The 70,314-nt window shown below is 41.1% G+C and overlaps 6 protein-coding genes across 9 annotated transcripts in view; 4 read left to right on the top strand and 2 right to left on the bottom strand.

Moving 5' to 3' along the window:
* slc1a4 (solute carrier family 1 member 4) overlaps nt 1-1,264 on the top strand; it is a 14,371-nt gene extending 13,107 nt beyond the window's left edge. The window contains exon 8 of the mRNA XM_035400305.1: nt 1-1,264. This exon is cut by the window's left edge and continues 1,138 nt beyond it. The gene's annotated coding sequence lies outside the window, so the exon portion shown is untranslated.
* Nucleotides 1,265-3,643: 2,379 nt separating this feature from the next.
* On the top strand, nt 3,644-13,464 carry cep68 (centrosomal protein 68). 3 transcript variants are annotated; one of them, XM_035401098.1, is made up of 8 exons: nt 3,644-3,844; nt 4,644-4,872; nt 7,017-7,377; nt 7,466-8,914; nt 9,352-9,474; nt 9,837-9,933; nt 11,063-11,217; nt 12,343-13,464. In XM_035401098.1, the coding sequence occupies exons 3-8, from the start codon at nt 7,063-7,065 to the stop codon at nt 12,367-12,369; spliced, it is 2,166 nt and encodes a 721-aa protein (XP_035256989.1). In that variant the 5' UTR covers nt 3,644-3,844; nt 4,644-4,872; nt 7,017-7,062; the 3' UTR covers nt 12,370-13,464. The 3 variants fall into 3 exon arrangements, with proteins under 3 accessions (XP_035256989.1, XP_035256988.1, XP_035256990.1); XM_035401097.1 differs by lacking the exon at nt 4,644-4,872; XM_035401099.1 differs by lacking the exons at nt 3,644-3,844; nt 4,644-4,872 and adding an exon at nt 4,898-6,443.
* Nucleotides 13,465-14,255: 791 nt separating this feature from the next.
* Nucleotides 14,256-21,426, bottom strand: LOC118218450 (ras-related protein ORAB-1-like). Its single transcript, XM_035401101.1, has 6 exons — nt 20,804-21,426; nt 16,882-16,954; nt 16,304-16,399; nt 15,926-16,021; nt 15,553-15,684; nt 14,256-15,306 (listed from the first exon to the last, which is right to left on the bottom strand). The coding sequence occupies exons 1-6, from the start codon at nt 20,815-20,817 to the stop codon at nt 15,109-15,111; spliced, it is 609 nt and encodes a 202-aa protein (XP_035256992.1). The 5' UTR covers nt 20,818-21,426; the 3' UTR covers nt 14,256-15,108.
* A 4,629-nt stretch (nt 21,427-26,055) lies between these two features.
* Nucleotides 26,056-49,681, top strand: elovl5 (ELOVL fatty acid elongase 5). The gene is made up of 9 exons (XM_035401100.1): nt 26,056-26,211; nt 26,934-27,006; nt 30,324-30,388; nt 34,622-34,809; nt 40,434-40,511; nt 42,346-42,517; nt 43,350-43,474; nt 45,701-45,835; nt 46,105-49,681. The coding sequence occupies exons 3-9, from the start codon at nt 30,325-30,327 to the stop codon at nt 46,231-46,233; spliced, it is 891 nt and encodes a 296-aa protein (XP_035256991.1). The 5' UTR covers nt 26,056-26,211; nt 26,934-27,006; nt 30,324; the 3' UTR covers nt 46,234-49,681.
* A 1,259-nt stretch (nt 49,682-50,940) lies between these two features.
* gatad1 (GATA zinc finger domain containing 1) lies at nt 50,941-54,836 on the top strand. The gene is made up of 5 exons (XM_035399618.1): nt 50,941-51,375; nt 51,803-51,925; nt 52,306-52,365; nt 52,458-52,641; nt 54,212-54,836. Exons 1-5 carry the CDS (start codon nt 51,196-51,198, stop codon nt 54,400-54,402), a joined length of 738 nt encoding a protein of 245 aa, XP_035255509.1. The 5' UTR covers nt 50,941-51,195; the 3' UTR covers nt 54,403-54,836.
* A 2,047-nt stretch (nt 54,837-56,883) lies between these two features.
* slc17a5 (solute carrier family 17 member 5) lies at nt 56,884-67,381 on the bottom strand. Of its 2 annotated transcripts, XM_035401155.1 has the most exons (12): nt 67,137-67,381; nt 65,747-65,934; nt 64,584-64,817; nt 64,214-64,301; nt 63,495-63,581; nt 63,111-63,229; nt 61,657-61,818; nt 60,304-60,436; nt 59,952-60,099; nt 59,126-59,216; nt 58,315-58,452; nt 56,884-58,282 (listed from the first exon to the last, which is right to left on the bottom strand). In XM_035401155.1, the coding sequence occupies exons 1-11, from the start codon at nt 67,219-67,221 to the stop codon at nt 58,315-58,317; spliced, it is 1,473 nt and encodes a 490-aa protein (XP_035257046.1). In that variant the 5' UTR covers nt 67,222-67,381; the 3' UTR covers nt 56,884-58,282. The 2 variants fall into 2 exon arrangements, with proteins under 2 accessions (XP_035257046.1, XP_035257045.1); XM_035401154.1 differs by having other exon boundaries at nt 56,884-58,452.
* Between the last annotated feature and the right edge of the window lie 2,933 nt (nt 67,382-70,314).

Raw genomic sequence — 70,314 nt, 5'->3', positions numbered from 1 at the left:
AACTTGCAGTCTGCTGCCACCCAGAGGTAAAACTGTGTCATCTCTTAAAATATATATTTAGACCAGGGTTCTCAAACTTCAGTCCTGGAGGGCTGTAGGATCTGTGCTGCCCAGCCCTGTTCCAGGAGATCTACCATCTTGTAGGTTTTTTTCACAAGGTGTGTAGACTCTTCAGCCAGTCTTCAGTTAAGCACTTAAGTGTTTGAAGCATGCTGAAAGTCAGCAGAGTCCTTCCATGATTTGAGTTTGAAGTTGAAATCCGTGATTTTTACCGTGTATATTTTAAGTGACTGATAATGAAATAGCACTACTGGTATTGCATTTGACTGTCCGGCATAAGAATCGCTGTCTTTTTATCTTAAAATTGTGTTTTAAAAGGCCTTGTTTTTTAAAAATTGACTGTGTTAAAAGGCCTTGTTTGTATACATAAGTACCCTTTTTGCATATTGTTAATTTCCCCAGACCCACCATTCTCTTCATCTTAAAACCTTAAAAACGGCTATGGCCACTGGTTTAAAAAAAAATTTGATTAAAGAATACATGTGAACTTTATAGCCATTAACTGACTTTCACTTATTGGCAACTTCATAACCTGAAGTAAGTGGAAAAATATAAATAAGGGAACCTGAAATAACTGAAGAACTACAAATAAGGGGGAAATGTTAGTGTGATGTTTAGGATTGATTTAGTGGTTGAAGGTTATATTATGGTAAAACACTGATTATCGAAAAGCTCTGTTTCGTAGCATTTTATGATGGTAAATGTATAGTTTCATGGCACTATATTCAATTATATTGAGCATTTCAGTATTTTTTGTTTTTAACTTGTGAGGTGAACACTGTTGTGGGACAGACAGCACTAGCTGATTATATTTTGAATGTACTGGGGTAAGTCAATAGAGACAAACCATGCAAAAGGTAGATAACATGTTAATTTATTCTAATATTTTGTAACATTTTATAATTTTTGAAACATCTATGAAATATTTAATGCAATCTATTTTCCTACTTGATTTATTGAAATTGTTGCCAATTGGTGTAAATTCATTTTAATGAATTAACATTTTTAAAAACTTTTTGCTTTTCTCTATAGGCTGGCCATTTTTGGAAATGATTTGGTTACCAATCTCATGTTTTGACTAATGTTGTCTAGATACGTCCTGTTTTGAAATGTGATTGTTCAACCCAGTTTCCTCAAAATTCTCTATAATTTTTGCCTTGTCTACAACATTTTAACATTAAATCTAAAGCAGCTGTGTCGCGCACCAAATTGTTTTGTCTAACTTTATATCAAGATATTCGAAAACGATGATTTTGAAGGTTTAGTATAAATACTAAATGTCTTAAGGCTAATATTAGCTCTGCAACTGGCTGATTCGGGAGAAACCTAACAGGCATGTAAGTCCTTACTTTGTGTCTCCTAAAGTTTTTGGTCTAAGAGTAATTTACATTTTAGCATAAGCATTAGCTAAGCATTTTAGCACTAAAACCACTCCTGAATCGGCGATAAGTTATGGGTAGTTAAGAGGGCTTTTAATTCACTAAAACTCACAGACAGTTTTAAAACCTGGCAATCTGATTTATAATCGGGTCAGTGTTTTAGAAATATTTAAGAACATGAAGGTTTTAAAAAGGTATCGCCTCAGTCGCGAGGGTATTAAGATTATAATAGAGAGGACAGACGTGGGAAAGCCGCATTTATGTGGAAGCCTATATGTTCCCATGCCTCTTTCTTGACTTTTGTGTTCCCAACTCCAAATTTCCCTTAAAATAATGTCCTTCTTCTTCTAATACATTACCAGCAGGCTTGATGCTGCATGGCGTATTGCTGCCCTCCACTGTCTAAAAGAGATACTTGCATGTCATGTTTTTTAGTTCAAAAAGTAAATGCCAGTGGAGTGCAAATATTGTCAAATTACCCTTTCAGTAGATTGATGATTTTTTTTTTTTTTTTGCAAGATTTATTCATTCATTTTTTGCAGGTTTAATAGAAAAAAGAAACTTTTATGTCTGTCAGTTCCTTATGCTATTTTTATCTCTTCTTGCTGAAGTTCCTCTCCTGACTGAAGTTCCTCTCCTTCCTGGGCTACCACACTGACACAGCTCATCTGGATGTTTTACACTTACTCTAAGACAGCTAGCCAAACAACAGTGACCAAATCTTAATCTAATTTGAATGATTCTGTCCTTCCTGTCAGGCTCCATATAAATAGTTTTCATTTTAATGCTTTCTTGAATTGAAAAATAACGCCTACCCCTGTTCTCTTCTTCCCATTCATTTTGTCACTCCTTTTCTAGCCCTTCTTGACCTTACGGTTTTCCAAAAAGTCATTAAGGTCAATAATTTCCTTTGCAATAGACTCCTTATTAGACTCCAATTTTGTCAGAAACTTCATTACCATCTACTCCTGAATGCCCCAGGACCCACATTTAAATCTTGGATTGAAAACTGCTGTGAGTCCATTGTACAATTCTGAAACCATTCTGATAATTTATAATAAAAAAACCCATTAATTTAAAAAAATGTAATAAACAAGCCGATTCATAACCATTCTTTCCAGAAGAACAGATGTCAATGCTATTGGCCAATATGATGAAAAGGTCTGCAAACAATCTTTTCAACTCTTACCCATTAGCAATTTAGCTCCTAGCATTCCACTGCAATATTGAAATGTGTTTATGTTCGGAATCCAGCAGTTTTAATAGCTAACACTTGTTTAATGTTCAGTGCTCTGAATACCAAACACAAGTACATTGATTGACAGTTCAAATTTATAAACTATATTTATTTGAATTAATTTGGTCATTTTTATCAAAGATATTAATTAAATGTTTGAATTTGTTGATAGGCAGAGTAACCTATTGGATCAACCTTTATCAAAATTCTTTAAAAAATGTATTAAGTTAAAATTAGTATTCAACATCTAATCTGAAGATGAAGGTTCAACTATCTTAAGCAATGCATGTTACAAACAAGGAAAGATTACAGTCACAAAAGAAATGAATGGAAGAAAACAAACTGCAGCTTGTTTCTGGCTTGTTTCGTCTCAGGAAAACCAAGTTCAAAGATCAAAAACCACAAGACAGCAGAATATTCTCAAAAGCCAGGGATAAAAATGTAAAAATGGCAGACTTGCTGTAACCCCCAAGAATGTCAGACCCTGCACGCACCAAACACCAAGAAACACGGGCCTAGATGCAAGGTTCTGATTCCCCAATGGCAACAGCAGATATCAACCCGCAATGTACACTTATGGGTATTACCCAGCAGATGTTAACTCACTGATGTTAACCCGCCCCATGAGGAAAGGCCCACATTTTATGTACAGTAAAGAGGGGGTAAAGTTGAAAGAGGGGGAGGAACACCCCGTCTTCTCCTGACCCATGGACACTTAATGTGTAATCAGTGGGGGATGGTTGTGCTGATTGGGTGAGGTGTAGAAGAGTGCACTTATCTGGTGCCATAGAAATTATGCATTTTAAATTACTCTCAATGTCTCCCTCATCTTTCAGATAATCTCATGTACAATACCATATACAATACAACACTTTAGTTTCATGTTGAACGTAATTGTAGTTTTAGTGTTTGGACTTTTATTTTGAAATTTTCATATTGGGTAGCGGTGAGAACTTCTCCATTCGCCCCGCCTGTTTATTTGCAAGCCGTTTCCTTGAGCGAGTGGCTGTCAGGGTGTTGTCTAGGCGAGGTTGCTAGCTTCTTTGTTTCATTTTAGCAAGCTAGTTTAACGAGCTAATTAACCATTTCGGACGACATTGCTCGCATGTAGCGGCGTATTTGACAATAGCTGATGGTACATCCCTGAAATAGACGCATATGGAAACGGGTATGTTGCCATTGCATTGCATTTTCTCGCTAGCTAGCCAAATACATGCTGTAAATTGATATGTCGGTGCATTGTTTAAATGGAAGAGTGAAAGTCCATTGTTCCGTTATGTTTGGCAAATGCAATGACAGTCTTGGCCGCTATAACATATAGCTGGCAGTTAGCTTTAAAAATAATAATAAAATAAAATAAAAACAGTGTCGGTGGCATATGTTACAGCTAATATTGTTTTCACTTAACATTTGTCACATACGTGACATTTGTTTTTTGAGTTGTGACAAACTTTTGTTGTGAACTGTTACGATATCTACACAATTTTTGCTTTGAATGTATTGATACTAGTATGTTCTGCAGGTAGGCTAGCTAGTTTTACCTGTGAATTGCGGCTGTGTGTATCGACAACTCTCACGTGTCCTATTAAATGTCAGATTACAAGAGCCCCTGGCAACACGAAGTCATGTTCGTGATGAGTGTGTTCACTCTGATGTGCGAAGTTGTCAGTGAAATGTGTGTCCAATTTGTAATTTGTGCATTTGTTATTTGTATTCTAGGTTTAGGTTGGATGTAGTGTTGCAAAAAAACAGAAAAGATGTTATGAAAAGTTTAGTTGGATTGTTTGTAGCTTGTGACCATTACTAATTATTCTGCCAAGTTGCATTGTCATTGCATGAGGACGTGTACAATGTAATAAAATTATAAGATAGTGGAATTGATTTGAATTCATGTAAAAATCAGAAGACAATAAGATGTTGTGACTTGTTGATTGTCAGTGAGGTTAACAAGTTCATATTGCTTTCAGTGTTTTCAGGACATTGCCCACCTGTTGCCATGGTGCCTGGCTGATGCATGATGATACCTTGGTGGTCTAGTTACTGCGGCTGCTAGAAATATGTGGTCGTGTCAGACCCTCTGTGCCAGACCCAGTGGAACATGACAGTACATAGATTCCAGTGAGCCATTGATCTAAATGAAAAAGACCTCGCTCACCACCACCAGTATACCATTATCTACAATTTGGATCATTTTAGGTAATTTCACCCCAACAAAGTCTCTACTCTTAAGACCTTTTTGCCAAAAGCTTATACAAAGTAGTTTTCTCAGGATGTTCCCCTGACTGTTATACAGGTTATCCTAGAGGCCCATATTTTGGTGGCAATGGTAGCGTTGTTGTGTCTGGCTGCTAGTGCAATTCCTCATTTTGTCCTGTGCAAATTGGATTCACATCAGGTGAATGACTTGGCCAGTCAAGAATTTTCCAGTTTTTGACCCTTTGCAATTACTGGGCTCACCAGTTATTGGAGTATATATTATTATATGAAGTGTGTCTTCAACAGCAAATAGAACTGCAGGAATATGGCTGCATACTTCACCTAAACTGGCTGTACATGTGCAAAGAGCAGTTACTACATAGCCATGCTTGCTGTCTTTGAGAGGAGTTTGTTAGACACTGTTCATGGATGATGGTCGCTTTTACAAAAGTAACTGTGCTTTCTGGTGTGATGTTGTGTTGCCTTACATTTTTGACATGACCAGACACATAATAATTATAGGCATCTAATGATTTATATGCCCGCAAAGCTTCACTAGTGAAGGTACCTGGAGTATTTATGAGGAAGTTGTAAACATCCATATATTGGACAGGAAGAAGCTTAGCTTAGGTCAATAGACCATCCATACCTATGATCATGTGGGTCTGGGAGTGGTATGATGGCATCACCAGCATGGAGCTGCAGTTTTTTCTATATCCGGAGTATAATCTACTGTGTCTAGGCCAACAGCATAGGTGGACAATGGACTAATTTTTCCTTTGCTGTGGGTGCTCCTCTGTTCTTTTCTTCACTCTGTTCTGTTTTCCTATGAATTCAAACTTTGCCTGTTTACTTCTGCTTTTCTTATTCCTCTTCCTTCTTTCTGCCTGCTTGTCTTTCCCTGCTTCACTACTTTTTTCTGTACTGGTGAATAAAGTGAAAGTAAAGAAAACCAAGTCAAAAATGACCATCTCAAACCTCTTTGATGTATTTAAGCAGGTCATCAACATCAACAATTGTAGGCTAACCAAGACAGCTAGTCCAGCTAATAGACTTTACACACAAGACTATTATAAACAAATGGTGATAGCTCACCTTTTGTCTGTTTTGCAGTTACATCCCTATACAAACAACGCGGCATCTATCTACCCAGAAGTAGGTGTAAGCAAGCAATGCGATTCCCCGTATATCCCCATGGGGCGCTCTAGGCATTGGATTGTTTGCAATCACCTGACTAATTATACAGTTAATAAAAAAATGTTAATAATTACAGCACAGTAAGGAAGCTGTCCTATTATTATTCGTGCCACTTGCTTTTAAATTTTGTCAGTCTATGGCTAACTAGTAAAAAGTGATCAGAGGATTGGTGTTTTGCTTGATACCCTGCTGAACTTTGCAGTAATTGTACTAACATGCTTGCTGGTGAGCTCAGCATTGCCGTGGTAGATTGATTCAGTTGTTTTTTTGTTTTTTTGAGGTCCTTGCAACACATATACTATATGACCAAAAGTATGTGGACACCCGTTTGTCTGGGGGTTTTTTCATGGCTAGGACCCTTAGTTCAAGTGAAGGTAAATCTTAATGCTACAGCATACAATCACATTCTGTAGTATTCTGTGCTTCCCCAAGAGTTTGGAGAAGGCTCTTTCCTGTTTCAGCATGACAATTACCCTGGGCACACCAGAAGGCCCATATAGAAATGGTTTTGTTTAGAACGGTGTGGAAGAACTTAGCTAGCCTGCACAGAACCCTGACCTCAACCCCAGTAGTATAAAGCCTTCCCAGAAGAGTGGGGGTTGTTATAGCAGCAAAGGGTGGACCAACTCCATATTACTGCCCATAATTTTGGATGAGATGTTGGATGTCAGGTGTCCACAAACATTTGGCAATGTAGTGTATATCGGGTTCACTTTTTAAATGCAGCACAAAGGGGCGATAAAATAGGGGTAAAACTGAACTGAACTAAGCAGGTATGCTTACATAGTTGGTTTACTTCTGGTTGTATATTGACCAATGCATAATAATCTGTTTTAATAACCTCATTTTAGTAATTATTGGTGCTGTGTATACCTGAAAATATCAGGGAGTCACTTTTCATTAATTTGATCCTTAGGAAATGTGATTCTATGAGCTTCTCTTTACAGGGACTGCTGTGACACATGACGTGCATTAGCACTGCGTTGCTTATCCATGGCCCTGGAAGTTGACAGATCTTTCCCAGAGCTCCTTTCTCACATGGAACCAAAGAGCTGCCGGTGGAAGACACGGATCCCTGTATCTACATCTGGTTCCCACCCTGGCATCTCCAGAGAAGGATTGGCTTATGGCCTACCTGCTAAAAGTCCAGAGAGAGACAGAGGTGGTCAGAAGAAAACCGTGACCATGGCCCCCAGGTCTAGGTATCTAACAGAAAAGAGTCAATACGTAGTGAGAAAGCCGCTGTTTGCCGACAATAGCCACATTTCAATCCTCAAGAAGCCCCCTCTTCTGGAACATTCAGAGCAGGTAAGCGAGGGCAAACACAAGGTGAGGGACTGAATTTGAGTAAATTTTAACAGGTTTCTGTGAATTAAATGCTCTCCTCCTTTTTCAGGAAGTTGAGCCAGAGCAGGGTTGCAGTAACCTGGATCGCCACTGGGATATGCAGTGCTTATCCACTTTGCCGGCTGAGGAAACCCCAGACAGTTACGATGCTTGTCCAGCCTCATCCCTGTCAACCTCTGCAGAGGACCTGAGCGTGCCTCTCTCCACCTTGGATCTGAGGAGCTGGTCACCTCATGAGGACACCAGCATGGTTGCAGGGTTTCAAGCCAACTTGCCCCGCCGTCGCTGTCTGTCGAGCCCTCCTCTTGATGTCCACAGCTTGAAGGTGGAGATGAGCCCCAAGTGGAAATCCACCCAGAGGTCGTCCTCCCTGGAGCACTACTTCTCTTCCTCACACTTCTCCAGGAGGAACAGGGCGGAGCACAGCCTGGTCCAACCAAGAGACACTTCTCTGAATCCCAGGTCATCACTTGCTGACAATAAGTCCCACCCACTTCCTCTCCATAAGATGTCCCCCTTTCAGGCAAACTACTGGGCATGCGCCATCCCTCGCAGCCTGCTTTCATCCCCAGATAGGAAGTCCCCCAACTGGGATCCGGACAAAGAGTACGAGACCCTCCTGGATTACACCTACCCACTGAGACCCAACCACCTCCCTGCACTGGACTCCACAGGCACTAGGTCACTGTTGCGAACCAACCCTGTGCTGCTGGACTCTGGGATCGGGCTAGACCGCTTCTGCAGCTCCTCCAATCTGTCGTGCTCAGACCAGCCTCTGAGGGAGAAGAGGAGGGGCCTGAGAGCCACGGAGCAGGTCAGCCCCGCCCCCAAGGAGCACTTGCATTCCAAGCACTATGGCTACAGGCCGTTTGGCAGCTCCGACTCATCTGTGGACCAAATAGGTCTATCGTCGGAGAGCCTGTTGGAAACCGACAGCAAACGGGCCCACCGCTGGACACATGGGTGGAAGCAGGGCATCTTTGCATCCGGCGACCCAGCCCGGCACTTCATTCCAACCTCGCATGTGCTGCCTGCCCGCAGGATGGTGTGGGACAGTGACGAGGAGTTCTATGCCCTGCCGGGTCAGCTGCAGGAGCTGCAGGTGCTGTCGCAGCACCTCCAGACCCTCTCTGAGCAGGTCTGCAAGTCCTACGACAACAGCTGCGAGTCCCTGGAGAAGGAGACGTCTTCTGAAAGGACGTCCGCAACATTGGTGGAAAACAAGCCCGAGGAGGAGGGGCCTGGTGAGGAAGGGGAGGGGCCTATCTTCAGAAGCTCCTGCGGCCAGGAGCGCTCGGCGGAGGTGGAGGGTCTGGAGGCCAGTCTGCGGAGGCTTGGCAAGGAGGTCAACAGATGCAGCCTGAGGAAGGTGGCGTCTTGCATGCAACACCTGAGTGGGATGTCCCTGGACGGGGTCTCCCTGTCCGAGGTGCAGGGGAGCATGCCAACAAGCCTCGAAGACTTTGAGGCCAAGGAGTCACTCATGCAGCACATTCAGGTATCCAGATCAAATGTCATTCCCTGAAGGCTGTGGCTGAATATTAACAGAGAGTATTTTCTTTTTTGTGCTTCCAACATTAATAAAGTCAAGCATTAATGTAGTAGTGTTATGTAAAAGGTATATGCAGAACAAAGGGTTAGTATAATAGGGATAAGACTGATATATCCACACTTTGCTACCAAACCTGAACAGCTCTCATTTTCTTATATGGCTGGTTTACTGTTTGGCATCAGTCAGTGCATCATATTTTTTCTTAACTATATTTTATTAATCTTGTGTATTACATATGACTGGGGTTCACTAGTAGTTGATCTTTAAGTGTTTATTTAATTGTCCAATTTTTCCTGAATGTCCATTTTGAGACTGTGCCTTTCAGTGGGGATAAGTCACAGTGAGAACATTTGACTAACCATGTGCTTGTTTAACAATGGCAGGAATTTTGCTCTAACCTGGAGAAGCTGATCATTTGGCTGTACAGCGTGGTGGAGAAGATGGAGCGGTTGACTCCACCCGCTGTTGAGATTGAGAGTGTCAAGTCCTCTCTCGCGGATTACCAGGTCAGTCCTGCAACTCCCCGGCCCCACAAGGGATTTTTTTACGCTCCAGTGGCCCGTGACACCACTTGCAGCAGTTTAGTGTTCCCTGGAGGTGTCCCATACAAGTACAAACCAAGCCTTCCCTGCTTAGCCTCTGCAGCTAAGAATATAGGATATAGGATATAGGGTGGTATTTGTTCTGGTGATTGTTCTTTTTTAACTTACTTCCACTTTTTATGTTCAGCACTTGGAGTTGCATTTGATGTATGACTTGTGCTATATAAATAAAGTTTTTTTTTTGTATGGCATTGGCAAAACTGATGCTTATTAAAGCTGTAATGTGTGTTGGTAAATGGGGGCTGAGTCTCTTCTCTGTCCTCCAGAGCTTCCAGAGAGAGCTGTGCTCCCAGCAGCCCCTGACCGCTGCTGTGCTCCACAAGGGAGGAATCCTGCTGCGCTCAATGGACTCCACCTCTCCTGGTAAGAGGGCGTGTAGAGACACTGCCGCTATATATATAAGGGGGTGTGCATATATATATCGGCGTAAGGACTGAGCTGTATATTGTGTCCTTTGTACTGGCCTGTGTTTCCGTTGCAACCTCCAGCAGTACAGGAGTAGAGGTCACCCAACGCACGAGAAGCTGGTCTGTGTGATATGGCCCATTTCCTCCTCTGCTGTTTAAGAATTAACAATGTCAGTCAGACCTGGGCTCTTGCAAAACAAAAGCAAAGACACTGTTAAAGGAGTCTGGCTATACCCAAGTTCTATCACACCAAACTCATCCATCTAGTTTTATTCACACAATAGTCTACACCTTTCATGTGACAGGGCTCAAAACAGCTTCTGTTACGAGGTCGAGTGGCAGGTTACTCTTTGTGTTCCTGCGAAAGCTGAGGAGGATCCCAGAGTTCTTGCAGTCCAGTGTAATCTTATATCCACAGCCCTCTCCGCTAACAGAAACAGGAAACGGCCTGCCTCAGGTATTTGGCAATTAGAGGCAGCTGAAGCTAGACGTTTTGCCTTGCAGTTTTGATGTTATGGAAGGCATCAGTGCCAAAACATCTTGTAAAGTCATTCATTTTTACCTGTTGGCATGGCAAAAATTGCTGTGTCAACAGGGGAAGACTGCACGTCTTTAGACAAATAGAATTCAAAGTGTTCTTGTTGTCGCATTTATTTTTTGTTACATTTTTTTCTGTTTTAACAGGTAAAAATAACCATTATGTGACTTTTTAACATTGATGGCTTTCCATATGATGCATGCTACTGTCAAACAATTAATGTGCTGGGTTTTTTGTTTGCTGTTGGTAAGCAGCACGTTTTTGGACTTAATCTATCAAGGCACACAATCATCATAACAGTGATTATGGAACTATTATCAGGACGTAATGCTTCCTCTTATTAAAACTAGTTAAAACAGGTTCCTTTTCCATTTCACATTGTATTTTACACTCTCATCCTGGGAAAATCACGGAGCACTACAAATGAAAATTCAGAATTCCAAAGAATTCAGAAAAAACAAGTGCAGTATCTTGTGGAGCGCGGTAAGCAGGCGCATGGAAAGGTAGCAGCAGAGCTGAGCTGCGGTCTCTGGTGCTCCCCCCTCAGTTCTGAAGGAGACGCTGCGGCAGATCGAGCAGCAGTCCAGGGCCCTGGAAGCGCACGCGGAGCACCTCTTCTCCTCCATCCTGTTGGCCATGGACAGCCTCACAGAGCCCAGCAGCTCCGAGACAGAGGTGCAGGTCACCGGGCTGTCCACACAGGTACGCAAAGGCTCCAGCCGGCCAGCCGTTTGGAGCCTCAGGCCACAGGGCTGTCTCTTCAGAAGTAGCTTTCCCCTGTAACATTTGCATCGCATTTCCTTTGAGGGTCAGATTCAGGTCCATGGCCTCTTCAGACTGTGTAGGACAGAACAATACATTTTCAGTAGTGTATATTGTACTTGGATACTTAAAGCATTGGAATTAAAGGATAGTATAGCTTTTTCAAGAGTCATTTTTCAAGCATACTGGTTATTTAGCATTTCTGTGAATTGTACGAGGACCACAAACTCATTTGATTGTTTACAGTTGAAGGCATGCCCTTCCTGAACTGGGAAAATTATCCAGGCTCCCTCAGGGAAAAGATGTCTTCTCTAGGACTCTCGAGTGCAGTGGCTCCCTGCCCTGTTCCTGGAGATCTACGGTCCTGTAGGTTTTCACTCCAACCCTATCAAAGCACACCTCATTCCACAGCAGAGGGGTCAGAAAGTAAAAGTCCCGTCATGTTTTTTTCACCCATGAACTTTCTGAACCTGGATTTTCCACCTTTGTTGAACAGCTAGAGATCTCATTGAGCTGCTGATTAATAGAATCAGGTGTACCAAATTAGGGTTGAAATTAAAAACCTTTAGAATGGTAGATCTCCAAGAACAGGGTTGCTCAGTGTGCATGGGGGTCGTTCTTCCAGGCAGGTTTCCCTGAAGTCCCTCAGTCATAATGAAGGATAAAAATAAAGCTTCATTGTAAAGACAAATTGACAAAAGTGCAAATCAACTAATTTTATAGCGTGAATGTATTTTTTGAACCATTGCAAGGGCTGCCAATCTTACTGATAAAACGTTACAGTGAAGTTTAAACCTCTGAATGGAGGACAGTAGTGAAGCTTTATGACTTGAATGTCAAAATTAAGTTTACAGTAGACCAGTATATGGCAACTACCTTATACCTTTTTTTTCCATTCAAATAGTTTTAAAAATTAGTCCCTGGGATCAGTATACAAATATTTTTGTTTTTTAAAGTTACTTTCTGTTACATAAAATTATTTTTTAAATAAGAATATTTAAAACTATCCCAATTTTATCTAAAGTTTGGAGAATGCAGTAATTAGCAGGTGTATTTCTCTTTCAGGAGAGTTGGCTCACGGAGCAGGATTGAGCAGCAGCAGGACACAGACACGTGCCCTCAGCACAGAGACTTGCCCCTTGACCTTAGAAAGCACCTTTTTACCCAGCAGCTCACCAGCCAGATCCACTCTTCTTAAAACAAGCGCACTTCAACTTCACAATTATGGCACACCTTTATCATGTATTTTTGTTTCATCCATCATATGCATGTTTTTACTACTCTTACTAAAATGTTTCTACATGTAATTATTATTGTTTGATCAAAGGATACTTAGAAAAGATTAAAAATGCCACTAAGGACTTTTTTTTACCTGATCAGTGCACACTGGCGACTAAGATTCAGAAGAGATTTTGCTAATATTTCATTCATTGGGATTGATTATTCTGTTTACAGTTTACCCCCATTTACAGTCAATCCCATTTTGATAAAGCTTTGCAGAAAATCTATCGACAGCTAGTCATTCGTAGAGTGCTACTACATATGTACCACATCTGTCAGATGAAACTTTGCATTGCCTTCTTGGAGAGACGAAACACAGAGCAACATTTGCCCAATTGTTGGACATATTCAGCAGAGATTTCACAACTGTTGAACAGCATAAATCTTAGGTCTCTTTACACTATAGAAAAATGGTAAATCAGGGTGCCGACCGAAGGCTTTTTCTGCAGTGACTTCAGAAAAATGCACCGTAACCTCTAACCTCTGACCAAAAAACAAAAACCTCTACCTTTTTCGACATCTCTTATTGGCACCCTTGGAAAACAGTCGGTGACATTTACCGTCAGAAACTCACCGCAGGATGTCAGTTAAATAACTGCCAAGTTACTCAATCTGACTGAATTGTGCGGTGGTAACCAAGCTGGCTGGGTGACATGCGTGTCCTTGGAATGTGCTCTGTGAGCCAGAATGCCAGATCTTATTACAGGCATTATTAAGCAGCACTGAAATACACGAGGTAGAATGAAAGCAAGGAAATGCAGTAAAACAAACCTTGGATGGCCTTTAATGTTAATGTATACCACTCTGTGCTTAAATTACGAGGGCCCGAGTAGCCTGACCGATGTTAAGGTTTATGTAATTCAATTCACCAGCATACATTTTCACAATAAAAGTTCTAATAGATGATATGTTTCAAAAAATTTCTTTTGAATAACAGTATTCTGTGGGTAGATGGTAAAGAAGACAGTTGAAAGATGTACTGCTGCCTGGAATGTACCTTCTACAGTGGAATGAGAGGGGGGGTGCAGTAGCCATTTGAAGTGTGAATGTGTGTGCGCGAGTGTGTGTGGGGGGTGTTTGTGTGTTTGCCTGGCATTCTTCTTACTCATAGGATTCTGTACCTTAAAAGTTGCTCAATACACCTACAGGCAATATGTTGGGTTTTCTGGGCAGGCCATAACAGATAAAAGCAGGAACCAGTGTCACTATTTGTTTAATTATTTCTTGATCTTGATGTCTCCATATAGTAGCTCACAGACATTCCCATAATAGCCAAAGCTGTCCCTCCCGAAAAGATCTGGAAATCCTTAATATTTAATGTCACCACAATGCTCAGTAGGAGAGAGGGTTAATTTACCTATAACCTTCAAAAGATGTGTTGCATTATAGATTGACCTGAACCAATAATATCTAAAAAATAAAATGTGTGCCTTTCTTTTAGTTTTAGCTAATAAGTTTTAACTACATCTACATCTGATCTCTGGTCTTTTTGGAATATTTTGCTGTGCAGGTAACATATGAGTTAGATTGTAAAGGCAATGGCCTTTTCTTGGGTGATGCCTGTGAGCTTGGGTAGGTCATATGCAATGGACCTGAAATGAAATGGGTATATTTAGGAAGATGTCTTCCATAACCAGCAGACAGATAAACATTGCTGATTAATTCAACAAATGTCCAGACAGAAAGTGCCACTCAGCTCATTTAAAACTGAATTCAGTTGCCTTTATTATGAAAAAAAGAACCTAGTGTTTCATATGTGCAATTCAACCACAGCCACTTGCAATTAGGTAGTACACAGGTAATGGCCAAATTGCAAACAGCCTAAATTACTGGTACAATATATTTGCCATACATAAATGTTGGAAAAATAATTATAACACACAAAATATATCCTACACAGGCCACCAAGAATTGCAATTTGTATATTGTACAGTCTGGTAGTACAATATTTATTAGATCTTTCTTCCGTTAGTTAGTTATTTTGTGTGACAAAATGACAACAGTCTGCAGCTGCAAATTAAATTCAGAGATTTTAAAGGAAAACAATGTAGTCCATTTAACTCCACATGACAAACAAGATCTTACATATACATACACATATGTACATATATATTTCACCAGACTGCGGACACTGGACAGTGAAACAGTTGTGCTGTTGTGCATTGGCAGAGCTTCGTATTCAGAGGACATAAATTAACTTCAAAACGTGCTGATATCAACAGCAAAGTAAACAGTCAAGAAAACAGACAAAAAAAGAGAAAAAAGGACAGAAAATATGATTCAACGAACACCAGTACTGTAGTAGGAATGCCGTTAAGACTGAAACACGCTCACATGTACGCGCACACACACTCATCAGTTCTGAAACTGAAATTGGTCATCTCTGAAGGAGGAATCGAAGCAGCTTGAGAGCTGACCAGTACGTAATTTCTGACCTTGCCGTTTCAGTTTTGGAGGATTTTTTTTGGTAGTGTGGCTTACAGTACTCGGGCAACGTGTACACTCTGGGAGGGGCAGGGGCATGTTGCATTGGGGGAGGGTCTCTGGGCCTCAGCAGCACCCCCCGGAGGAAGACTTGACGGGCGTGCTGTGGATGGAGACGCTGGACTTGTCGGGGCCGCTGGCTGTGGCCCCGGGGCCCGTCCTCTTCTTGATCTCGGCAGCCATGGTCATGAAGGCCTGCTCCACGTTAGTGGCGTTCTTGGCGCTGGTCTCCAAAGAGGGGATGGCCAGCGAGTCGGCAAACTCCTGAAAAAAGGAGAAATACAGAACAGAACCATTAGCAGATGGCAATCACAGCTGTTAATTCAGCCTAGGGTGAGGACAGGTAGAATAAACCAATCATCAAATAAGATTAAAGTGATACAAAAAAGAACTAATCACTAATACAAAAAATAAAAATAAAATACTTGTTAAAGACCCTGTTTATGTGATGAACAGAATAAACCTGATTGGCTTGTAGTAATCACGTTATTTTTTAATGCATGTCATTACCTTTGCTGCCGTGTAATCCACAACCTTCTTGGTTGTCAGGTCACACTTGTTCCCAACCAATAGCTTGTTAACGTTTTCACTGGCATAGCGATCGATCTCCTGTAGCCACTGTTTCACGTTATTGAAACTCTCCTGTGTCAGAAATGCAAACAAACTGGTGTGAGACGCAACAAATACCAGGGGACCCAAATACAACATCTTTGCTCAGATGAACATGTTATCTGTGTGTAGCTATGCATGTCTCACACACACACGCACGCACTTACACGCACACGTAACTAGCTCAGAATACGTACGTACAGAAAAAGGGCTGGCTATGACTGCATATGGACATTAATGAAATCGAGAGGAAAGCTGAGACTGCCTCACTTACTTGATCTGTAACGTCATAAACTACGATAATGCCGTGTGCTCCTCTGTAGTAACTGGACGTGATGGTTCGGAACCTCTCCTGTCCTGCAGTGTCCCACTGTGAAACGAAACAGTGTGGTGAGATGGTACCCAAACAGTGGTAACACCATAGGCACTTGACACACTTGGATTCTGGCTGAAGAGATTACAGGCTAGAGAGACACTGAGACTGTACTTCTTCAAATGTGTGAATATTTGAAATTTTAGTATAACCAACAAAGCCCTTGGTTATTCATTAGTCATATCAAATGAAGTAAAACAATTCAAATCACCCTTGGCTCTGCAAAGGCCAGGGAAATCATGTAACAGATATAAAATAAATAAAAATAATGAATCTTACAATTTGAAGTTTGATTGTCTTCCCGTCTAATTCTATGGTCCTTATTTTGAAGTCCACTCCGATAGTGCTAATGTAGCTTTCTGTGTAGGTGTCGTCCTGAAAGGGGAGTGGAAGCAAAAGCCAACAGTGAGGATACGCACATCCTTTAATTCACATCCACATCCTGCTCAGCACAGAAAAGCATTCATACTTCATCATAACACAAAACTAACTCACGTTTGGTTGCGATTACTGAAAGTAACGGAAACTTCTCATTTCATGACATCTGCATATTGAGTAAGGCAGGGTGGTGAATATACCACATTTTGCCTTCAGGTTTGGGGAACTCTACTAGACCTCAAGATTGACTCAAACTTCCGGTTCCATCAAATCACAGTGTATTTTAAAAATGGATTCAATTATTTATTTATTGCTTGGCAAGCTTTTATACTATTTTATTGTGTCTATCATAATTATATGATTCACCAACATATAAATAAAACTGAACAGAGTGCCACCTTTTATTATCAACAAGCACCTGGTTGAAAGAAAGAGCAGAGGTCAGCTCTAAACTGGTGATAGAAAGAAAGGTCACTTACTGCAAATCGGAGGAGAAGGCAGGACTTTCCAACACCAGAGTCACCAATCAGAAGCAGCTTGAATAAATAGTCACTGGGGGGGAAAGAGAGGGTGGAAGAGATTAAAAATCATGGACTTTGCTTTCCAGGTTGACAACACTTCAGGTACATTAAGCTCTTCCTACCGTTCAAATCACTATCACAAATGACAAGACGTAATGCAAAACAGATCAACGGTCATCAGGTCATGTCACTCCACAGGCATGCTTCTTCACCGAGGGGTTTACAGGTAAAAACAGGGATCCAAATTCACAGGCGGTTTGTGGTCTGAAGCTATGCTGCTTAAGTATTCAGTGTGACACAATGCAGTTTTAACTGGGACATTGGGTGGGACATTTTATTATTATCTCTGCAAAATGACGAGCTGATTTGTCCTTGCAATTACTTGAGTACTCTTCTTTGGTGCCAAAAACCTGTTTTACAGCAGCACTTGCAGGCATCAAATAGCATTTTCTCTGACTTTACTTCACACAGCTATCAATCTCCTTTCCAATAATCATCAGGCTTTAGTCGACTGTTAGGCCACAGGCACTGTTTGATAAACGTTTTATTTAGCTCTTCTGGGAAATGAAGGCATTAAAATAGGCAAAGCTACGCTACATCTTCAAAATCATGGCCTGAGATAGCAAAACACAGCCTTAAGCTTAGAGTTTTGGGTCTCGTGTGCACTGCGCTCAAGAGGATGGAGGACGACAACGATAAAAAATGGGACATTGTGGATGAGAAATGTGCTAAATTGAATTAATCATCGCTTACACTTGACAGTGAAACCAAAACAATTAAAAGACTGGGCGACAACTGGGAACCCAAATGCGTGATGCTTGCAGGATCAAATGATAAAATAAGATTGCACAGTACGGGAGATTCATCTTGTAAGCTACACCTGCATAGGCAACTTGCTTTGGTCTGCATAGAACAGATGTGCTGTAAGAGAGCCTACAATTCATCAATGGGCTCTCATATCATACTCTGACATTTTTGCCACTATAAGTCTCTCCTTTTTTTTCCCCCCCGCCCACATTTTGACCAATATGACATGGAAGCTGTAAGACCTTGCTGCCGGTTGGCTGTTTTTGAAACACCCATTTGATAAGTCGTTACGTGTTTTTCCAAGAACCATTTCCCGTGCCCTCTGAAGTTCGGATGTTTGTCCCCGCATCAGGTATAATAGCGGTGAAATGATACGTATCGTGGGCTGCGTGTATCATGTTATCAGATTCACTATATGATATCCTCACCGAACAATACTTTAAAAAAAGATTCTGAATGAAGAACAAAAAAGCAACATTTAATTGAACCAGTTGTCCCATTGATGAATAAAATATGAAATATCAAACATTCCGTAATATAAAAAACCCAAAAAACTTCCAAAGAAGAAACCTGGCACATCCTCAATCTCTTTTCCCCACAGCCTGTTGTTCACACCAAGTTATTCTTTATCCAACTGAATAGTGATGATGGCTACAAAGAGGAACAGCGCTGCCAAGTACACTTGTGACAGTGTTCAGTTTTGGTGGTATAGCCTAATGTGTGCAATCCTACACGGTGTAGGCTAGTCATCACCGCACTGCCAATACCAATGTTTTCTCATTACAATTTTAAATTAACATTTAAATTAAATTAACATTCAACTTTAACATTATTAAATGAATATAAACACATAACCCACATGTCCTTATCACTGATCAATGACAGCATTAAATAAGCTTGTGTTGGGAACACTCAGAAAAAACCAGCAGGTCACAAAATCTCAGTCATGTGGTAAATTAATTAAACACCCAACTGTAGCAACAGTAATAATTGCCTGAAGTTCCAACAAAACAAAACAAAACAAAAAACAAAACGAATTAGCGGGCAGCCAGTCACCGCTTGGAACACTGATAGACTAGTGCATTTAACTGTTCTGGTCCATCATGAAAAGAGCATTCTTTTATGCTTTTAACAGAATCGTTGTTAACTTGTGTTGTTCCGAAACCAAAATCTTTACTTCAATACAGGTACACACTTTGTTACCTTGGTATCAATACCATGGTAAATCACCATTAACCAAAAATTTGAAGAATTACATAAGTGACTTGAAGCTGCTTCAGTATGCGTTGGGATACACAGGGCCTCACGTTTTCCTCTTTTGCAGAAATAAAAAAAGATTTATTAAAAATAAAGAAAATATTCCAAATCTTGATGTTTAATGTGCATCATTTGTAATTAATACTCAATTTGGATTCAACACCATCAATTGAATATTAGATACCCACATTTCTATGTCCTAAGTAACATTAGAACCTGATGTCCTGGAAAACTTTCAAAACGCAACTGGTCCCGGATGTACCAACCGGTACCAACACAGGTCCGATAAATTTGCTGCTGAGCATTGCAGTACTACAAGGCAAAGAAGCATAATAATAATAAGAACTAATAATATTTCAAAACGTTTAGACCTAATCTCATTTGAAAGTAAACAGACAGTAAGAAAAATCATCACTTGGGAAATAGGCTACTAAATAAGTCTGTCAGTCACTGCACATGAATGGAGATTTTGAAGAACCTTTTGAAGACTTTTGACTCCAGTCCAGTCCATACAATAAACTACAAATCAAAAGAGCAGATGTCAATGACCAGAATGAGTCCTTAGGATTCTTCAGACTAACCAAAGAATCACCTTGTCTTCTGACTAGGATCCATGCAAAAGTCCCATTTCTACTCCCAAAATCGAGTTGTACCCTAAGTGAATTTCCAAACGGCCTACAGCAGCAGAAGCGTTGCAAGAGAGGCCATGTGACTTACACATGACTGAACGCAGTACTAGGAGGGTGGATGTCTTTTGTCCTCGAGTCAATGCTGTTGATCCCCAGTCACGGATATGTTGACTAATTAAATAAATAAATAAATAAATAAATAAAAAACGGACCTGATTTTGTTTTCAAAGGTAGCTAAAGAGCTTTCTAGCTATAGTACTTAATTGAGTTCTGACAAACGACTACCTGTACACACATGACGTTCAGATCATACAGGACTCTTTCAATATTTACTTCTAACAAATGCGGAATAATGAATAATGAAAATTCTGTGACTGCTTTTTCTTATACCCATGATGTTGCCACTAGTACTGCTAAAAAGGCGTCACTTCCAGTAACAGGACTGGAAACCTAGAAGAAATTTTGGAGGCTAAGTTAGCACACAAGCAACAAAGCACGCCACCAACGTTAACCAACGAGTAGCTCATATCACTATTGGCCTGTTCCTGGACTGTCATCTATCCTGCCAGCTAGTTACCCATCTCACAAATGCCTCTTTGTTAGGCATTTATATTTTAATAAAGCTATTCAGTACAATATTGCACCACTCCGTTGTACACGTCATTAGACTAGCTATGATAGTTATTTCCCAGCCATCTGCCAGCAGCCAAACTGACAACTTCATGGTCTAGCCTGACGTTATTAGCTGGCTTGCTGGCCGGTTTGTTAGGACACAAGGTATCGCCCAGCAGTCACAAACTATTAGCTAACATTACTGGTTTGTGTAGCCAATTCGTGATCGTTGGCCATGAGAACTTTCTCTGTTAATAATATTACAAGCTAGCCAAATCCTTAATTTAGCTACACTGGCCAGCTAACTAACATCTGGCGCTATACGCATAATGTTACTTAGCACATTAGCTAAGGATACAAAGAACATACATTACAAACATAACTCAGTGGATAATTAAATGTTGCTGCTATCATTAGCAATGTATGACAATTCCTTACCGTTACGTCTGTACAATCTCTAAGTCGCCTAGTCTAATCTTTCTAACGTTAAGTTCATTCAAAGTTAAAAGGAGGTTTCATTAAGGTACGGTAGGCAAGCTATTTTCAGCTAGACAGTGAAGAAACTCCCTACTTACTATTCAGGATTCATCGTGGATATGTCACAGTAAACCCCCTCTTGTTGTAAAACGGCGCTCCCCTTCGGTCCACGGAAGTAGGAATGACTAGCTAGCTACAGTTTTGTAACATAAAAAGTAAATAACCGGATAATTACTCTCCCAGAACTAAGACCCTTGTCGTCTGAATCCCAAAATGGCTTCCACCCGAACCAGGAAATAACAACTCCTAAAACTTAGGATATTTTAACCCGTGTAGCTAACTACTCGTTTCCTGGTTATCGGAAACTGCAGTCGAAAACAAAATAGCCCTGTAGCCTGGTTCGCAGACGAATCCAAATTGACTAAAATATCCTACTAACCATGCGCACACGAGGTACAATGACTAACTTTTTTCAATTTCTTGATAGACCGGTGTAATTGCATAGCCGGTTGCCCCTGCACATCCTGCTCCGATCATTATCCGGTTCCGTCGCAATTGTGATGTATCGACCTCTTATTGGATACGATGCAAGTGGGTACCAAACTTAAAAATGCAACAAGGCAAGATTTTTTCGGATGTTCTCTGTATTTTTTGGAGAACTAAACAACAAAGTACGCTCTGAAGCAGACTTTTCCATGCTTCCCCTTCCCAGTAGCCATCGTGCTTTCTGCTCTGTATTTGAAGGCGAATAAGAATTTTTTACTCAGCCAAGAAAATGGTCGACAGAAGGCAGGAGGAAGGCAGGAGGAAGTGTAAGTGTATTCTATTTGCGGATTTTTGTAGTGTCAGTGTGTTTCTTGCTAAGGTTAAGGGTCAGTAGTGGTGAAGTCAAAGTACAAGAACATATCAAGTTGAACAGATTTTTAGCATTCTTACACTTGATGTGAATTATTTACCTCCATCAATTAATAGAAGTGCATATTGCTTTGAATTCTGGACATTATCCAAATGCCTCATTTCAAATCGTATTCCTCTGTCAAAGTTAGATAAGAGTGAGCCAAGCAACTCCACATCAGACTGCATTGCAACCTACTGTAATGAGTTTATTCTTTGATAGTTTTCCTTTAGATGATGAAGCCAGGCTGCAGCACTGGTTGGCCATCAGGACAGATAAGAGACCCTCTCCGGCATCTGGTCTGTTCAGCGTCCACTTTGAGGAGCATTCTTTTTTCTGCGATTCCAAGGTAGGTTGGGAAATGCGCTTATTGACATGGATTTTTCTTTGTTTTGCCAGGGTACACTGCCTCTGAGAGAGACACTGTTATGCACGCAGTGACTGCAAAATATATCACAATAAGAGAGGTGCTTACTGAACGAATGAAACACAGTGCAGCAGTCAGTTTCACTACCGGTATTTGGGTGTAATGGCAAATGGAAGCATACATGACAGTGACTGCCCATTTTACTATAGATGACTGAAGACAGCTGTTAATGAACTTATTGATTTGTAAATGTTAAAAAGTCAGCACCACTGAAACTCCTGCCAAAGCATTCCATTGCCAGAAAGTCTGAAACAAAGAGAATAGCGGAATGCTTGTACTGAGTGGCCTAATCTGATTTGACAAGGAAAATTCAGGCGTATATAGAGTCTGCTCGTTTTTCTTGTTTACTCAGAAAATATTTAGCCTAGCAATATGAAATTTTACTTCACGTAGCTTTGACATGTCAGTAGTCTTTGGCCATTTCAATTACATTCATAACTTAATTGAGTTGGGTACAATCAAAACCAGAGTACATGCAGTCCAATGTTACATTCATACCACCTACTCGGTATGATTGTAACAGAGGTGAGGAATAATTGTAGCAGTAAATAAAAACACCCTATAATGTGCGTACGCAGGTTTTTTCTGCACATACTAATGTTAATCAAGGGAACACATTTCCAATGGTAATTTGAGACCAGCCACCTACTCAGATTATGAAGCATTGGGCTTTATTCATGAAAAAAGATTATACATAAATATTGGCACACCGGCAACTTCATAATTTACCATGAAGTGAGTTGTAATGTCCAAATTGATGAAGAAAGCTGCTTTTATTTGTTTCTTAATACCCAGGTTTACTTTTAGGAAGCTAGTAGCCTACTTTACGGACTAATCTGGTGGGTGCTTAATATAATTCCTGTGACAAGGTGGCTGTTTGTTTTCCATGAATCACTTGGAGCATCCAGATGAGGCTGTGTCATTTGCTGTCAGCAAATTAGCTGAACATATTTAACATAAAACACTAAACTAATTTTAAACAGTCAAACACACTGATGAGTGAAATTAATTTCTTTGATGAACATTAAACACCATTCAAAATGACTAAGGTCTCCCCAAATGGACACTACATCTAGATGGTTTTCAGCTCCATCTAGTGTCCCTAATCTCCAAATTCTGAAGCCCTCTCCATGGCCTCTCTGGGTACTAACCCCCTTGTTTTCTCTTTATATGGCATTCTGTAAACATTACAGCATGTTGTTTGTTTTCACAATTTAGAGGCAACATAACCTTAACAGCTGTTGCATTTATACAGAAGGGGACATCATGTTTTTTTTGATCACATAGCATCCAGTCCCTGCTAAAATACACTCTGAAAACCATACTAACTTTTCAAGGACAGATAAGTTGTTTAAATGATGTATGTAAAAGCTTTATACGTTAAAATTATTTTACTTTTCTCTTGCAGCTGATCGCAACAATGTTGCCATGATGGAAGTTTGTGCTGAGCAGGATACTCTTCTCTATGGTTCCTATGAAGACGACATTACTGTGGCAGCTGATGTCGATGTAGTTGTTGGTAGGGAGGCCAGTGGTGTTTCAAGCGGTGTTTCAAGAAGTGAGAGTGTTGGCAAGAGAGATCGAGTGGTGTTATAGGATCGTGACTCCTCAGCCTTGCCATCCAGCTCGGTTGAGGATCTTGATGATCACTATTACTGTTGTTGTGGAGTGTCCAAAAACCCTCAAGCGGAAAACAGAAGCCGTTCAGGGAGAGGCTGCAAAGATATTGGAAGCTGAGGATGCACTCGCAAAACACCAGGCCAGTGTAGAGCTCCAGAAAATACTCAGTGAGTGTGCTGCTATACTGGAGTCCTTCAATGAAGTGCCAAGAGAAATTCTGGAACCAGGATACAACAGAAGATGTCAGCTATTTTCTCTGAAGAACTATGCCAAATTTGCCATGACTTTGCACTTCTACTCTCCGTAGGCATATGTCAGAGAGAAGTTTAACTTTGCTGCACCGCATACTCTGACAATATGCAACTGGTACAGTAGCATCTCATCTGATCCTGGTTTTACTGTGGCTTCCTTTACTGCACTGAAGAACCATGCTGCAGGAAAAAAGAGAGTAAGGAAATGGCCTGTGCTCTGATGATGGATGAGATGTATATACATCAGCAAATGGATTTTAGCTCAAACCAGATCCATTATTATGTAGATTTTGGTACTGGTGAAATAGACCGCATAGTAGTCACAGAGACCATGGTCCTCATGGTTGTTTCCATCAATGAGTCCTGGCCTGGAAAATCCCCTTTGCCTGCTTCCTCATGACTAGCATGACCGGACAAGAGAAGGCCAACATCATCAAGGAGAGTGACATGTGATGGACTTCATAGTTTGCAATGCTAAGGGAGCATGGTGCTGATCTTCAGACATGAGGCCTTACTTCCTTCATCTGGAAGAACAAACTTTCAGAGTTCATGTGCTCCTGGATCCATGTCATATGCTAAAGGTTCTTCAAAATGCTTTTGCAACCGTTTTTGAAACTGAAGATGAGAAACAAATCAAGTGGCAGTACATCTCAAAACCCTTCAGGAGAAGGAAGGTCTGTGGCTTGGCAACATTTTATTTGGCAAATGAAGTGGTATATTATGGGTAGCCCACACTGAACCTGTTGGAATTTGCATATTGGTGCGGCACATGGCGACACCTAACAGGCCTAACACGCCATATTTGCCATTTAAAAATGATTATAAAGCTAAAATAGATTGTATATTATACATTTGCCATACCTGAAATTCACAGAAGACACAGAACAGGCCACGGAAAGACATTCATCATTTTTATTTCAACAAATAGTAGAGAATAAAACATTTTAACCTTTCGACCACAACATGAATACGTTAACTTAATTTAGATGAACTATCATTTGCATAGACTTTTTGAGTCAAAAACGAGCTGTTAGCGAATACTTACATTAACGTTAACTAGCATACTCATCTAAAGTTAGATGAGTATTCAAGACACAGCACATTTGTGACTGTGAAACGCACACTATTAAGGAAAATACAAATACTTAAAAAATACTATTTTATCACCAAAGGTAAGCAGGTTCATAAGCTTAACTACTAATTTAATCAATAATTAATTGAAGAACAATTCGCTTTGACAGCTGCCATTAGCTCACATTAAGAAAGCGTAACTACAGTAACAGTTTTCCAAATCCAAGCTGGATGTGCTGCGCCATATGAAGTATTATATGGAACGTATTTCAAAGAAATGCCAAAATATTTCATGTTTTTGACCAAATATGAGCAAGTAAATTTAGTTTAAACTACATTTTTGTGATAATAGGCTGCATTTTCTGAAATTAAAATGTCTTTCTAAGCTGTAGCCTAATCATTTTAGTGGACAATTTGAATGAATGGCTTGGGTTGAGCGCTAAATAGGGTCGGAGAATGTCAGACAGTTTGCGTTGTAGGTTTTCGGTCTTTTGATTGGACATGGTGACACATTTTAAATGTATTTAATTATTCCATGTTGCATTTGGTTCACCCTTATAGAGTAGAGTAGGCTAGTCTGCAATACATAATGCTCTGCCTATCTAGTGAAAGATAATTAATGTTTCGGAATATTAAAATGTGCTGAGCAGTGGACATCTCCCTTTAAACCTTAGTAAAACCACGTGTGCAGCAGGTAAAAACCTCAGTTAAAGTGACCTCTACTGGCAGTTAGGTGATTTCAACAAGACAGAAACTGGGTTTAGGTTAAAACGTAGGTGCGCATTAAACAGCAAGTTCTGAGGACACGGCAGTCGGGTTTATGAGATCACGTGACCTATTCCGGACAATAGGGGTTTAAACTCGATCTTCTGAAGTTATTAACTCTAAACCGCAGCTCATCTAATGACAGAGCAACAGCCCCCCGGAGTCCGTTTAAACTCCGTGGCCGGAAAGATAGGCAAATTAACTTACACTAAAAGGGTGTATATTATTCGTCTGCTGCGCTACATCCCACCCGGTGCTCACCCCATTTTCCCTACTGTCAGAGACTGCGACGCTGTGATTGGTCTCCAATGACGCCAGATGAATGGGGTGATATAGCAGAATCGTTCGACCTCGAGTCTGAGAACGGTTGCTAGCATTTTCTATTTCTGCATCCTCCAGTGTTGAGCTCCACTGCGTTACGTTCCACCTGGTTTCATTTTTCATTTCATTTTACCCTCTTTTGTTTGTACAGAGGAGGTAAGAAACAAAGTTGAACGTCATTTTCAGGACTGGGATCCATAAAATGTCATGAAAATGTTAAAATAATTTTAAGAAACCATTAGAAGTCGAAAGCTAACTTCCGCTGCAACTTATCTATGTAGCGCGTAGATCCACATTCACTTTACGGGCGTCATGCATGATAAAAATGCGATTACAGTTGTCAGCATGAAACAATTTTTTTTTGGAGTTTCGTTACACACTTTTGGACATGCATAAAGTTAAGACCATTTGTCCCCATTTTTGTGATGCAGATGGCAAGAGTTTATTAAAGACAGTTTATTAAATATCTTAGTGCGGTTAACTGTTGGTGACATGAACTGTAGGGAAAGGTGCATACCATAAACTAGCGGGAGAAAAGTATTGCTTTCAGTGATTTGGACAAATTATATGAAATTGTGCAGTTTGCATTTAGTTGGTGCATTATTTTCCAAGCGCAATACTCGATTTAGGATTTTAACGTTGTAAGGTCAATAACTGTAATGTCCGTTATGTGGCATAAAAAGCGTAACAGAATATGATAATTAATCGTCACTACATTTGTATAACATTACATAGCGGCACGCAACTGTATTGCGTTACTGTATATAATTAATGCTGCAATGACTGGAGTAAAATGTGTCGTCACTGACAGTGAAGCTTAGGGCAATGAGCCAGGGAATTCGAGTGTTTCTGCCTTACGGACCTTTTTTTCCACTCAGACGAAAACTAAGTCGAGCTGGTCGTTTCTCCTCTGGCAGTGGTTCCAAGGTTATTCATCTTCAAAGGGGAAAGGTACGTGATTTTGTTTCGCCTGCACGAGCACAGCAGATAGGCTATTTATGTAGAATAATATATAAATGATCATTGGACAATTTTGCATATTTCAATGATAACGTCACATGTAGCAACTTTAAGCTAACCAGCCTCACCTTGGCACAGAATAGAATACGAATCGAGACAGCCGGTTTTGTATTAGGGCTAGTTACCTCTGTCATTGTGGCGTTTGACTTGCACTGAAGCTGGCTTTAAGTACCGTAACGACGTCGCTAGCAACTTGAATAGCTTTTTTTTTTTTTTTTAATAGCCGGTACAAAGTTATAGGCTACTACGTTTGGGCGTTGTAATTGGGCATCAACGTAAAGCAAGTAACCTACATTACCTGATTAAGAGCAGACAGTCTTAACTAACGTTAAGCAATTGTTTTTGTAATTTTTGTTAGTACCGCCATTGCTCAATTAAATTCAAGTTAACTACCCTTACCGTCTATTTTAGCTGTACAGCAAGCTATTCGCTACGATTTGGATTATAGTAATGATGTAATATTGAAGTGATGAGTGATGTTATGCACTTATGAGTATACTAGCGAGGTGGTAGATAAACGTTTAGAACTACAGCGCGACATATTATTTGTAACCCACATCCACAAAGTATTCTAGACTAATTTTACATTCTTATTTAGCTTGTTTAGTCTGCGTACAATTTTGAAATTGAATAGCAACGTTAAAATGACTTCTCCCTGCTCACTGCTGCTCTCTCAGGTAATTTTCCCAGACCATAGTGCAGTGACTTTCACGGTTAGCAAGCCAAGTAGCATTTACCTGACATTGAGTAGACATACTATCATAGCAGTTAAAATTACGTTATATAGTCTAGCTGTATTTGACGTTATGTTGCTGTGCACCTTGACATTTGGTCCTAATTAAATGTCAGCTTGTCATTCTGCTGTTCAACGATCTTAGTTCTCTTACTCTGCAGACAAAATCCAACCTAAAAAATACCTTTGTAGTTCACATTATTAATCCATTTTATGAATTTAAAAATCCTCAATCATTATCTCCCTTAGACCCATTTTATTAAGTCTGATAAAAAAAGTACCCCAAGTTTTCCTAGAAACTGTAACATTCTATTCCTGGAGGCAGTTTTAGTGCGCCTAGTACTTTTTTGAAAGCTTTGGTGTCTTTATTGTAGTGTGGTTCCCAGAATGGCTTAAATAGTAGCCTATTGCATCATATCAGTAACCTTGTTTGATTTGTATGCAGTACTTTCTACAATATCCCAGCATGCTGGGCTTTTTTTTGTTTGTTCTTTTTTTTACTGCTACGGCAGAATGCCTAGATCCCATACACATAGTTGAAGGACTGCTCTCTAGCCCTTTTCAAATTCAGCACTTACTAAAATTGTTCCTCCCTTAAGTTTTTCCTAATTTGTTATTTCCCACATGCAGAACTTAAATTTAGCTGCATTGAATGACATTTGCCAGTTTCTGCCCACTTCAGGATGCTGTTTAAATCGTCATGGGTTACTTCAGTTGATTCCAAACCGTTTGCCAAACAGTGCTGACATTCATTCATTCATAATTTACAGATTAAATTCTTTTGCTACTAACACCCCTATCAGGTTCATTTATATACCCAAATAAGGAAAGCAGTGGTCCCAACACAAATCCTTGAGACCCCACTTCCTGCAGCACCTTGTAAAATGTGATCCCTTCTGCAGTTACACATTACATTCTACCATGCACCTAATTTTGAACTAACTCCTCTGATGACTAATTCCTAGTAAGGACTTGGCTTCCTCCAAATGATATTGAGAGAGGTTAGCCAATTATTTAAGTTGTTCTGTTTCAGCTCTCAGGAACTAATGTACAAGTATCATGTACTATTATCACAGAGTTTGAAGTGCCATAACAGCAGCCATGTAAGCTTTATGGCTTCTTGCTTGTCTATCAGCAGACGCGTTTATAGGCGAGTTTTATTGCTGGTGCAGAGGCTCTTTGCTGTTCTGTCGATGTGGAGCACGCTGAAGCGTATGCAGGTTTATAGGTCAAGACGGTAGCTCACCGGTGCTCTTGAAGGAAAGGTCTGTTGCTTTGGACCCTTTCACAGTTCTGCTGAAGATGGGGCAAAATGCGTGGCAATGGTGGCTTTGCTAAAGTTATTGAAAACATTCCCTTTAACAGGTTTTTCTAACTGCAGCCATCATGGCATAGTGATGCAGAGATCTGAGAGAACCGGAAGGCTAAATGTTTGATTCCTGGCTTGTGAGCTGCTACTTGAGCATGGCAGTTAATCTGAATTGCTTCAGTAGTTATACCCCCTTGTGAAACTACAAATAGCCTACTGTTTGTAATACTGTGTGTTTATACAACCCAAGGTATGCGGGTCTGTTAAGCAAATTAGAAAATTATGATCACCAGTTTTCTCATCCTGAACACCGAATGAACATGTGTTCTTTTGATCCCACCATTTATTTTTTTCACACATAAAATGGCTGGGCCCAGTCTAAAACGTACACTATAGGATTTGTGTTGTAAATTAGTAACTAGATTGGTGTTTCTGTGAACCCAAAAGAGTGATGATTTTATTACGATGTTTTAATGAGTTTGAAAGCGCAACGTGTGCGTTGGGTTCAAGGTCTGAAGATTTTGAGTGCAGGGGGCGGAATGTACTTGAGCACTCAGCAATTTGCTGTCCTCTGTGGTCCTCGCGTACAGCATAGCGGCTGAACTGTTTTATCTGTGTCTCCTGCACTCGGCTACTTTAGATTAGCTTCGCTTTGCTTCATGACGAAGCAGTGATTTTAGCTCGTGTTCTTGGCCCAAAGGCAGGTAAATCACGGCTTTGTCTCAATAAAAGGTCATTTGGCAGTAGGGCAGGGACAAACTGTATCACACAAGCCCATTCGCCTGCTCCAACTCTTATGAAGCTGCATCTGCACCTGTGATATTTAGAGGAAAACTGTTTCAGTTGGGAAATGGGCCTAACTTTTATCAAATAATGCCAGGGGGACATTGTGGTTTATAGTACCCCCGCTAGCAGCATTGTAGCTTCCTTTCTTTAATAATCTGCATCAGGCTGGCATTTACTTTTTGAATTTTATAGAGGGCTGGGGATAGGAGGACAGGGTGTGAGGGAGGGGAGGAAGGTGGTGTGCCCATGCTGGTTTAGGTGAGGTGGTTAAGATCACACTCACCTCCAGGGCTACGATGCAGTGGAAGGGGACGTCAGGCACCTGTTACCAGCCTATGCTAGACGTATTTCCTGAAATACCACGTGGCAGTGCTGGGGTGTGATTGATGCTTTTGCTCTTTTTCTCTCCTCTCTCTTCAGGATGGACATGGAAATGTTTAACCACAGGCTAAATACATATATCGATTCATGGATGGGACCCAGAGGTAAGTTGCGGAATACCATATGTGACGGTCATGACCAGAGGTACATCTGGATTGTTCTGATGTTCGGATACTCCCGGGTCTGAATATTCGGGGTACCCCAACAAAACCTTGCTCGTCCCCCAAGACCCCCTGTGTGAAGAATGACTCTTGATGGGAAAGCCATCTGCATTCAGGCATTTTCAGTAATGTCAGTTATCTTTACATTTTTATGAAGGGCTCCTCTTAGGCTGACCTTGATATGTATTGAGAAAGAAAAAATCGCAATATGGATTTTCTTTCAGCGAGTATTCACTCGATAGTACAGATAGGAGCTTGATAGTAGTAGGATTGTTTTTTATTCATAGAAAAAAATTGTGTTTTCAAGGAAAGACAATGGGAACATGTATGGTCCTCGGGCTGACATGTATGGTTTTCAGTAAGTTTTCAGTGACATTAATATGATACGATAATGAACATGCCTCGAGAGCTGGTGGAGTAAAAATGGAAAGAGTAAAGTGCAGAGTAAAATTAACAATTTTAAGAATTTGTGCTGTCAGCCTCCTACATTACGGCCTGCGCGCTACATGCCTTTCAAAGTTGGTACTTTACCCTTTATAGACTCTGCCCTCTCTCTATGTTGTAACTGTATCCCATCCATTTTCACCTGTCACTGACCTTCGTTATCCCATCCATTTACGCCTGCCATCGATTGACCGTCTTAAGCAAAAGTAGTGGCGAATATTGATTTTGTCTTGGTAAAATAAATATAAAGCAATACAAAATTATAGCTTCCAAACGGGTACCTTGAGCTGTAGGCATCCAGCTATCATCGATATGTCCAGGGTCACACATGCTATTTTTGGGCTAGAAAGGCCATTTTAGCCACACGCTACCCAGCTTTAGTTTCTGTCTGAAAATCAGTTGCTTAAGTGCATTGCTTATACAGTATTTTAATAGTTGTCCTGTTATAGGCTGCACTGTACTGGCTTATTTGGTGTCTTCGTTCTGTACTCTAAAGCTTTCTAAGTCACCCTGGAAAAAGCTGTCTGAGTTAATCAATATCATTATCAAAAATATAAGCAATAATGATATGGGTGTATGCTAGTTATTCATATGCACCACCATGTAAGTTATTCTGCGTTATATTTGCAAAGGTGAAAATCTTTTACTAAGCAGTGGTAGAGATAAGCTGTATTTACCATTTGTCAGCACACCTATATCTAACTTATCAAAGCATTGCAGCTGATCGAAGCTGTTTTTAGTGAACGTCATACTTTTCACTTTTTAACTGGTTGTACTCACAGGTGCAGACACTATTATCAAGATCAATTGCTTCCAGTCTGCTCGACCCGTTTTTGTTGGGTTGCATAATTTTGAGTGTGCACTGACGCAAGAATCAAGCAGTACTTCGCTGGTTTCGGAGCCAGTGAACAATCTTAACGGTGAACTTTGCACAGTGGATTGTTCTCTGCAAGGCTCATGGAAGGCTCTGGGGGAATATTAAAGACTTTAGCAGGTATGCTTTGCTTCAGTCTCTGGTCCCCCAGCACAGTTGCACTCCTGAATGTGGGGAAACAAGTTTTATGGTTCCCCCCCGTCCGCATGTGCCTGATGCTTCTCACACCCCCCCGTCCTGTGTCGCTGTCCCTACTTTAGCAAATGCTTGGGCATGGGGGTTACCAAGTTCTCCATGAAGCAAATTCCTTGTACGATTTGGAAAAATAAAATCAAGGATTTTGACACTTTTAGTGTGTCGTTCATTCTCAAGCGATCATATTAAAAAGCTTTGTAGCACCGGATGTTTCCCAGACATGCATTAAGCCTAGTCCTAGACTAAAACAGAAACTCAGTGAAGATCTCCACTGAAATCCGTTTTTAATCTAGGAGTAGGCTTAATCCATGGCTGAGAAATCATCCCTAAATAATTGATGCCATTGTAACCTGATCCTGGAAACAGAATCCACATGCTACTAAAAATGGTTGCGGTACGGGTTGGGGTTGAAAGAGCCAGCCAGCCTCAATGTAAAATACATAAAATTTGAATATTTTGGGGTTGTGTTTAAATGAGTCCAAGAGCATGCACGCCAAACACCGCCCCCCCCCCCCCCCACACACACCCGAAAGACATTTTTTAAAGAACAGCTATTAAGTAGGCTAATAATTTCTGGTGAATTCTAAGGGGAAAATACTATAGATTACTGATCAATAAGGCTGGGACGCATAAAATATTGCCACAGTAACAAATGCTTGAAGTTTCAGCTGAAGTACATTGATAGGCTGGTGCATTTAATAGCTTAATTCAGTCCAACACAGAAAGAAAGAGCATGCTTTTTTGTCTTTAACAGAACAGTAAAAATCGAGTGTTCTCAAATTGCATTAGCAAAATAAAACATGGTTACAGCATGTCCATTTTCATTTCTTTAAAGTTTGTTTGGGACAGTATGACAAAATGCAATGTCCTTGTGCAGTCAAGCGTCAAATCAGTTTTATTTGTATAGCACTTATACAGAGAACTGCCACAAAGACGCATTACACAGCAGCAGAAAAAGAGAAATAAATATAATAAAAAAACCTGGCCTGAAACCTCAAAAAGCAAGCACGGAGTAAAAAACTCCCAGTGGGGAGAAAAACCCTCAAACGGTGGCGAGAAAAAACTTTGGCTATAGAGGGGGAGCCCGTCCTCCACTGGCTGGCCTGGTATAAAGTAGACCTAGTAGTAGAATGTAATGTAACAGAAATGCAATAGGGGGTCTATCACAGCAATTGAAATGGGCTGAGCAGGCATTATGCAATGTAACAGAAATGTAATAGGGGGTCTATCGCAGCAATTAAAATGGGCTGAGCAGGTCACAGTTCAGGTAATAAATTAATCCGTTTGAAGCCACGTCAGTTGCAGACGTGGCAGATGGGGTGAGATGGATCCACAGGTCGACCATTCATACGTCAAACGTTCTGAAAATAATACTTCCGCAGAGGATGCACTTGTGTTTCCTTGCCCGAGCGATCTTCAAGAGCCTCCTAGCTTCTTGAAGGAGCATTTAATGGGTTGGAATGTACATAAAGATGGCAGAGCTTGATCGATTTCCGGGTCAGTCTCGGACCAAGGAGACAAGGACGGATGAAATAAGCAATTGGAAAGAGCCCCCAGCCCTGGTAATCAGTATATCCTAATCACATAATGAAATCCCCATATTTATTACATGACATTATTTTTCTCATCATCATGCTATGTTATTGGGGGGTTATTTGGCCTGTCCTGTAATATTGGCGGGTTGTACCAATCCCATCCGTCCCATAGATTATTCTCTTGGGACATTTATAATATTGCGTAATTAGGCTACATGTCTCTGTTCTGATCAATTTTATTTGAAAATAACTTGACAACTTGGTGCAAGTTGGCTTCAACTGTGATAATACTGAAAAAAACATGCCATACATTGTAGGGGTACAATATTAATGAGCTATCTATCTAAATGTTGTTTTCACTTAATCTGCATATTGCATTGCTGTGATGATGGAGAGACATATTAAAGATGAGTAGCCTACTTTTAAATGGCACAGTGTTTGTCTTATTGCATCGTACAGTGAAAAAACATTTGAAGTGCTTGTTTTGTCTCATTGGTTTAAGATGAGAAATGTACTTAAGATAGAAAATATACTGTCGTTGCAATAGAGCCGGGGTGTTTTAAAATCGTCAGAACATTGGTACATTCATTCATTACCTTTGTATCGATATTTTTATGTTAGCTAACAAGTTAATGAGTTTGCTAACTATCTGAGTGTCAAATGCACAGGCTTAATTGGACCTGTGCTTTCATTACTTAACTGATTCTGACCGGAATCCAACCCTGGAAAATTAATTGGATGCTTGAATTTGCACGTAGTGAGGGAATGAAAGAGAGTAACTTGTGCAGAGAGAACTTGTGCAATGGCGTATCTACATTTCTTCTGACTGGTGGGTGTATGACACAACATGAATAATTGCCTTTCCACATATTTTCTTGCCTATTTTAAGTTTAGTCTTATAGTGCTGAATTAAATTTTGCGTTATATTTTTAGGGGCTGGAAAGTTGGGGTACCCCCTGCCGCTACCCCCTGCCACCCAGTAGATCTGCCCCTGCTGCACACGGATGGCAACATTTGCTCTCGTAAAGAGAAAACATGCTTGGTCTTTCCTTCCAGAAGGTTTACAACTGCTGGCATGAACTTCTCACTGCTGTGCCAGCCGCTAATTAAGCTCCACGTGTGTTTCAGATCAGAGGGTCAGAGGCTGGCTCCTGTTGGATGACTACCCTCCAACGTTTGCACTCACGGTAGCATACCTGCTGATCGTTTGGATGGGACCAAAGTACATGAAAAACAGACAGCCCTTCTCCTGCAGAGGTCTGCTGGTGGTCTACAACCTCGGGCTCACCCTGCTGTCCCTGTACATGTTCTGCGAGGTAGGTCTTAAACGGGGGTCGTCTTTATTGTGTTTAGAAGGGATGACGTTCTGGGGGTGGAGAGCGCCTGCCACCAGCAAACAGCAGTCTCCAGCAAAAAGGGCTCTCGTTTAAATTCATTTGGTTCAAGAATGTCTGGACTCTTTCTTGCATTGGATAGTTGTGGTGTTTCAATACCAAATTTTGACTTCGATACCGATACCAGCTTTGGCACCCCGATATCAATACCAAATTGGTACCATGGTAAATTATTGAGAAGCAAAAGTTTCTCATAACATTATGTGAACCATGTAGGAATTGCAGCCCCTATACACAACCCCCCCCATTTTAGAAGACTTTAACCTCATATTCATCGTTTCATTTCAAATCCTGTATGCTGGAGTACAGAGCCATAACAACAGAAATTGTGTCACTGTCCAAATACTTATGGATTACACTGTGTTTTGGTGCTACAGAAAGGACCAGCGAAAGTAAATGAGGAGCTTGTGCAGAAAATGTGTCCTCCCTACTGAGCAATAAATTAAAAATATTAATGAAAATGAGCTGGCTCTCTAGATAATTGGGAGGGCTTTTTTTGCAGGAATAGCAGTGTTCAGTATTTCAGTGTTCCTGATTCAGCAGTGTTCTGTCCAAACTTTGCAGAAATTCAAGTCCTGCTAAAATAACTTCATTACCTCATTAAAAATTGTGACCTGTCTCTATCTTTAAATTGCTAGCAATGTTGAAAAAATACCCCAGGTAAGAGCCCCTATAATTTAGGACTAATTCAGGGTTACAACCAACTGTGCTCAACCCAAAAAATAAATTTCCATTATGTGATTAGTCAGAAGGTCATGGATTTGATGACCCTTCAGACATTATTTTCTGAAAAAAAGATGAATAATCTGTTGGAATAGAACCGGCACAGCTTGGTCCATGAGCCTGAGGCAGATGTGGCCCTCTGAGCCCTGCGGGATTGGGGGGCCTCTCGCTGCAGATTAGGGACGTCTCACTGGAGCCAGCCGCTAACACAGAAAAATGTCCTGCAGGTCACGAAAAACGCCACGTCATGTTCTGGAAACGTCCTGTACCAGAGAAGGCAAACAGAATTTTTGTTGCATGTGGGTCTGGGGCACAGAGGGAGGGATTACACAATGGAACAGTATGAGTATGTCAGAGCACCCCCCCACCACTACTGCCAAAGAGCACATCTGTACGGCCTTTAACCAAACTGTGTTTCTCTTTTGGCCTCGCCTAGCAGTAATCCCCCTCTGTTTCATCAGCATGCTTTATGTATTACCTCTTATTTTGGCCTTTCACCAAGGATTTCTGTGGGTGGGGCAGGAAAATCTGTTTTTATATCACTGTGAAGAGATAAAGAGGCCAGTGGTTGTCTGACGGAGTTGCACTCTTGTGCAAAGACCAGCCAAGAAGACAAAAAAAGCACTGAACTCCTGTTCCAGCCTGTCAAAGTCCTAGACTTGTCGGCATATGATACTGTATCTCTATGGCGGATTATAGTGAATCTGCAGGGTGTGCGATAGGGAAGCACGTTACCAGCAGCGATACCACTGTGTGACTGGCAGGGAGGGCCCAGTCTCACACCATTGACTCATCACTGGCTTTGTGACCAATAAAGCGGTCCAATTACAGGCTTTTCCACTGCAGGATGACTTAAGCACAACCGTTAGAAGCGAGTTGACTGTTGTGTGCGTTGGCTATTGCGTTACCTGTTGTGGTGTGGCACAGTGGGTAATGGGTGGAGTTTGTAGCCTACGCGATCGGAGCCCAAGGACACCTTGTGCCCTTCAGCAAGGGTACTTAACCTTAACCTGATGTTTCGTGACTATGTTGTATTTTTGTGTTAACACCTTGGTCCGTGAGGAACGACATTTCATTCCCATATACTATGTGTGTGGATGAATGACAAATAAACAAACTTGAACTTGAACCTAACCGTAAATATCTGGCTGCATCAGTGTGTAATGCGAACTGAACAAAAGTAGGTTTCGATAAGTGTATCTGCTGAGTAAATTATGAGCTGTGTGACCCCAGTCCAAATTTTCAAAATATATATGTATATTTTTTTCCCCGGCTGGACATGGCTGCTTTGTTTTGAAGGTAGAGTCAAAGGCAGAGCCATTCACACGGTCCTGTAACTCGAACACGCATATGAACAAGGCCCCTATTGAGGAGCTGTTTGGCACATGAAAGGCGCAGCTGCGGCACAATAAACAAAAGGGACGCGATTTAGCGGTTTCCATGGAAACGGGTCCCTGGGCGCGCTAGCTGTGGAGGGAGAGATGCTCGAGGCAAGAAAACCCAGGAACCCGTCTTTCCAAAACAAGTGATTAAACAGGGCCGCGTGCATCTCGGTTCGTTCACACTCGCCGGAACCTCGAAATCCCCTGCTCGGTGGGACTTTCTCTGGGGAGGGGCCTGGTTTAGGTCTGCCCCTGCTCAAAGGTAGCAGTGTGTGCGTCCCTCATAACACCAATAGGAATTTGAATTTGAAATTTGCCATTGTTAAACTTTGGGAGGCTATCCTGTGGCATATGGCAGAGATGACTGCAGTGGAGAACGGTGCTAGATGAACATCATTAGGCCTACTTATATAATTTTAGTATATCATGCATAGGGATGGGCACAAGTAATGGATGAATCGATTACTTGTCGGATATGTGCCTACTAAATCTTTTGTTCTTATGCATCTAGTCCCAGAGTCCCACTTATATGTGAGAGTTTGGCCTTGGTCACAGGGAGGAAAACAAGTTTATTTAGATGTGGCTGCAATCAGGTAGACAAGTTTATCTGACTCCATTGACCTGCAGTGTGGATGTTTGTGTGAATATGGGTTTGTCTATACGTTTGGGGTGTGCTGAAATAGTGGGTGGCAAGACTTGCACCTCAGAGAGCAAGACTATCTACTGCTGCCAGGCATTGATGTAATTGTTCACTGACATTAAGACCTTCTATCCAAGCAGGTAAAGGTGCTACTCATCTGGGAATCTTGCAAATAATGCTTTTGCGCCATGAAGAAGCAACTTTAACCTGAAAAAAATACTTTGTCCAGGTACCAAATTTAATATCTATCCCAGGGAGTCCTTACCAAGGTTACTCCATCTTGTTAATGAAAAATATCCCAGACTATGACCCCTCTATTATTTATCTGAAATAACACTAGGGTCCATCTGTACGCTGACCTGAACAGCTATCTCGGAGCAGCTGCACTTCTGGCTAGTGAACCTATCAATACACCCAGGAGGTGACCCGTTTACGGTGTTACCCCCAGAACCGTATACAAGGCCAATAGCGTATATACAAGCCATGAACGTTAGCTGCACTGAAAAGGGAAACAGTTTAAAATGGTACATTGACGATAACCAAGGATAGGCAGTTCCGACGATGCTGAATGGTTAACATTGTATCTACAAAGCAAGATGAACGATTCTATAATAGAAAAGACATACAATATAACAAACTAAGACAAAGACAAAGAAAAGGTACAGAAAGAGATTATTGGTGCATGCCCAAATTACAAAATGCCTGTACGAGAAGACTGTGGTATCAGGAGAACTGTTACGCAGATCCTCCCTGATGTTTCTTTGGACTTCCCTTAAATGGAATCCTGAGCAAGCCTTCCACTTTAGTTCCAAGTTCCAAGAGTCCCCACCACCACAAGACTCCTCCCTACTCTCCTCCAGGAAGTATACTCCCTCTCCCCTGTGGACACAGGGGAACCGTTAAAATCTAGTGACAGTAATAAGATACTTTGTACGATGGAACGTGACCTTATGCTTTTATCTGTCATTCTCTTAGAAACTTTTCTGTGGAGGCCTGAGGTGGTGCTCTTTCTATAATCCAAACACTTATGTAGGCAATACATACTTGGGATAAACCTCCCTATACCATCTTCTAACAGCTCACTGTGCCTGTCTATATAACATCCCTTGCATTTCAGTTATAGTTATTTAAATGATCCGTTCAGTTTGTGTGGGCGTGCAACATTTGTCAGTTGAGCATAAAATTATTTGCGTCATATCTGACACTGCGACTGTTTATTGTCACAGTAGACTAAGCGTTAAGACTTTATTATGATTAAAAAACGTGTTGATATGCTTTATGTGCACGTGCATTTTCTATACAACTTGTGGTGCTGCCCAGCCAAGATGCCTTCTAAAAATAGATTTTTCCTCATGCACACAATCGATTTGGAATCGATTTAACATTAACATTAAAGTCAAATGCATTCATGGGTAAAATGAACGTCTTTAATAAATATTAAACACCATTTAAAAGGCCTTTGAAGGTGTCCTCAAAAAGGACACTGCACGTGGATGGTTTTCATCACTATCTATCGTCCCTAATCTCCAAATCTGAAGCCCTCTCGATGACCTCCCTGGGTTCCAACCCACTCATTTTGTCTTTAGATGGCATTCTGTAAATGTGTAACAGCAAAATGCACGTTGTTTGTTATGGCAACGCAGAGGCGGCAGAACTGTGACAACTGTTTAATTTACACGGATGTGGACATTCTGTTTTTTTGTTGTTTTTTTTGGTCACCTAGCATCCAATTCCGGTGAGAATACACTCTGATAAATTGAAAACATGCAGTGAGGCATAATTTTGTGGCGCTGGCAAATACAGATAGGATAAAATCGTAAAATCCAAAAATGGGGAAAAAATAAAATGAAGCTTGAGAAAAAATTGAATGAATTCTATGAGGCACTGAACTTTTTGTTCAGTGCCTCATAGAATGTTCAGCCAACCCCTGTGATCTTCTGCACTAAACTATTACAATGCTAACAAGCTGTTTTCTTTTTTTCTTTTTTTTGTGCTCCCCACCTACTGCTCCCAAAAATAAATGGATGTGGCATGGGATGCAGATTTTGCTGTTCCCATCTGTGGGTGCCTGTAATTTATTCACCTAGAGGGAGTTATGTCTGGTTCCTGAACTCACGAGTATACAGTGTGCGCTTCATGCACCTGGGCCCTGTTCATCATGTCATCAGATTAGGCCCCGCCCAGCACCTCAGCACTGCGGGTCGGCAGTTAGATAACTCAAGTGAGCTAACCAGTGAAGGGCTTATTTGCCTAGTAAGCATGTTGTTGGAGGTCATTCACTGTAAGTGCAAACACCACAAGCTCATGGGCTGCTGGATGTGAGTTATGAACTCTTGCACAGGCTGAAACGGGTACGCCAGAGCAGAGGAGGAGTCTGCCTCTGCTGTGCATGTTCGGGTGCATGATTCAGTGCTTTTGAGGTGTTGCGTGATGTCTGATGATGATGTCTGTGCTCTGTGAACACCTGTCTCATTGTGTTGAGGCCTTTTTATATCCATTCTGCGTTGACCATTTAGCCTGTTTAGCCTTAGTTCCCTGAACATGAGCAGAACCTTCTAATGTAATAGAAATATACCTGAAATAATGCTGTGAAATGGATCAGAGGTCAGTAAATGAACCAGCATGCACCCAAATGAACGAGTGAGTCCATGAGAACAGCCTAGTTCAGTTTTACTTTAGCACCTACCAAGCCCAACCTCACTTAGCTTCAGCGCTATTCAAGCCCAGTCATGCGTATCTGCTGCAAGAAAGAGCTACTTGAAGTGCAGAGATGATTCTCAACGTCCCTTTGTCCTTTGCAGCTGGTGAATGGTATGTGGCAGGGGAACTACAACTTCTTCTGCCAGGACACACACAGCGCTGGAGAGGCTGACACAAAGGTAAGGATGAAATGCATAGCCTGGTAATGGAGAGAAACCTTCAGTATGCAAATGTGAAGACTGAATCCTTTAGGGTTGATGGTTGAATTTGAATTTAATTTACTCTTATCATAATGCAGTCATTTAAATTACACAGCCAAATGGTGTAAATGGTAAATGGACTGCATTTATATAGCGTTTTTATCCAAAGCGCTTTACAATTGATGCCTCTCATTCGCCAGAGCGGTTAGGGGTTAGGTGTCTTGCTCAAGGACACTTCGACATGCCCAGGGCGGGGTTTGAACCGGCAACCCTCCGACTGCCAGACAATCGGTCTTACCTCCTAAGCTATGTCGCCCCAGTTCTGTCTGATTCAGTTCTGATGTGGGACAGGTCTGCCCATTGCATCATTCAGAGCTTCACTTATACTACCAAGTATGCATGAATATGTATGTTATAATAGATATAGCTTGTTCAAATGTAAGTACATCTCCCTGTGTAAGGGGCTAAGCAAGTTGTCTGATATGGGTCATAATAACGCTTAAGACTCCATTAGGACCACGTTGGAAATGTGTTGAACACTTCAACATGTTATCCTCTGGACTGTACAATGTGTACATATTTTAAGCCAATCATTCGACCCCTGTAGGACCCGTGTTCCTCGTGAGAACGAGGAAGTTATCCATCTTTCCCTTCCTAGGCCCAGGAAGTGGCCATTTTGTACCAATATCCTCATCACATATTTAGTTGCCAGCAATGGAGTGGTGATTCATTATTTAACTAACTACTCTGGGGTAAGTGGTTGCCAGATCTGGCATCCAGAATTGGCAGGAACACTGCGTTCCCAGTGAAACGTTTTAGCAGAACCACCGGCTTAGTGAAAGCCTCACTGCCTTGGGGCTTCCTTTCATTTCTATGTAGTTTACAGGTAAGAATGCCCCCTACTGGCTTGCTATCAAAACTTCAGTAGCAGGCAATGTATTGGTTTTTTAAAATGAGCTTTTCTTATATTTTACAGCTTTTATTCCTGTTAACTTCCATATATTCCTGTTAATTCCTGTATTTTCCCATGGAAAGTTTCTACCCCTGAATATTCCTGAGATTTTGTAAGCCTAGTTGATATTATGTAAAAAAAAAAAAAATACAGTATATCCTGTTTTCTAAATAATTGCGATATGTTTATTTTTTCCTGAAGTATTTTCGGACTTTCAGTTTTCTAACAATGAGCTGTGCTCAGTTTCGTAAGCTGTATTGTGTAGCTGTGCGGTTTTGATAAGAGATCAAACGCATTCATTGTTCAGCTCACTGCAGCCCCTTTGGCACTCTCAGTTCATATTTAATGCTGCAGTCCACAATGTCTGAATAGCGTTATCCGTCCTCGAGGTCAGGTCTGAATAACGTTATCCATCCTCAAGGTCATTGCATTGGCCGGCCCGGCCTCGGGACAGTTTAGCCTGAGCGGGTTTGTGTACCTTCCTGGCTGATAAGCCACACAGTGCTTTATCGTCGCGGTGTAATCAGGCAGGACTGCCTCTTTAAAAAGAGGGGCGAAAAAACTCTGGGACAAGGAGAAATAACCGTCGTGAAGCAATGTGTAAGCACATCACAGCCCCACTGCGATGAATATGGGGTGAATAAATAGCACAGGTGTGCGACTCGGTGTTCACTGCAGCTTTCGGGCTGACGGTGACTTCTCTCAGGGGGTTTCTGTTCGTGTGGTTTTTTGCGTTGGTGTCTTGTCCACACACCTGGGCGAGCTGCCGTGCCCGGCTGTAGCAGTAGCCGTGTGCGGTGTGGCACCCGAGGGGCCGGTTTACGCTGAGCCTCACGTCCTTGTGTCCTTGCGTCCGCGCAGATCATAAACGTCCTCTGGTGGTACTACTTCTCCAAGCTCATCGAGTTCATGGACACCTTCTTCTTCATCCTGCGGAAGAACAACCACCAGATCACCTTCCTGCACGTGTACCACCACGCCAGCATGCCTAGCATCTGGTGGTTCGTCATGAACTGGGTGCCGTGCGGACACTGTGAGTGCCTCCCGCTCATCCCCCTTTCTGCCCCCCTGCCCTGTCTGCTACTTCCCCTTACCCCATCCGCCACTGGCCCTCGCCCCATCCCCCGCTGCCACCATGTGCTCTACAGTGTGCCCCCTTGCCTGTCCTCTTCTACCCCTTACCCTGTGTACATTCGCTGCCAGGCCTGGGCATTCAGGCTGCTATGTACCAAGCACATTTTCAAACCTACTGGACTGAGGTAGGTCAGTTTGCTCCGTGAGCTTGGTGATGTATTCATGCTTGTAAGAGGATGGCTGAGGAAGTTATTATCGGTGATATGTTGTGTCCAGCAGTAGAAAAGACTGATACTTCCTTAAATTGGTTTCCCTATGACCCTCCGTCTGAATTTCCCCAGAACTGGACACTTGTGTCTGTTCTGAGAAATACAAGATTCTGATTAGAGACTTCTGGTCTGGTTTGCTGTTGCGAAGGGCAATTAAAAAAAACGTTCAGTCTATGCAGCCTTTGGGGTTTTTATGATTCATCCATTTCTCACACATGATGATTCATTGGTTTCCTGGTTTATTTTAGCAGTCAGTACTGTAGATATGAAACTATCTCTTCAAATAACCTCTGAAAATGACACATCCTGCTGATCATTAGCTGTAATTATGCACCGTTCAGCTTCTTTTAATCAGCATAAATGAAATCATAGTCATTCATGAGCCTTCTTCAGAGTGAAGTTTGATAGTAAGATACCGCATATTAAAAGATTATGTGATTAATGCGTACCCTCAGTGAGATTGCAGAGCAAAGTCTGAGTTCCACCGGGCGGAGTCTTACTCTCATGCGTCTTCCTCTCCAGCGTATTTTGGCGCCTCCCTCAACAGCTTCATCCACGTGCTGATGTACTCGTACTACGGCCTGTCCGCCGTCCCCGCCCTGCGGCCCTACCTCTGGTGGAAGAAGTACATCACTCAGGGTCAGCTGGTGAGTCCCATTTGTCCCCTGTACAGGACAGCCTCCCGCACTCTTCAGACTCCCTCATTTTTCCTGTACTAGCACAAAGAGACCCTGTTACTCCAAATGCCACGACTCCACTTGGTTCTGAAAATACTGCAGCGGAGGTTTTTCTCTCTGGCTGTATATACCGTAGTAGGGGCCCCTCGTCCATTAGGGTTGACCCTGTAAAGACAAAGCAGTGCAAAGAGCAGGTGTTTTCTGGGTGACTGATGAAGGAGGGGGACGGGAATGAGGAAGGATTCGGAGAAAGAAGAGATCAGGGAGAGAAAAAAAGCCCAGCGCTCCGTCTCGACCTTCCTCCACGGTCAGCAGACATGACGCAGAGGGAGCTCTTTAAATTATTGCCAGGTAATGCTAGACACCAAATGAGGGCGTCTTTCAGCTGTGAAATGCACTGCTGTTTTTCGCAGCAGTACTGAAAGGAGAACACCGGCAGTAAATAATGTGGCCCAGTCTGTGTGTGGGCTCTGTATGAGTTAGGGTGAGTATATGTTCCGCTATAAAGATCCCTCCCCCTTTAAAAAGGACAGAGCCAGTGTCCAGTCACACAGTTGCACTTGGCTCGTTTCATGTTTAAACATCCAGTGTTACGAAGGTGAAAATCTGATACTAAAGCACACAGAGTACGACAGCTACGGACTGCAGAGTGTACGGAACCACTCTTTTTTCTGGAGCCCTTCCAGTCACTACTTTTCGGTCCTTACTCTTTGCTCTGCTCCCTTACAATCCAAACAAAAATGCATCGCGTTGCTGTTTCACAGGTGTGTTTTTCCAAACCTCTGCCTCTGAGTTTGTGTGTGGGTGGTGGGAACAGCGCAATGTTTTTACTTACTCATTCTAGTTGATGTTGTTGTTTCATTTATAGCGTTATCCAAGGCTATGGTTACACTAGTCACACAAATGCGACTTACATGCAACTTCTAAGATCCGAAGGCGCTAGCCTGGATTTAGGTGACAGGTCAAAATTGGATTTTGTTTTGCATTTTGGATTGGTTCTGCCAAACCACATGGCGAGGTGACCTAGGTCACTTTGTGTTCAGAATTTCTTAGTCTGGACGTAATCGGGCATCTCAAAACGCAGGAAAAACGTCAATAGACACGTCCACGCTTGCTGGAGTTGTCTCTCTCCAAGGCTTGTGTACACGTTGGGAATGGAGTAGAGGGCATCCGGACACCTCATAGACTACATGTCCCACTAATGCTTTGCTCACCCCAAACAAATGAACAAGGGCACGGTAGCACGACCCTGCGGTAAATCCCCAGAGCTCTACAGCCACGTGCTTGTGCACAGATATGGGGGCACAGAGATGAGCGGGCTGACGGTAGAGACAGGCCTGCAGCTGCTCACAGAGGGGGCTGAAGGTGTGCTTTCACATATGGAAATGAGAAGCCAGTCAGAGTCTGTGAAATTACACACAGTATGGTTCCACCAGTGCTGGCTCTACGTTCACGGGCTTGGACCCGCGCACTCCTGCCAACTGAGACAGCTGATGCTCCCAGACCTGCACACAGCTCACCTCATTAGTGCAGGCCTTGTGCAGGTCCCGCCTCCGCTACACCATCTGACCAATGACAAGAATCACTACCTCACAAACACCAATGGTGTTTCCTGCTGTTTTATTTACTATTTAAATATCGCATGGGATCATGAAGTCCCAACTGCGATCTGATAACAGAGCTCAACTCGCAGTGAACTGTCAAATGTGGCCTGTGACCGGGTGTCGGAATTCTGATTCTAGAAGTCCCATGATGTGACTGGTGTAACCGTAACCAAAAGCACCTAGAATATTTGAAATGGTATTCATCTTGACACACACAACATTACTAGTGTTCTACTAGTAGTGTTAAATCAACTAGTGTACAATATGTACCCTATTAAAATTAAAAATGCTTTGTTAAGGTTGATTTCATACTGAGCATTTTTCTGCTTACCATCAAATGTATAAAACGGAATGGCTTTGAACTGTTGTAGAGCATTCCTCTGTATTTAAGGCTTGTACTTAATTTATACTTTAACACACACGGGGCTGTTATTAAAATTAAAAGACCATTTAATCAATAAATCTGTAAACAATTCTAAAAGCAAACGGAAGCATTTTCAGTACAAAGCAAAACAAAATAACGAACATATATGCAAGGTTTTAATTTTTTACTACTGAAATGTAAAATTCTTCTTCCTTTTCTTCCATCTAGATCCAGTTTGTGATGACCATGATTCAGACTAGCTGTGCTGTGGTCTGGCCTTGTGGGTTCCCTAGAGGCTGGCTGTACTTCCAGATCAGCTACATGGTCACGCTAATTGCACTTTTCTCAAACTTCTACATACAGGTAAACTACGTTCTGTGCGCATTAGTACACAGTACATAGTCTGTTATGTTGTTCAACCGAAAGCTCTACTAGATATTACTCCGCTTCAGTGAGGCTACTGAATCTAGATGAAATATGATGGATGGCTGGTATTTTCATTTACATAACAGGCATTGTCAAAGGAATTCACTGTCTTTTATGCTTAAGTCACTGATTTTTTTATGGAAAATCTGTCCTGGCCAATTACATGGTGTGATCTGCTGTTGTTTCTCCTCCTTGACCTGTTTCAGACCTATCAGAAGCAAGGAGCCTTCAGAAGGAAAGAGCATCAGAACGGCTCTGCGGCGGCCATGAACGGGCATTCCAACGGGGTGTCGCCCGCTGAAGACCTAACGCGTAGGAAACTGAGGGTAGACTGAGACGGCACCAGCCGCCGTCCGCCTTAGAGTCAAACCTCGCTGTCTTGACACATTAGTACACATCTGCGTACATTTGCTAAGAAAGCCATGTAAAATTTCTTGATAAAGAGATTAAATTAAAAGTATATTATTATCCAATGTAGACAAAAAAAAGCCAAAGCAATTCTAATCTTCAAGAGATTCCTTTAAACATTTTGCACATCACAACCTGTTTATTATTCATATTGAATTTAAAAACCGTTATGGTTAAAGTAGAAATATATTTTAGGAAAGATTGTACATAGACCCTAGTGACACCTGCTGCACTGAAAGAGTAGAGTACTTTCTTTTTTGAAGAGGTCGGGCTTTGTGATAAGTTGTAGCTTGTCTAAAAGAAAACGCAAACGCTCACACGGTCGAAAAGCAGCATGACCTTTTATGCAAAAAGTAATAACCATAGTACTTCACAGAGCCTGCGCATAAAATACCACGCAAAAGCACTTCTTTTCTGTCTAAGTAATAGTTTAATACCAACATATCTTGATAGACACCGTCACCACGAATATCTGTCTGATGGTAGAAAGTTATGACTGAGTCCCTGACATTTTTTTCATCTGTTTCTTCGGATTGCTAATTCTGTGTTTCTCTAGCACTAACGGTAATTCCATAAAACATTTCCATTGGTTTCCAGTTTTATGAACCACAAACATAATAAGGCTGTCTACAGTATTTTACTTAATCTGATGGGTGATTTTCAGTGAGGGTTGTTTTCTGCTGCTGCCCCCTTGTGGCCCTCCAAGGAACTCTACTGTGTGAAGCCACCAGTAACAAAACGAACCTGTTATCCTATGACAGTGGCTTCCAAAAAAAAGAGGCTAGTAGTAACTCTAGCAAAATTTAAATTTTCTATTAAAGTGTTTTAATTATTATGTTTTAAGAATATAGTAGCTGTAATCTATATGAATGTTTACATGAAATGCAACAACTATGCGCCAGTGAGAATCATGAAGAAATAGAGATTTATGTTTTTATTTGGGTATCGTTGGAATACTTTTTAACACTATACCTTGTAAGAAGTCTGCTAACGTCCTTAATGCACAGATTGATAGCACTTAATGTATATTGCCAAAGCGTGGACATTAAGTTGATTGAGAATGTAAAGATTCTGAGAGAACAACGTACGGATGAGTCTTGATGTTGTGAATTGTAACTTGATTTGAAGCTTTACTCAGGAGAACTGGTTCCATGCCAATTACAGCTAAACCCATATTCAGGGCTTAAATATTCAATTTAAAATATATAAAATTTGGTTTTGGGAATGGGATCATTTATGATGATTATGAGGAGGATGATTATTTTTTTAGTAGTGAAGTTAGTAGTACAATTTTTACTATGTTTTGCTGAACAATAAAACCATCCAAAAGGGCTGTGGCCCTTTGAGATGAGGGACTCCATGCATTTCCAGACATCTGGAGCCATTTGTGTGGGAAAGAGTGAAACGGCCAGTCCCTTGCTACAGTAAATGCACAGTGAGCTCTGTGATGTTTGGGATAGACACATTTTTTTCTTGATTTGGCTCTGGGCTCCACAATATTAGATTTGTAATCAAACAATGCACATGTGGTTCTCAGCTTTTATAAACGGCATTTTATACATTTTTGGTTTCACTATGTAGAAATTGCAGCATCTTTTATACATAGCCTCCCCATTTCAGGGCCCCATAATGTTTGGGACATTATAATGTTATGTAAATGAAAGTAGTCATGTTTAGTACTTTGTTGCATATCCTTTGCTTGCAATGACTGCTTGAAGTTTGTGACCCGTAGACATCAGCAAGTGCTGAGTATCTTCTCTGGTGATGCTCTGCCAGGCCTGTACTGCAGCGATCTTCCACTCCCTGCTTGTTTCAGGGGCTAGGCGCCTTAGTATTTGTCTCTTCAGCATATGGAACACATCTTCAATTGGATTCAGATTGTTTGGCTGACTTAGCCAGTCAAACATTTTCCAGTTTTTGGCTTAGAAAAACGCCTTTGTCGCTCCAACATACAACTTTATACATACAGAGCCAAATCAAGAAAAAAATATGTCTTTGTCCCAAAAGTTATGAAGCTCATTTTAATTAACATAATTCCAGAAGTGAAGAATTATCTTTCACTTGTCTTCAATTTGCAAATTACTGATTTGATTTTTAAAGATTTTTAAGGTCACCGATTAGCATGTAAACATCTCTCTTGCCTGCTCAGACTGTCTAAGACTAAGAGTAGAAAGGACAAGGGACATTTAATACCCACAGCTTGTTATTGTTTGTTCCATTTGATTTAAATTATCCTATCTCTTCACTTCTGAATCATTTGAAAAAGATTTTTTTCGAGCTGAAATTACAGTTGAATTCTTTGCGAATGAGAGATCATCAGGTGACATCTATGTATCCGGGTGACGGCTGTGTATCAATCTCTGCAGTAACACTAAACTTTCCTGCACGATTAGAAACGAAACAGTGAAAATCAATGCCATAACCCTTCGGAACATATGCAAGCAAGTCACCCAATATTCTTAATATTTAATGAAGTGGTTCTTTTTTTAGCTGTGGGCCTGGAGCAGTTTCAAAACCAGCATATTGTTTTTGATTTCATTCCTTGTTCTAAATCCTCATTGTTTCCAGATGGAGATGGATCTCATCTGAAACTTTCTTACTCTAAATAGACAGGATAGGATCAGTTTGTTTTATTATACGTATTGTCATACTGTGTGCATTGCTCTGTATGAAGTATTGCCTTAATAGCTGTAGGCGTTCTGTGTCCACAGTCTTTTAAAAATCATTTAACACATTTGTGACCGAAAAACTGATTGTAGCTTTCAAGGGAACGGTCCTATTTTGTTATCGTCCACATCGTGTGATATCTTGACAAAGGTCTTTGGACCAAAGCATTAACTTAATGAAAGCAGAGATCATTTAAACAATGTATGCAGAAATGAGGTGTTCATTTTGGATCTTATTGTCCACGTTAAGCTTAATTATTAACCGCGAGGCCAAATCAGCACTGTTTGCAGTAGAAATGTGTGTCTTTGATTTGATGGACAGGGTAGTGTTCCTCTGCAGCAGGCTGCAATGCATCAGCCCCATCTGTACACCAGTATGGATTCAGATCTCTGCTTGTGCTACATACTTTGTATCAATGGCCCAAATCTTAACCTTGTGAGCCAACCATCACTCTGTACTGGTAAGGACGAGATGTACAATGGCATATTATGAATCAAATGAAAATAATGTGTATGTAGCAGAAGCACTTATCTTTTATCTTTTTGTCTTCATTTTTTTCTGAGATTATTTTTAAAAACCCACCAGGGGTTTAAGCCTAACCAGAGCTGCACTGCATAACATTGTAACAGCATTAGTAGGAACAGATGCACCACTGTTGTACTGTTGTGAAGTCACTGGGATTTGAATAAATAAAATGCATTAATTGCCTTCTGTTCTTTATGATGGGGGATGGGGATGGGTTTATCATTTATTTGTGATAATTACCACCCAGGTAAAAACCTGCACTTACTGATAGCTGTAAATTGGGATTCTATTTGGAAATAAAGAATGAAATCTCATACTTGAAAGACCATGTTAAAAAAACAGGTTTTGCTCTGTCAAAATATATCTTGAAATAGCTTTCAAAAGAAAATATAAAAAATTTGGGACAGGATTGGGACTCCAATGAATATAAAGCTCAGATACTTGGATACCTGGGTGACCAAAATACTTGTATTTTTTTTTAATATGCAATGATCCAACCGTGAAATTTGAAAAGGACATTCTTAAATTATTACAGGCATTTAACAGATGCTCCTATCCAGACTGAAACAACTTTTTACATAGAATTTACACTGTATCCAATTATACAGCTAGATATATACTGAATCAATGCAGGTTAAGCACCTTGCTCAAGGGTACAATGGCAGTGTCCTGCTGTGACCTTTAGGTTACAAGACCAACTCCTTACCCATTATGCTACACTGCCACCTAAATCTTACTGAAAACACGATTGATCAGAATTTCAGTATTTTTCTGAAGAATATCCGAGAATTCCTGTATTGTATTGTTCACCCAAAATTCACAAATCGCTTAATAGACCCACTGTATCCGGTAATGGATCTCTCCCTGATCTCTCATAATTTTGTGATGCATATTTAAAGCCCATTGTGTGCCAATTACCCTTTTGTTCAGATATCACAGACATGATTAATTAATATGAACAGATTACAGATCTTGCTAAGAATGACATCTTGATTTTAATGGATATACATTGTTGTGAAAAAATTTTGCCCCTTCCTGATTTCCTCTATTATTCAGATCCTTAGACAAAATGTAATATTAGACAAAAGGAAACTGTGTAACTATAAAACTATTTTTAAAATAATCAAATTTAAACTCATCACACAAATATATCCAAGTAAGGCAAGAAAATATGACGTGAGCTGAAATAATAATTTAAAAATTCATCTTTGTCTGTGTGATTATAAAAAACAATTTCACCTCAGGAAAAATAAATGATTTTTATTTTCAATGTAATGCAGAGGTCAGTATATGAGTGGAAATATTTTTATGTTGCTGTCAAAAATGAATGGAGCCCAATGGGGAAACTGGATTTTTGAACGAAAATCGTAGGTCTCAGCAGGGGGCGACATTACCTCACATTCTGAGGTTGAGAACCAAAAGATGATCCCTTGAACTTTGCCACCGTCGTATTACTTCCGGGTCCTTTGCAGTTCCTATGGACGCTCTCTGTGGTTGGCAGCATACACAGTTCTCCCTCTAGAAGCAAATTGCACCCAGTCAATCGACTTATGTTTGCAATTATTTAAAATTCAAGCCGTGAGCAATTTATCCGTCCTTGGTTTGCGTTTTGACTGTGACAGGTAAACGCTAAACTTACTGTCAGTCTTCTAGTGAACGAGCGCTAGCTGACGTTTGATTCGAAGTCTGAAGTCAATATGCCGCTGGGTTTAAAGCCATGTTGTGCAGTTTGCAAGACGAACTCATCTTCTATGTGGAAGAAAGGAAATCATGGAGAGATACTGTGCAATAACTGCACCGGGAAGCACAGCGCCATTGGAACAGCCGGACCTTCGGCCTCCTCCAGCACACAACAAAATAATGGCGGCGTAAAGCAGGTAAACAGTCATCTCTCTGGGATACCTCAATGTTTCTTTGAAAAGCGGTGCAGTTGCATTATATGAAAACAAATGCTATATGGGTTTGTAGTTTGCTATCAAGATATCAGCGTGGGTACGTTTGTTTACTTCCGCAAGAATAATTCTCAGTTGCATAACTAACGTTAGCCAACCAGGAGCAAAAGTAACGTAGCTGGCTAGACGTTGTGGGCTCGTAGTTAACACAGTTCAGCTACTGGTGATGTATCTTATTTAAAGGTTTAGTTTTTTTGAAATATCAAAGTGTTTTATAACAGGTCTTTCTCGTAAAAATAAATATATGTGAAGGTAACTTAGCTTACTAGTTGGTCAGCTACTTATCTAAAGGTCCTTCAGCAAATTAATACGTCTATGTAACGTTAACGCTGAATATTTTAACGTTGTTTAGTCTAAACAGGAAATCCATCGTAGATCAGCACGATTGAGAAGCACGAAGTACAAGGCACCCGCATCAGAGAAAAAGGTGTCCACTAAAGGAAAGGGGAGAAGGCACATCTTCAAGCTGAAAAATGTAAGTAACGAATGCATCAACGAATTGCATTAGCAAAGTGGATTTTGCAAACCATTATTGTTCAATACGGGAGGATACAGGGTTGGCAGGTTTGCGATCTAGGTATGCCTTGGAGTGTGGTATGCTTCTTGTGTGTACTTGTTTTTTTGCAGTTTCCCACATGAAATTGTAGTTTTAAAAGCTGTACTTGAATTTCACTTGAAAAAAATTAACCTGAAAACCTTTGCCATTAAGTATGAATGTCCTAAAATGTGTATGCAGGAAGTAAGTTGCTGTCAATTCAGATGGTAATTAACTCATAAGATAATGGTAAGCAATAACAAGGGCTCTTTTGTGCATGCAGGCTAGTTGTTGCAACTAATTATTTTTTTCTCTCTTAGCCAATCAAAGCTCCAGAGTCGGTATCTACAATCATCACATCAGAGTCTGTTTTTTACAAGGTATGCTATATCTTCAATATGGACTATTAAAGACATTATGCATTGTATTCATGGTATATACTAACAGACATGGCTATTTTTCTTTTGTGCAGGGAGTGTATTTCCAAATAGGCGATGTCATCAAAGTAACAGACGAGGATGATGGGAAGCCGTACTATGCCCAGATTCGGGGCTTTGTGCAAGACCAGTATTGCGAGAAGAGTGCAGCTTTGACCTGGTTAATACCAACACAGGCCAGTCCCAAAGACCAGTTTGATCCCAGCACGTACATCATAGGTGAGTGACTTGGCAGGATACTTTCATTCTAAATAAAATAGCACAGATAAGTGTTTGTTCTTTTATTTTATCACTTAAATGCCAGAGAAATTATGAAATATAAAATGCTTAGTCATTAGCCGCGTTTCCACCGCAGGAACTATACCCCGGAACTAGGAACCTTTTGAGGAACTCGGTGCGTTTCCACCGCAGGAACTAGGGTCTAAATTTAGTTCTGGGGGCTTTGTTTTACCCCCAAAACGTTCCTGCTCGGGGGGTAGTACTTTCCGAAAGTACAGGAACCTTTTGGGTGGAGCTTGCAGCGCTGAACATTTCTGATTGGTCGAGTACTCGCAGCATTTGTGTTGTATTTATTTTCCGCCATTACCCGCCATGTTTGAAAATATGCAGCGGCAAACCAATTTATTTTTATAATAACTTCAAATCAAACTTGTACGTTATGCGGCGCAGTAGCCTAGTTTTGGTTATAGCCTGTCAACGTCTTGGAATTATAACGTGTGCTCTTCTGTTCTTTTCTTGCTTTAGTATGCGTTTTATAAAATGCTAAGCATTCGTGCTGGGACAGCATATTACGTAGGCTACCAAAACATTCAAACGGATTAATTCGGTTGCTGAATATTTTCTTCCGGATTTTCTTTGTTAGCCCGTTGTAATTGACTCAAAACGTTTGATACAGTTATGTGAGGTATGCGGTAGTTCTGCATAATTAACATTGATGATACAGTACAAGCAAACTGGAAATCACCATCCGCACTTTTTATCCGCGTAAACTAACAGGTTAATTCTAGTAATCTTCCCTTTAGCTTTTTCAGACTGCCGTAATTTTACTGACATTTTTCAATTCCACGAAAAGACCAGGAAGACTATGGACTAATTTATGGTGCATGGTTCGCATCTGGAGGGCACACTTCGCTGCTCGGCTAGCAGTAACTTCGAAGGAAAGCAAACGGTGGCTGTACCACTACTATTTACATTTTCACGCAAGTCCGAGTTTTCGTTCTATTCTTGTCATTTTGCCATTAGCCTATATGGAATTGACGACGAGAAAGTAATCAAACAGCAAATTGTTTACAACGTGTGCATGTTTTCTGCTGTTGTTGCCAGTTATACATATACATGTGAATGCATTCTGTCGCTTCGGATGTCAAGACATGAAAGCGAATGTTCGCATAAAAACACAATGAATTTGAGAGGATAGCCTATATGAAAATCAATAAATACAAAAGTAACCATATATAATCATTGTTGGTAACCCGTTGTATAAGTGGAATAAACCCCTCCGGGCTGTCCCGGTTATTAGAAAATAATGTAGGCTACTTCGGTGGTAGTATGGGGTTACGGAAGAAATCATATGACAGACGGACCGACGACAACGTTGCTTTTTCATACGTCAGTGGGCTAATTTGCCTAATCTTCGCGGTACTTTAGACCCCGGTGGAAACGCAGACAACCATTGGCTGAAGGAACCTTTTAGTTCCTGGTAAAGTAGTTCCTGGGACTGAAAGTTCCGGGTAATTTCGGTGGAAACGCGGCTATTATTATGTGTTCTTCTCTCATTGTTTTGTTTTAGGCCCAGAAGAGGATCTTCCAAGAAAAATGGAGTACCTTGAGTTTGTTTGCCATGCTCCTTCTGAGTATTTCAAGTCAAGAAGCTGTCCCTTCCCCACTATTCCTGTTGGTCCGGAGAAAGGCTTTATCTGGATGCATATCGGACCCACACCAGCAACTACGATTAAAGAATCAGCTGCCAGTACTAATTAAGACTGGTTTAATATTCATGTCACAGACTCGGGCTGAACATTTTACTTGTGGAAAGTCTGTTAAACTTTCAAAAAGGGAAGTTTGTGTGTGATGGTCCTTGTTGTCCCATGTCTCCTAAATATCATGATCTCAAGTTCTGCAGGACTGCGGATCTCCAAGCTCCACACAACTTTTGAGCTGTGATTTGTTGGACCTGAAGGAATTGTTGTTGGACTCAAAGAGTCACCACCACCCAGTGTTTAGTTTGCACAGAAGAGGACCTTTTACTAATATGAGGCCATATCTCCAGCATCTGTACAGAGGGCAGAAGGGTTTAATGCAATTATGTCTAATGTGAATTGGTTGGTTGGGCTGCGAGATGTATCTTTTTTATTGTTAATGTAAATATGAATTTCATAATAAACACATCACAAAGGCCTGTGATTTAAAAATGATGAATATTGTGTATGGGAAGTGAAGATTAAGTAAAATATGTTTATTTACTAAACTTTTTTTTTTTTTAAAGCCAACACCCTTGTTCGCTGTTCAGCACTGAATACCAAACACAAGTGCAGCAACAGTTAAAACACTTCACTTATCTAACATGTAAAATATATTTGAGTTAATTTGGTAATTGTCAAAGATATCAATTAAATTATCTAATTTGTTGATAACCTATTGGATCAACCATGAAAATGTACAACTCACAGCCAGATTAAAATTACGGAATGTATCGTCTAATCTAAAATTAATCTTTAGATTAGATTACAAGTCTAATCTAAAGGCAAGGTTCAGATATTGTGGGAATGTTTGTGAGCTACTATGTGGTATGGCCTGCCCAGATAATCCAAGCAATTCTTTAAGGTAAAGAGTCTGATGAGTATGAGCAATGCCAGCATGGGGTTTTCCAGGCCAGCCCTGTTGATATGTACACACACAACCGCACACACACACACACACACTCACGCATGCACACCCACATATTCACACCTCAAATGGCTACTCTCCTCCCCCCCCAGTTTCTGCTCTCTGTGGCTTCTCTTGAGCCCTTTGGAGGTGTGATCACCTGAGTGGGAGGAGCAGAGAGTAGGCTAGGATACAAGCCACGTGAAATATCCAAAACAAAATGTGACCTTTTCAGAAAGTTGAGGGGCAGAAGAATTGGTGTCGAAAAGGGGAAATGCATCTTCTGAGTGGCAGTACTTCTGATATGGGAGAAATGACCCCTCAGTTTGCACGTTCAGCAAAAAAGAAGTGAAAACAGTTAGACCTCCTCCTCTCCCTATGTTGCCAATTCTTAAACAAGAAATTGCACAAATATTTTTTTTTATTGATAGTGTTGAGCAGACAAAATTCTCCCCTTAGAATAAGTCGGCACAACAAGGTATATCCATGTAAGAGACAGGACTTTTTTCTGCAGAAAGAGCCCGGCACTTACATGCCAAACAGGTGGATAAGCCTGAGCTTTTTACAAGAAGAAGTGTTTTACTAATGACATAATTCTTTATCTGTTTGGTACATGGTTAATACATAACCATATAGTAAAATGTAACAAAGTAAATTATTGGTTATGTCTAATCACATAGCATGAATACTGAATGAGCACACAACCTCTTCGCCTTCAGCTCTACATAAACAAGCTTTAAATCAAAAATAATTGTTTATCTAAGTTGTTTTCAGAGTCCCAGGCAGAATGGCGTCATAGCTGGTTCCTTCCTGCTAGGATGGCAGGAAGGAGGATAAGGGAAAGGCCAAGCTCACCAGTTTGGACTTCTAGAAATGTGCAAGCGACAGAGAACGAAAACATGTCCATGCAATATTTCTAACTTCTTGTCCTTGGGAATTTCAGTGCCTGGTGCCTGAGGCCTGCTAGAAGGCCAAGTAATTTAGTGTTGTACATACTCATAGCTTATAATAAAGAAAACTCTCCTCTTTACAGTTGAATGAAACAATAGAAGGGAAATAAGATGACAAAGAACAGGATCACCTTTCATACCCACCCCTTCCTGTACCAGGAACCATCTACATTCATTCCATTACATCATTGTCCATTGACCTTTCTGTGCACTTAGCCCTTACCATATGACATAAATGTATATCCATGGTCAGCCCCAAAGGCTCCTGGGCACCACGGATGCACCACAGTCCCCAGACAGCCCGCCCAGTACAGGTACAAACCCCCCCAAAAAATTACATTTCCAATGTCAAACAGGAATAAAATGCTTCCTGAATCAGCAGCTTCGCCCTTTCTCAACCAATGAGAATGTAAGGGAGCAGTTTTCCTAACAATTTCACAGGTCAAACTTACAATCTGCTCTCATTGGTTCAGAACTTTTGGCATACAGTTTTGTGGGAGAGCTCTTAAATTTGAGGGTGCACATGTATTTTTGCATGAGAGCAAAGGAAATCTGCAAGCTAGCTGAAGGAATCATGCTAGTGATGTGTGATTAATTCACTGCTTGCTTTTTAGCATCTTCTACAGAAATATTAATACATGAAAAGTGATTCTAAATATTGCCATTTTATTTTTGTGGTTGAGAAATCATGTTTCATACATTTAAAAACATTTTTGATGAATGTTTCACTGAAAAACATGAAGTTTCACATTGCCAGTAACATACAGAATTTACGATGTTTATTGCTGTTGAAAGCATAACAGCCAAAACTGCACATATTGCGACATGAGGACAAACAGTAAAGGCAATTAGGTTTGCTTCCCTTCGAGGCCAGGGCTGTGGCACTGCAGCCAAGCACTGTTTATAACGTGATTAACAACCGAGCCCCTAGTTATTTTTTAAATTATTTTATTAAGGATGGGGGATATACATGGCATTAAGACAAGAGCCAGTATTGCCATCCTTGGCCTCCCATTATATGGGACTGCTGTGGGCCGATGCACTCTCCAGTGTTCTGGAGCCTCTGAGTGGAACAAGTTACCCTTAGGCATTAAATACACCCCCAATTCAGAGAGCTTTACCCAAAAAGTACGCCCAGTTGCTAGAAAAAGTGCAAGTGTAATTGGTTGGAAGCAAAAATGATTGTAATTATTTTATAAGATTGTTTTGTAGTTGTTTTTAGACTGTAAATTTGATTGTGTTTACATTGTTGCGTAACCTGCTGGTTTGTTATGTAGTCATCAGATTTTTGACTGTATTTATACGGTTGTATAGTCATCTTGCCTCCAATGCTATTGCTTACCACCAAACACCAAAATGGAAGTAAGTTTTTGACTTTATTGTGCAATTATCACTTTATTGTGATAATTCAGGCCTCTGTCTTTTATCAGTTTGTCAAACTAGCTAACTAACAAACTAACTAACTAAAGATGTATAAAATCTTGTGTGCAAAAATTATTTAAGGAAAATTGGAAAATTATTTCCCGGGTCCAAGTTCTTTAATCACAGACATGTCCCACTCTCTAGCAGGCCAGGGGAGGCCAGATTGTCCCTGCTCATGTGCAAATACACCTTTTAAAAGGTTGAAAATAGAAAATATATAAAATATATTTTCACACATTTAAACTGTGCAGAGCAGCCTGTAGTCACTGTTAATTTGGCGACATACAGAGATAAACTTGGGCAAAGCCGTACCATTACATGTAACGTAGTGTTGCATTATAGTCAGTTGTTACTTGGATATTGTCCATATGCTGGAGTCTCTGGTCTCTGCCAGTGATTAGAGTCAGCTGCAGCTGAGGCTGGTGTAGTTTGTTCCTTTGAACTGATCGGAAACGGTGGACGTTGGCTTCTCTCCTGTTCATCAGAACTTCAAGCAGCATAAGCATAACAACGAATTGTGGGCTAGTTTGCCGTTAGCCAACAGTGAAAACAGCCGAATCATTGTGTGACTTTGACAACTGACCGCAAGATTACTGACAGCTGACTACAACTGACAATGTCATGAAAATAAGCAGCACACACTGTTCCTGTGGTTTCAGCTCCGGTGGGAGGGGAGCTTGCTGGCAGCCCAGGGTTGGACCACGCCCTTCCCAAACAGGGTGTAGAAAGCGGCACCAAACACATTGATAGCAGCAGAGATATAGAACACTGTCTGCCATTCCTCTATGGTATTCTGCAATGACACAAAACATGAGCTCAGCGCACACCAGAAATAAAGACACAAAATAAATAAATAAAGATAAAATTTACGATAAACTTAATTGTGACATCAGCAGTGACGTCCAACTTCCACGAACTGATCACGCTTGGCAAGAATTTGTAGTGTGATAACAGGTCAGAGGTGGACCAATCAAAGATTTTTCTTGATTATGTTCACAATAAGGAAATATTCTAACAATACTCCTATGCAACTATTAAAAGCCAAAATTGTTTACAGTATGTCTGATGTTACCATTCATGCTGTGTATGAGCATGCAGCCAAAATAACAATAATAAAATGGCACACAAACACAAAATACAACAACGTACCCACTACCCAGGAATCTTTGTGAGTACAATAAAGGAAAAATGAGTGTTTATAAAATAATACAAATTTATGATAAACATGACTTTATCAAGGTGTTCCTTTGAGTGCAAGTCAAGTCAAAACATAGCAATACTGTGCGTAACACATCTGTGTAATATTAAGATATTAATCGCAAGTATCTTTTCATTTTATTGAGTCATTTACTGGTAATGCTGTATGTAGACAAAAACATTTAAAAAATGAAAGCTTATGTATGATGTGTAAAACTCACATATTACCATCAAACCTTTAGTGAATAGAGTATTTGAACAGTGCTTACATGTGGTGTCATAGCTCTGGCAATGACTGGTCCCACCATGCCTGGTATCGTAGCAAATGTGTTAGTGATCCCCAGCAAGATTCCTGCATACCTGAAGAAAGAAAAAGAAAAAAGAAAGATGATCAGGTTTTGTGAAACTTTATGGTTGAATAACACTTTCTGACGGGAATCATGAAACATGTAGCAACCTAAAAATATGAACAAAATGTTTTAATCTTTATTTGCCATTCTGGATAATACAATGTCATGAGTTCAATCACTGTGACAATCAAGGAAACATCCTGTTTGACTTTAATTTTTCCAAGAGATTTACTGTGATATGGCACCGGATTAATCCAACCATTTTTTTGGTTTGAGTAAATTTTAAATGCCCTTAAAGAAACTAATAGCATTTGTTTGATTCCTAGCCTCTGTCTCTGGTCCACAGTATTCTGATAACCACAATGATGCACTGGCGTTTCTGCTTGTTCCAGAGGGATGGACTGCATCATTTTCATAAAATGCCCACCATCTCAGTCCTAACCCAGGGGAACCTACTAAGCATCAGTCATTTGGCAAGAGAGGCACCAGAGTAGTGAAGTAGAGACATACTTATCTAACAAGCCTGTTGTGGCTACAATAATGCCATTGAGTTAATATGGCTATTTCCATTTTATCAAGGATGTGCGCAAACATCCTGAGTTATTTCCATTCAATGCACACAACTGCTGACCACCCACTTGTGATCTGAGCACATGCAGTGTCCAAGTTGGAAGTCTGGACCTCCCACAGAACAAGATTTGTGTAAAACCAAAGAGATAATGTCGGTTTGTGCGTGAAGCCTTACGAGGGTGCGATGTCCAGATGGTTTATGTTGAAGCCGGAGGAGGAGAAGCCCCCCAGGCCAGAGGAGATGGTGAGGAAGCCCACAGCCGCGGTGTAGTCACAGCCAGTGTGTGCGGCTGCCACCAGGAACACGGCTGGCCCCACCATCCCTGATGGCTCGAACAGAGATATACACAAATAAGATGGCTCCTCCTCAACACCACCGAGAGCAACGTAGAGCAGCGGTTAGGCAAGTGGACTTTAGTCCAGAAGATGTCCCTGATGGAACAGGAAAAGTATCCTAGAAATTCAGGGCATGGTGGCACACAGAGTCTGGTGTTGCACAGATAGAAGTCCCCACTCGTTTGCGTTACCTATGATGGTAAAAGCCTTGCGCACAGCCACAGTGGAGAAGAGGCAGGCTTCTCTCAGGTAGTCAGCCAGCTGTCCGCCTAGCAACGCCAGGACCCAGGATCCCAGGTACGGCAAGGCCGAGAGCAACCCGTTCTGAGGTTGCGGGGAGACACAAGGGGTCAGGTCTAAATTACTGCGTGCTTCAAGAAGATTATAGATCTCACAACATTCCGCTTTCAATTATGACCTCACCAATTATGACCTCACTACATAACACACAGCACAGGGTGATTGTCATAGGCCATGTGAGGTTATTGACGTTATTCATTCAGGGCCTTTGGGGTCTGAAGTACCAATCATTGGGCGACACAACTATTGCTTGAATTTGGTGACAAATTCAAACCCGTCAGTAAAATTCTACTCCAACCTATCTAGTTAAATTTCGGTTTAAAGAATCACATTTTAACATAATTAATCAAATATATTAAAATGTATTAAAATGGGGTCAAGGCAGACTTTCCATTTAAGGCTGGCAAACCAGAAGAAAGTACTATATTCCATCCATCCATTTTCTTTAACCACTTATTCCTGGTCAGAGTTGTTGGAGCCTATCCCAGCATGACAGTGGTCAAAAGGCACAAACACACCCTAGACAGGTTGCCAATCCACTGCATGGCACACACACCATTCACTCACACACTCATAACTATGGAGAATTTAGAGTCTCCAATTAGCCTACCTGCATATCTTTCGACTGTGGGGAAGAAACCAGACTACCTGGTGCAGCATGCAAACTCCACACAGAAAAGCCCTCAGGCAGAATTCAAACTCAGTACCTTCTTGTGAGGCGACAGTGCTACCCCACTGCACCACCATGCTGCTAAAGTACTATATTTACATAGTAATAACTGCAGTTTCTATGTGCCATGTATGTAAACGATTGGAGGACACATCACAGACTGCCTTAATCCTATGCCAAGCCTGCATCCGAGTCCAAGTCTTCTAATAAAGACAGAACTTCAAAACATTATCAAGAATTTAAACATATTTGTGTGATATATTATTGCTCATCAAATATTATTTGAATATATTTGTGTGTGTGTGTGACTGAGAGAGACAAAAAAACTAACCGGTAAAACCAGTTAGTGCAGGAGCGCTGGACGAAGTTCCAACACTGAGCATAGCTTTATCAGTGCCTCAGTGTTTACACTGCAAGCCGCTCTGGGGAGAAGACCGACCGCCAGAAGGATGTAGTGCTACATACAGACACACAATGAGACCTCCAGTGTGTGCGGACACACATACCCCTGCCTGAAGCAGGAGCTGGGCCCTCGGGGGTGTGTGTGACAGTTATCCACGGAGGGAGAGGCCACCTGCTGAATGCTGAAGCCCAGTACGGTGTTCATGTAGGTGGGGAGCAGAGTCAGCAGGGTGTAGAAGGTCCAGTTGTAGGAGAAATGAGCCACTATAATGGCCCACAGAGGCAGGGAACTGAAGATGGATGACCAGGGAATAGCATCCATGGACGGGGAAACCTGAGGAGGAAAACAATGATTTGATGTCAAAGCGATTTTTTTTTTACACGTCCAACATTTACAACATTAAAGAAATACGGAAATTACATTAATTTAATACAATTTAAAGGTATAAGAAAAGTATATGAAAACAGTGCACGTAACAACATGAGTGTGCTGCTTTGTTTCTTAACACACAGCTCAGTCGTACATTTTCGAATAAATCATCCAGATCGGCTGGAACAGAGTAAGCTTTGAGTTCGGTAAGCTTAACTCCAAAGTCAGCTTTGGGTAACCTTTACTCCACAGTAAGCCTTCAGTGTGAAAAAAAGAACACCTCATGCCTAGGCCCTATCCGTAATTATTAGTATGATACCTGTAAGGCCATAAATAAGCAAAGAAAGGGCATTTTTCTGTTTTAGATTAATATCTTATGTGTGATTTCATAACCGTAATCTGTGAATCTATTACTAGATAAATACATTAACCCTAATTTAATCACGATATAAATACTTTGAAGTACACTGGAATATCTTATTTGTATATACATTTCCCTATCTGATGCTCTGTTAATATTTGACTACTGTGAGGTCACTGTCACTGTCATCAGTTTTGTTGAAGGATCAACAGTTGTTTGACCATTTGTTCATATACATCTGCAACTTCTACTTTTACTTTTTTTAAGTCACGTTTCATTGCGCCAAGCTTACCTGTTTACATGGACAATACAAGTGGCTGCTATGCAAACATGAGGCAGTGCCACTGGACTACCTATCTTCCTGTTCATCCTGTGCTTACTGTCCTAATATTGACCCAGTAGTTGCTATGGCTACCATCATATAGTTTTCAGCTGAATAAAAAATATATATTTTTGGTAATTACGAATATATTTAAATCAACAGAAGTTCTGGAATAAATGTTCTTACAGCATTACAGTGGACATATGCTCATTAACCCTCTAAAAATGTATCATATTTTAAAGAATACCCCCTCAGACTCCACGCCCACCTCCAGTCAAAATGACCCCCCTTCCCCCAATGTGGAATACATGGTTACAGCCTTGCTTTATGCTGATACGCTATATAATCTAATCTAATTGGCTAGTACATTCTCATCCCTCAAATGTCACATTGTCCTTGTTTGTGAGTTATTTTTAAGCTCCTCTCAGCCTTGCATTAGAGTTTAGCATTTGCTTTTCTGTGTAGAGGATAGATTTTTCCAAGGCTCAGGGGCTCTTGTGTCAGTGCAAGGCCGCTGTGTACAGCGCTCTGTGATGTGATATGATAGGGGAGATCGGCAGCTCTGTTCGTTACCTCTTCCGTCAGTGACCTTGCGATGTAGAGCCTCTCCATCTCTGATATTCTCTTGTGCGTGTCTGGGGTGTCGCTCACCAGGGCTGTCCACAGGATGAACCACAGCACTCCAACCACTCCTGAAGGCACCAGGACGCGTCAATATTTCTTTCCAATACTTTAAAACAAACGTGCCGAGCCAGGTGGGTATGTCTTGGTATGAGTACGACTTAGGCAGCTAACCTTCAGAATCATTTGACGGTTTTGCCAGAGATACTTCAAAATACTTCTGGCAGTGGGCCAGTAAACTTCTTAATTGTAGCTGGTGGAACACCACCACTCACAGGGTTGTAATTTGGCCGGAGGTCAAAAATCACCTTTTTGAAAGTCACATGCAGAACATACCGAACACGTAGAAGACGTAGGTCCAGTCCAAGTAATAGCAGAGATAACCAGACAAGGGAAGGGCTACGACGGTGCCTAGCTGAGCACCTGTGGGGAAAATAAGCAACCATAAAAACTGAAATGGACAAATGAAAATGAATAATTAGCTGTTTTATAGTAGCTACAGCGAGACAGGTGTATTATTATTATTATTAGATTATTATTATTATTATTATTATTATATATTATTAGATTATTTACAGAGAATAATCCAAGGACTCCACTTCACCACCTACTGTACACAGCTCTGAAGCTGTACCTGTGTATTGTAGCTGTGCCAGTGGGCTGGACCTGTACCAGCGTGCTGTATCTGTGTGCTGTAGCTGTACCTGTGTGCAATAGCTGTACCAGTGGGCTGTACCTGTGAGCTGTAGCTGTAGCTGTGTGCTGTACCTGTGTTCTGTAGCCGTACCTGTGGGCTGTACCTGTACCTGTGAGCTGTAGCTGTGTGCTGTGCCTGTGAGCTGTAGCTGTAGCTATGTGCTGTACCTGTGTACTGTAGCTGTACCAGTGTGCTGTAGCTGTGCTTGTGGGCTGTAGCTGTACCTATGTACTGTACCAGTGTGCTGTACCTGTACCTGTGGGCTGTACCTGTGTGTGATAGCTGTACATGTGTGCTGTAGCTGTACCAGTGGGCTGTACCTGTGTGCTGTAGCTGTACCTGGGCGCTGTAGCTGTACCTGTATAGGAGATGGTGAGCAGCCGGCTCCTCTCCAGGGGCGGGGCCCAGGACGCCCACATGCTGTGCATGGCAGGAAACGTCACCCCCTAAGGGACAGGACAAAATCAGCCTGGGATCACTTTCTGCACAAACCAAGGGACAGCATGCAAAGGACACACACACACACACACAGGCACACACACACAAACACACACACACACGGGTTGCTCTGGGTCGTGGGTAAAAGCTCTCCTCGCACCGTGAGCCGGTGTGCGTGTGAAAGCAGACTCTCCAGCTCTGGAGGTGCGTGTGAAAGCAGACTCTCCAGCTCTGGAGGTGCGTGTGAAAGCAGACTCTCCAGGTCTGGAGGTGCGTGTGAAAGCCCGTACCTCTCCCACGCCCTCCAGCACTCTCACGGCGATCAGGTAGCCGGCGCCCAGCTCTGCCGCCAGCGGGGTCACCAGGGTGAAGATGGCGGTGCACAGGATGCCCAGTCCCAGCAGCCACTTGGCGCCGTGCTTGCGCGCCAGGTACCCGCCCGGGATCTGCATCAGGATGTACCCGTAGAAGAAGGAGCCCAGGATCCACCCCTGCATCTCAGAGTCCCAGTCGTACAGGCTGCCCTGGGGACCGCAGGATAGTAAGGACAGTAAGGACAGGCAAGGCCAGGCAAGGCAAGTTTACTTACATAGCACAGTTCATATCCAGTGACAATTCAATGTGCTTTACAAAGATCATAAAAACAGATAGCATTTTATTAAAAAAGGAGAAAAAATAAGATTAATGAGAATAAAAACACGATAAAAAACAGAAATAAAAAGAAATATCTAAAAACTTATATAATACTATTGGTCATAGTTGAGGAATGTCTCGGATCCTCTGGCAGTTTCTTCCACCACTTTGGTGCATAATAACTAAAATCAGATTCACCAAATTTTGTTTTTATTTTAGGAGCCGTTACTGAGCACCACCGGGTCTCCCTTGGGCTACAAGACTCAGCATTCAAGATTACAGCCTTACTGTCCTTCACAGAAGGACACGTGTCTCCACAGATCAGGATAAACTGCACAGAGCCCAGTATATCCACACACCAGCCACCCACAGCTGTGGCTAACAGCTGTTGAGACACGCCTCTCCTCTGATTAGCACGAGGAATATCCTGCACGGATGTGTGGACTGTAGGGTGCAAAATAGTATGGTAATGTAGTCACAGGCTTGCATGGGACGAGTGCACATGTTTCAGGGACAGCACCTGCGCTCTCAATGTGTGCATGCAGGCAAAAGAGCATGAGACATAACTCGTGCTGAAGGCGTTGAAGAATAAGCTGGAAAAGGCTACTAGGAGAGTTCTCGTTTGAATTCTCATTAGAAAAAACAATAACATTTGAGTTCCCTTGGGTTCATCTTGGCTACGTTTGACGCAAGACTTCAATCCAGGCTGTGATGTCTACGTATAAACATATTTACGTATCGTAGATTTTCCCTCTTCGCGGTGCAGAAGCGGGGGATACGACGGTGGCGTGTAAAGAGCTCGGCCGGGGAACGCGCTGACCTTGTGTTCGCGCTCCGTCAGCTCTGGGCCCGGTCTGGGGCAGTGGGAGGAGCCGGCGTTGGCGCTCTCCTTGGCGCTCACCATGTCCACCATGGCCACGCTGAGGTTGACCCTCAGGGTGTACGCCACGAAGAAGCCGTAGCTCGCCAGCAGGGCGAGACCATATCGAGACGAGCAGCAGACTGGCGCTGGGGGGACATAAGTCATAATCTGATATGGGTGCACAGGTGACAGAAGACTGAAGGGTTCTATATGCATGCAATCTACGATTATTATTATTATTATTATTATTATTATTATTATTATTATTATTATTAATAATAATAATAATAATGAATGATAACATAACACACAGGCAGCAACATGCTTACAGAGGCTCAAGAAAGAAAACTAAGAACAGAACCACATTTACTAACCACTGCAAAAACAAAAAGCATTCCTGACATTTAATTACCCACTAATTATCAGACCAAAAATACATACAACAGGTCTTCGACTAATAAATTCGTTTGGACAGTAATTGGAAGCTAGAATGTGTGATCTGTGCCTTCGCTCCTTTGAACCCTGCGGTTTACATTGATGCAGCACTGGTTATGGGTTATTATTTCACACAGTGACAAGCATACACGCTTAACTGCATTCCTCTCTACAACTGCAGTTGTTCTCACACGTGTCACTGAACAACAGTTTCATTCGTATCCAGTATTTATCGTATTTATTTATTTTTTATTTGATTATTATTTTTAATTGGCGATTTATTTTTGAATGTACAAAATAAATCATGTACATTCTGAACAGTATTTTGCAATGAATCTTTACACAAATTATTATTTATGTTAAGGTTTCTGCATTTTATCCATTCGTGCTCCGTTCACGGATTGGTCTTATGATACATTTGCATTACATGCATATCCTTACGTACACTCCACATGGTTGCAATCATTCCACACTCTCGCTCAGTATTAGAACATTCTGTTTGACAGACTAGCAAAGACATGTTCATCCGCCTAGCGTTTTAAGGAATGTACTGTGTCTCAGCTACTTTTTGCAGAGCGTGAGAGAACTTTCACCTGCTTTTTCGAGGCGTAAAAAGCGACTGACGAAATAGAATGTCAAATGATTCCCGGGCCGGAAATTCAAGAGCTTAAAACTATGACAACAACGCAGTGTTACACAGTATTTATAGTTATTAGCAATGGGCTGTCCCAAGATCGAGTGTAGACAACGACTTCGAAACACCTACTCAGGGCATGGCAAAGCAGAAATGAAACAAGGTTTCACCTCCGTAGCACAGCGATTAAAGAACATGACACCGCAGATTAGATAGGTAGACCCTGGTACGAAATTGTGCAGTTTCCAGACAAATGATAAACTATAAAAACATGCTTACCTTTTTCAACTTTATCGCCATTAACACGTTGCAACAAAGGCTTTGTAATGTCGTCAGTTTCCTTGCCCGACGGAGAATAATCCATTTCGAGGAAGAAGGCTCTGTGCGAAATCGATTTAGCACAGATCCGATTTAATCATTTCGCCCCTGGTTTACAGCAGAAACGACACTGCACTTGCATGCACTTCGCACTGAAACTGACCACTTCACTTATTTGTTGACGAGTACTCATCCGGAAAGATAAATCGACACGCGCCGGCGCAGTCAAGCATGTCTCTGCTGGCGCGTAGTATAGTTGCTGCCCTGCACACACTGACTATGGTAGACGACGATAATAATAATAATAATAATAATAATAATAATAATAATAATCATAATAATAATAATTGAGCTACATTGTAGTATGAAAAGTGCTGTAAAAATACACATGCCACGAACAAATTTCTGACAAAAAGTGAATAAACCAGGGGTTTACACACTTATGTTATTAAACAAATTTACAGAAAGACAAGGGAAAGACAGTCAAGCCATTACATTCACACACAATGGCTGGGGTTAGGACCAGGTGCTGAGCATTCAGACCAATCATTGGGTATGATAAACGCTTAGACACCGAGAGAATCATTTTCTGGCATGCCCAGAAAAATGAAAAGCAGGGCAATTTTTAATTTTTTTAGGAATTTTTCTGGGCATCCTTTGGCGATTTATTGTGTGTATATGAAATCTGTTATTGAAAAATGGCATTTGGGTAATACGCAACGAGTAGCCATCCTGAAAAGCTGAAAATTATTTACATATTTTACAACACAGACTATACAGTAAAATGAAGCTAAATATTCAATTTCTGTAGAAACCTACAACTTTCACTAAACATATCTCAACCTGGAAACTCACAATGTAACAATCCACCAGATGGCACTGTAGCCTCTGCACTGCAGTAAACCAATTTGCATGTACCCTACCTACCAAGGTGCTGCAGTTCAGTAAGTAATACTAAGAACCAGTAAGACTTGAATCTAGATCGCACCTTAAGGGGAGTTACACCCCGTAATAGGAAAAAAAAATATTTTACTCATATCAAAATGAAATTTTACCAGTTGAATAAAGACACAAATACAAGATTTTTTTGTATTATGACTTTTCATTTTTTTAAAAATATGCAAATGAGCTATTAGCTCACTAAATATGCGCTAATTTGCATATAAGCGTATTCAATATTTAAGCTCAACAGATAAAATCTGAACTGATTTTTTTTTAATGTGATCAATAACTCAATAGTTAGAGCTTTTCAGAGGCTTTTGTCAAAATATAGTTTTTTTAATGAATTATTCCAAAAACAATATGTACATGCTGAAAAAAACAGTTTTTGACCTATTTTTACAGATAAAATGCCACATAAAATGAAAATGACAAGACATATCAAAAAAGCCTCTGACACGCCCCAGCTACAACATTTAAAAAGCAGTATGTAAAATTATGTAGCTGTATCTATTGTTAAAGTTGAGATAAATTGAATACCCTATGGGCAATATAGAGAGAACGGCTGTTAAAGGGACCTTTAAACGCTAGTAGCCAATTAATTCGAAGAGTTCTGCTTGTCTTTCGTCCATCCTCACAGTGACAGCAAAGGAAATAGCCACATGTGGTCATTCTAGCAGTACGCTCCAGGAAACAAGCTTTTTAACGATATATGATTCAACCAGGTCAGTTTTAAAATCGCAGAGGCATTTAATCATAAAAGATGCTATAATAAGCTCATTTTATTCTTTGTGTACTTGACGATGGTGTTATATTATCATCTAAATTAACTATTTATAACGATTATTTACCTTTAGTATGTTCAACTATGGAAGTTATAGAAGCAAAATATTTAAAAAAATATCAAAATTGGCATATGGAACCAAAATCATTGTTTTTGACGGTGGTGCCTCCCCTTAAGATATTCTGGAGCAAAGTCATTGGCATTTAATTTTTCAACAATTGATTAAAGTATGCTTTCTGTACCAGCAGTAAACAAAACCTTTTTTAATTGTGTATATCATATAATCTGAGGAAAATCTCCATTTTGAAAACTAGGAGATTTTCCCGCCTAACTGTGACTCAAAGCAACAGCGCCAGGCAGACAAAGTGGGAAATACTCCATTTATGTTCACACGCGGTCTGTTTGAAGATTTGCACAGAGAGAAGATGCCATATTCTCACAGCTCATGTGAAAACGCCAACGTGAGCCCTCATAATGAAATGTGTGCCGAATGCTTTTACAAGCTGCGCTGCTGTGAGTGACAGCCAGTGTCAGTGCTTCAGTAGCGGAGTGGAATCTTACAGAGCTGGCCTGTTAACACAGGAAGTGTGTACATTCTACTACTCAATTCTTCCTAGTTAAAAAAAAAGAATAAAAATAAAACTACTATGAAATGTATTCCACCCCTGAGTGGTCACTTCACTTAAAATCATTTGTGATAAATAATTTTTAAAAAGCATTAAACATAGGTTTGTATGTAGCCTATAGGTAAACCTAAGTATGAGTATATACTATAATAAGTAAATGATTATTTTACCTATAAATAAGAATGGCGTGACAGATGGGGTCGCTTTGAACGGCATTGTAAATATGCAGACAAATACACTGTGAATGGGCGTCGGGTAAAACCCCCACCCCCACTCTTTGATGACGCCATGAGTCAGAACTTGAATTTCTATATTTACAGCCCACACCACGTACGGCGAGGTCACTGTGCGGGTGGTGTACGTGTGTTATCTCCTATACCTGTCCGGTATGTCTTGTGTGCTCCTTCATCCACTGTAATACGTAAATTCTCCGCAGCCGACGGTGTGTGAAATAACACTGGACGTCACAGCGCTACGGCGAATGAGGAAGGAAAGACTCCGGGATACGAACGAACCGCTGCACCGCTGCGGACAGTCTAGGTGAATTCCAACCCGACCGGTCTGAGGGCGGAGTCTGAGGTGGCTTTAATTTCCTGTTTCCAGAGAACAATGTCGAATGAATGAGGAAGAGGTTCTTTTAGAAACCTCAATTTGCACCGGGAGTGTCTCTTACATATGTGCGCAATTAATCACGCAACTTCAAGTTAGGTTTCGGGATGGACAATCCAAAACAAAATGTAAATTTCTTAGCCAGGCATTCCAGTACAGACACCGGCAACATTTCTCCTAC

Source organism: Anguilla anguilla, chromosome 18 (assembly GCF_013347855.1).
Source record: "Anguilla anguilla isolate fAngAng1 chromosome 18, fAngAng1.pri, whole genome shotgun sequence".
Lineage (NCBI taxonomy): Eukaryota > Metazoa > Chordata > Actinopteri > Anguilliformes > Anguillidae > Anguilla > Anguilla anguilla.
The sequence above is the reverse complement of the archived record's forward strand: the minus strand, read 5'-3'. Positions and strand labels throughout refer to the sequence as shown.

Excerpts from the sequence above, each read along its gene's own strand:
- LOC118218450 (XM_035401101.1), bottom strand. Across the intron at positions 16,022-16,303 it reads AGACAATCAAACTTCAAATT|TGGGACACTGCAGGACAGGA; the intron begins GTAAGATTCATT and ends TTCGTTTCACAG. Across the intron at positions 15,307-15,552 it reads TGGATTACACGGCAGCAAAG|GAGTTTGCCGACTCGCTGGC; the intron begins GTAATGACATGC and ends TCCTTTTTTCAG.
- gatad1 (XM_035399618.1), top strand. The coding sequence starts at position 51,196 with ATGCCGCTGGGTTTAAAGCCATGTTGTGCAGTTTGCAAGACGAACTCA. Across the intron at positions 51,926-52,305 it reads ACATCTTCAAGCTGAAAAAT|CCAATCAAAGCTCCAGAGTC; the intron begins GTAAGTAACGAA and ends TTTCTCTCTTAG. Across the intron at positions 52,366-52,457 it reads CAGAGTCTGTTTTTTACAAG|GGAGTGTATTTCCAAATAGG; the intron begins GTATGCTATATC and ends TCTTTTGTGCAG.
- elovl5 (XM_035401100.1), top strand. The coding sequence starts at position 30,325 with ATGGACATGGAAATGTTTAACCACAGGCTAAATACATATATCGATTCA. Across the intron at positions 40,512-42,345 it reads CTGGAGAGGCTGACACAAAG|ATCATAAACGTCCTCTGGTG; the intron begins GTAAGGATGAAA and ends GCGTCCGCGCAG. Across the intron at positions 43,475-45,700 it reads ACATCACTCAGGGTCAGCTG|ATCCAGTTTGTGATGACCAT; the intron begins GTGAGTCCCATT and ends TCTTCCATCTAG.
- slc17a5 (XM_035401154.1), bottom strand. The coding sequence starts at position 67,221 with ATGGATTATTCTCCGTCGGGCAAGGAAACTGACGACATTACAAAGCCT. Across the intron at positions 60,100-60,303 it reads CAAGGCTTTTACCATCATAG|GGATGGTGGGGCCAGCCGTG; the intron begins GTAACGCAAACG and ends TCGAGCCATCAG. Across the intron at positions 58,453-59,125 it reads CCAGAGCTATGACACCACAT|AATACCATAGAGGAATGGCA; the intron begins GTAAGCACTGTT and ends GTGTCATTGCAG.
- cep68 (XM_035401097.1), top strand. The coding sequence starts at position 7,063 with ATGGCCCTGGAAGTTGACAGATCTTTCCCAGAGCTCCTTTCTCACATG. Across the intron at positions 9,934-11,062 it reads AATGGACTCCACCTCTCCTG|TTCTGAAGGAGACGCTGCGG; the intron begins GTAAGAGGGCGT and ends CTCCCCCCTCAG. Across the intron at positions 11,218-12,342 it reads TCACCGGGCTGTCCACACAG|GAGAGTTGGCTCACGGAGCA; the intron begins GTACGCAAAGGC and ends TTTCTCTTTCAG.